General features: G+C 38.9%; 2 protein-coding genes and 2 pseudogenes across 3 annotated transcripts; all 4 read right to left on the minus strand.

Annotated features, from left to right (window-relative positions):
• Positions 1 to 2740: 2740 nt before the first annotated feature.
• Positions 2741 to 14595, minus strand: LOC100589669 (macrophage-expressed gene 1 protein-like). Its single transcript, XM_030810040.1, is given in 6 exon segments — positions 2741 to 2953; positions 2955 to 3274; positions 3277 to 4888; positions 5584 to 5632; positions 7312 to 7386; positions 14558 to 14595. Coding segments are annotated over 6 exon segments (2307 nt in total).
• Positions 14596 to 24508: 9913 nt separating this feature from the next.
• LOC100590012 (olfactory receptor 1440-like) lies at positions 24509 to 25309 on the minus strand. The gene has a single exon (XM_003275267.3). It carries the CDS (start codon positions 25307 to 25309, stop codon positions 24509 to 24511), a length of 801 nt encoding a protein of 266 aa, XP_003275315.3.
• An 8743-nt stretch (positions 25310 to 34052) lies between these two features.
• Positions 34053 to 35516, minus strand: LOC100596239 (annotated as a pseudogene). Its single transcript, XR_004029669.1, has one exon. The product of XR_004029669.1 is annotated as an RNA-binding protein 3 pseudogene (transcript).
• Positions 35517 to 52012: 16496 nt separating this feature from the next.
• On the minus strand, positions 52013 to 52576 carry LOC105740332 (annotated as a pseudogene).
• Positions 52577 to 72089: the final 19513 nt, after the last annotated feature.

The following is a 72089-nucleotide window of genomic DNA, read 5'->3' on the forward strand; positions in this document are numbered from 1 at the left end:
AAAAGTACTCGTCTTGGTGATGCACTATTGTATGCATGAGAGAATTGGGGGGATGCCCATGTGGTACAAGAAAGGACCCCTGACCCCTTTCCTTCTCTGTGGTCCCCCGCATTAGATTGGGGGTTCTGGGAGAGGCAGGTGAATGTCCTAATGTGATTTGTTCTGTTTGTAACTGGAGTGTTTTGAAGTCCTTGGTGTTGCTCTGAGAGATCGCCACCTGGTGCTCATGAGGTGTCTGTGCAGAACAATAAACGGCAAATGAACAACCACAAAATTGTTGCTGTTGTTAACCTTCCGCCTTTTGTAGATTAGTGCACCTATTCTGTGACGGATTTGGGTTACCTCCCTGAGGGCAACCACAAGCCCTTCCACTGGATGCGGGAAAAGTCCCTTCAAACCCCACTTAAAAAATATATATTCCACATTGTTCTCACCCACACATTTGACCTGGTTAGACTCTTCACCTAACGGAACAGACAATATGCCTGGGAAAATAAGTGAACATGAGGGAGAAAAACCATCGTTAAAATTGTGAATGTTCATTTTTAAAGATTCCTTCACCTGACTACAATATGAAGTATGTTTGAATTGTTGCTTCTGCCTGTTGTTTCTCAAATAAATGTTTAATGTTAATCATCTCAAAACTGACAAAAATTCAAAAATAAAATGCAAATGCAGAGCCTCCTTTGTTACCAACATCTGTGTCTATTTCTGATAGTCCATGGAATGTGGTTTTCTTGGAAGCCAGGATTGGTCTCCCCACAGACCCCAGCCTAAGGTCACCAGTTAGGAACCCAGGACTTGGAAGGCAGAGCCTGTGAGCTCTTCCATCAGGGATCTGACTCTGCAAAATGACTTGATGAATGCAACCTGCAAACTCCCATGTTCGGACTTCATTATGCATGAGCCGTTGGACAGAGGGTTTCTTAGTACATACTTTAATGCATATTTATGTGCAATCTTGTTAGTGGGAATATAAGTTTGTGAAGAACTTCTCATTTCAATAGGCAGTTAACACATTGGGGCTATATTTTGCCTTTCTGACTCAATAATCTTCAAAGAATCCATAGGGTGGTTAACTTGGCTAAAACGTACAAAACACTCGGAACCCACAAAACACTCAGAGGTTTAGAAGAATGTTTTAATGCTTAAGAGGCAGGATTAAGTAAAGGGGCTATAGAAATCAGTGTCCTTGACTGGGCAGTCAGGAGAGCAGGGCTCAAATTCTGTGACTCACTTCTCTGTATCTCAGTTGGAAATGAATGGGTATCCTGGTTCCCACCTTCCCACACGCTGTGATGCTTCAAACTCCTTGGATGAAGGGCCTCTTCTCAGCCCAAGATCTTGATTGTGAACATTAACAAAGAGAACAGTCATCCTTCATAGAAGATAAATCAGTAATGATATTTGATTCGGTGAATGAATTTATCCTTTAAAAAACATTTTGTGGGGGAACATGACAGTGGTGGAGTAATTACAATCAGATGAGATTGGTATTAAAATTGAGTAAAGCCCCAACTATTGCCAGCTGACAATCATGTGTCCTGCTAACTGCCCCAGGGCTCTCAGCCTGGAACTGAAATAAATGTGTTACAAATGGTGCTGGATGCCTTTTTCAGTTAATTTGAAAATATGGATTTGATCACGTCAGCTCCCTTTCTGCTGGAAAAAAAAGCTAGGGTCCATAATTGGTGTTATCTACTCTGTTTTGGTTTTAGGGAAGAAACAATACTTAGATGTGGGCTTACTTTAACTTCTTGCCTTTTTCACCCCCAGAACAATGCAAACTTAATGAAATGTGGCCTTGGAAAAGGAAGAGGTAGTACTTTGGTAACATAGAACATGAAACCGTAAAATTTGGTCTATCCAAATCTACAGCTCCTTTCAATGCCCCATTTGTGATGAGCTAAGAGGAAGGAATCAGGTAGTTGGTTGTGGGTAAGAATTTCAGTTTCTCCTGAGCACGAGAATCTTTTTCAGTTTTTATCTGTCTTTCCTTGCTCCTTGTCTACAAACTGTCCCTTCCCCATTGACCCACTAATAGAAGCTTATATGTTAAAATATTTTTGGAGAACTTCATGACACTAGTCAGAAGCCCAAGAGTGGTCTGGTCTAAGGAAGACTTCATGGGGAAGCTGGAAAAAAGTGGAATTGGTGCAGGCAACATCTTTCTTTTCAGATGCTGTTTAGATGACATGGAGGAGATAACGCAGTCTGTCAACAGGGAGGCCTAAAAGTTAAAAAGCAGTGGCCAAGCAGGACTTGTGTCTTTTCAGGGTTTTGCCAGGCTCTAGGAGCATGAGATCCAGACAACTTTAACGGGGGTGAGGGGAGAGAGAGAGATGCATTTAAGCAGAAATTCTTACAGCACACATGTTGGAAACCACTGCAGACTTCAGAGTAAATGCATAGTTTCCAAATCCAAATGTTAACATTCCCCTTCTCTGTTTTTACACAAATGCACTCAGATGAAGAAAGTGACACACATTGGGAAAGGACACCTGCTTCCTATTTTAGTCCCAAGATGGCTTTTGCTTCAAGAGTACCAACTGTTCCCTCTCCCCAACCCCACCCCTGTCCATGTAGCAATATGAATTGCCTGGCCCAGAGACCTAAACAAGAAGTCACAAATTTCTCTGTGATTTTGGTTGCACTTGCCATTTCAATACTTAGGAAAATAGAAGTAATCAGAAATGACCATGCTGTTTGGAGATGAGAGAAACCCTTTTCAGGGAGAGATTTAAGCTGGACTCTGCCCCTGCTCTTGGTCAGGCGTGTCTCCAGTTGCTGCAGTGCCTGGAACCAAACTCTGCCTCTTCCAAAATGCCCAGTATCCCCTCTTCTTGAACTTCCAGGTGCCATAGATAGCCAGAGTGATGACAACAGCCAGAATGGTGGTGGCCCCCACTACAATACCAGCTGTAGCCCCTCCTGACAGACTACCACCATCCCCCTTGGATGGCATTCATGGCGCTGCGCAGCTCTAATGGCTCTCCCAGCCTCCGCTGGTGGGTCTGGGAATCTTTAATCCAGGATCTCGCATTCTCAGAACAGGTCACTATGACAGTGTTGGTGTCAGCCTCACTCCTAAGGGGTGGCTGGGTGAAAGGGGAGAGACTAGCAGGGGGAAGGAACTTTTCTATAAAGAGCCCAGCCTTGACACAGTAGGACACTTGGCGTCCATCGCTGATGAGGGCTAGGTGCTGGCTGCAGCCTCTCAGGCACTTTTTCAGGGAAGGTGCCCCTAAGTCCTTGGATATGGCTGGGACCACCAGGGGTTCCCAACTGTGCAGCTGAAGAACCCACCAAAAGGAACCGAAGACCTGCTTCCCAACTCATAGTCCTGAGAAACCCATACCTTGAGGTTTTCAAAGAGTCTCAGTAGAAAGTAGCCAGTTGGGCATGACTGTGCGTTTGTCATGGGATTTATGCTCTTGCTGCTGAAGAGGCCCCCAAAAAGCAGTCCTGAGTTGTCAGGTACTTGGCTACTGGCCACACGCCAAAAAGCCCTAAATTCAGCATTTACCACCTGGAACACATCTTCACACGCGGTCTTGCAGAAGACAAGGAGGGTGCACTTCTTATGGCACTCCAGGTGATTGTAACCCACTTCACGAGTCTCGGATAGAAGGTGCACTAGGGAGTAGCCAGAGGGGCAGGAGAAATCACCAGTGAGTGGATTCTTCTGCTCCAACTTTGGGCAGAGAACAACATTTTTATTCCCTGAGAACTGGCTGCATTTCTGATAAACCCCACTGAAAGAGAAGTCAGTCATTTTCCCCTCGCAGGAGCCATCATCTCTGTTGGCCTGAAAGTTGAAGTTGGGAGAATTGAGATCTGTGCAGCCAGGGTAGGTGTTGAATGTGTAATAGCGCTTCACAGCAATTTCCACCGTCTTTGACACCTTCTTCACCAGGGGGCCTGGCAAGTCAGGCAGCATGTTGGGGTTGATGAAGAAATGCAGTGGCAGGCCAGAGCGGTCGATGGCCACCAGGTGGTTGGTGATACCCTGCTGCCAGGACTGGAGGGTGATGCCTGGGTAAAAAGGAACCCCTCCGATGCTCTGCACCCTGGAGTTGGTTCGGTTTGAGAGGTAGCTCTTGGTGAGGACATTCTGCGAGGTATAGTTTTCCTCAAATTTGAAGTTCATGGTGTTTTGGAAGGCAAGTCCAGCAGAGGCAGTCACGGCACTATGACTGCTCTGGCTGTCTTGGAGGAAGGAGGCCCTGATGTGGTCCTCCTGAGTGAGAGCAGCCCCAGCATCCACACTGGTGATGACGTGGGTGCCATAGTTGAGGACCAGGAGTTCTGCCAGGTAGGTGGCCATCCTTGTCTGGTTGTTCTCTAGACGGTCAGAGATGTCAAGGAGCTCCTTCCTAAAACCTGAGCTTAGCTCTAAGGCTGGGTTGATTTTGACTGTGTAGATGAGGTTTCTTACCTGAACTCGGGTAGCTATAGCTTTGTCCTTCACTTGAAGGGTTTTCATTCTCTGGAACTCAGCAGAGAACTTGGCATTGACTTTGGAATAAAGAGAGAGATCTGTGTTGATGGAGTAGGAGGTACTGCTCTGGTAATTAACCTAAGAATCCAGGATTTCTGAGTTCATCTCCAGGTTGCTCTGTTTCTGGGGAATGGAGAAGATTTCATCAGGGATGATATACTGTCCATCCTCAGTTGTCCTGCAGTTGGTGTAAGTCAAGTCCATCACCCATCCCATATCCACATTCCGCAGATTGTCCCAGCCCCCACCAGGTAGGACTTCCGGGACAGGCAGTTTCAAGGCATCCTTGCATTTTTGAAATCCAACTTCATCTGTCTCCCCCAAAGGCTTGCCTGATGTAGCCCATGCTGCCACTGTCCAGAAGAGGATGGCAGCCCTGAAGCTGTTCTTGGCTCAGACAGCCCCAGCCGCACAGGAGCCGACACAGCGGCCAGCAAGCTTCAGGCAAACTAAATGGTGTTTGTCTCCAAACACCGCTTTGGAGACAAGCTGACAAGAAAAAGAAAGCAGCTGTGGATACAGTTCTCCAAAATTCAACAGTTCTCCAAAAGCTACCAGTTTCTCTTTAAGCTAATCTAATTGCAAAATGAGGAAATGAGAGTTGGCTGGAATATTAAAGTCCATCAGGACTTTGAAGAATTTATGCCATGCTAAACATGCAAACACATGTTTTAGGCATGTAGGGCCTAAAAATTTATGCCATGCTAAACATGCAAACACATGTTTTAGGCATGTAGGGCCTAAAAATTTATGCCATGCTAAACATGCAAACACATGTTTTAGGCATGTAGGGCCTAAAAATTTATGCCATGCTAAACATGCAAACACATGTTTTAGGCATGTAGGGCCTAAAAATTTATGCCATGCTAAACATGCAAACACATGTTTTAGGCATGTAGGACCTAAAAAACTGTTAGGCCCTACATGCCTAACAGTTAACTATCCTAATTTTCCCCCAGCCATGGCTGGTTACTCTGCTGCAGGAGTGTGCACTTAGAAAAGGTGTGACCCCACAACCTACTGCTTCCTCCACCAGAAAGTTTGTCTTTTCTTTTTTCTCTCTCTTGGACTTGGTGTTTTACATTTTCCCTGACTGCTGTTTCCTGGGACTCCAACACCAGTTTCCTTTTACTGGAAACACAGAGGCAAATGACATCATCCTTACTGAAACACCCTGCCTCCACCATACCCATGCAAGCTGTAAGTCAAGGCCAACCTGGTTTCCCATTTGCCTGGGGGTGGAGGCTGTTTCCACAAAAGAAAGGAGTGAAACTCTTGGACACTTGTCCTGTGGGTTTCATTGTTATAAGCCCGAATAGTTCTGTCTTTGGGGATGACATTGTCTGTGGCAGAGCTGACAAGGCCTGAAGAGGATTCTGTTAAAATATGCTGAAAAACCTCAGTTTTGCATTTTCCTAAGCATTCAGAGTGAGAGTGAGGGGCCCCTATACTGACCTGTTTTCTTTCAGGTAGAAATATTCAAGACAAAACCACACTATTATCTAGATTTTGATTTATCAGTGGAAGACAGGGGTCAAGGAACATATGTGTATGTGTACACACATTTATATAGCCCCTGTGTGTGTGCATTTTGCATGAAGTTGGTACCCATTATACCTTTAATTTTTCATTCCATTGCTAAGTATGTGTATTCAATTTAGGTGCATGAAAAGAATGTGGCTCTTCATTACTCAGTATTTTTTCTAAAAGCAACAATTCATTTGTTACATCACTAGAAGAATATAATTTCATAAATGTCTTTTCATATGCCAACGCCAGCTCTATTAGAGCCCATAATTTAAAACAATGTTTCTAGGCCCATTTATCTGGTGCTAAGATTGATTGAGAACCAACTCTGTTAATTCTTTAGGACAATTAGGCTGTGTCTTAGTACACTTAGTGGTAGCCGGGGAATCCAGGGGAGTTAATGAAGATCCCAATTGCATCCTTAACATTCCCAAAATTATACCATGAACCTGATGCGGTGTGAGTTTGCAATTCACAGGTATCACTACACCATCACCTGTATGCATCCTGGAAAGAAGATTCCAAGGAATTGAATTCCTCTGATGGTCATTGATGCAGCTAAGAAGTGTTTTTAGAAAGAATGAGGCTAGTTGCCTAGCTTCCCAGGCTCGGCTTCACTAGTTATTATAAAAACCATGATGGTGTTCTGTAAATCCAGAAATATTGCATTCTGGGTCTTTTTTTTTTTTTTCCAATACAGGGTCTCGCTTATTTCCTAGGCATGGTCCCACTATGATCACAGTCCCATGATCAGCATGGGAGTTTTGACCTGCTCTATTTCCAACCTGGGCCTTTTTACCCCTGCTTAGGCAACCTGGTGGTCTGCTCCAGAAAGGTCACCATAGTGATGCTGAACTTAAGGAGGACACCTGATTGGCATAACACACTACAGCCCAGAACTCCCAGAATCAAGCTATCCCCTTGCCTCAGCCTCCAGAGAAGCTGGGACTACTGGCATGCACTACTGTGCCCGTCCATTCTGAGTGTATTTGTGCCACGGTTATCATGCCTCTGGGAGCTGGCACCAGCTACCAAGAGAGATTAATTTATGAACCAGTGCCCAGTCTATATTTGGCTAGAGAACCAAACTTTTGCAAGATCTTCTGGTTAATTTATAAATCAGTTAGTTATAAATATATTCCTCAGCAGCATGATCCCAGAATTAGAAAAATGAGAGTTGAATGCCCTTGAGTACTTCCAATAAATCTGTTGAAATATATCCACATTTCTCTTCAAACTATTTCTGGGATTGTTCATCAAAATTAGAATACTCTTTCACTTACACCGCTTTGGAGACAAGCTGACAATTTGCTACCCTCTCCTTTCTCTTTAATAGATCCTGTTGAGCCTTCACTTTCCTGAAATGAGAATACAAGCAAGGTTAATACAAATAATTCTATATTCAGGTGTTCCTATTTCTCCAGATGCCCAGTCACTGTAATTTTTATTTCTTCTACAGCCTTTGACTTCATTTTATTATAGACAAAAGAGGAAAATAGCTAAAAGAGCCAAAAAGAGTAAAATTACATTGTATTCATAAGACAAAATATTTTACAGCCACCACAATTATTTCCAACAATTTTGATAGCATGAGAGATTCTTGTCATGATGTTACTGAAAACGATCCTGATCCAGATCCCAAGAGAGGATTCTTGAATCTTACACAAGAAGGAATTCAGAGTGAGTCCATCAAGTGAAAGCAAGTTTATTAGAGAAGTAAAGAAATAAAAGAATGGCTACTCCATAGGCAGAGCAGAGGCATGTGCTGCTTGACTAAGAATACTTATTGTTGTTTCTTGATTATATGTTAAACAAGGGGTGGATTATTCATTAGTTTTCCAGGAAGAGGGTGGGCAATTCCCAGAACTGAGGAGTCATCCCCTTTTTAGACCATATAGAGTAACTTCCTGACAACGTTGCCATGGCATTTGTATAAACTGTCATGGCACTGGTGGGAGTGTCATTTAGCATGCTAATGCATTATAATTAACATATAATAAGCAGTGAGGATGACCAGAGGTCACTATCATTGCCATCTCAATTTCGATGGGTTTTCACCAGCTTCTTTACTGCATGCTGGTTTTTTGGTTTCTTTTTTGTTTGTTTCCTTGCTTTTTGAGACAGTCTCTGGCTCTATTGCCCAGGCTAGAGTGCAGTGGCACAATGTCAGCTCACTGCATCCTCTGCCTCCTGAGTTCAAGCAATTCTCCTGCCTCAGCCACCTGAGTAGCTGGGACTCCTGGCACACACTACCACACCCAGCTAATTTTTGTATGTTTAGTAGAGACAGGGCTTCACCATGTTGGCCATGGTTGGTCTTGAACTCCTGACCTCAAGTGATCTGCCCACCTTGGTCTCCCAAAGTGCGGGATTACAGGTGTGACCCATGGTGCCTGGTCAGCTGCGTGCAGTTTTATGAGCAAGGTCTTATGACCTATATCTTGTGCCAACTTCCTATCTCATCCTGTGACTTAGAATATCTAACCTACTGGGAATGCAGTCCAGCAAGTCTCAGCCTTATTTTAGCCAGCTCCTAGTGAAGATGAAGTTGCTCTGGTTCAAACACCTCTGACATATTTCCCCCATCCCTTTTATAAGAGAAGCCTTAATCTTAAGGGTTGTAGAGGGATGAAGATCTATCCTCTGTAATTTTTCATGCTGAATAGGGGCCAAGATATTTCTGCCTAACTATTAGGGTCTCTTGTATTCAGGTAGAAAGGAACTCAGTAGGAAAGCACCAGTATGGTGAGGGCCATTCATAACTCTGACAAAAGGTGATATCTGGCAAATTAATAAGTATTCAATTTATGAAGACATTTCAGTAAGCTTATTGTGCATTCCTACACAGAGTACAACAACAAATATGATCCACAACCATAAATCAAAATAAGTAAAATTGTCTCAAGTAAACTAAATAAGATGGCTTTCCATGAAATGGGCAACTGTTGGAACCAAACTGATGTGGGGTTGCTAGCTGATTCCAATATGTGTCCAGAACTAGAATATTGATCTAGGTTTTTGCATTACCTATCCCTCTTGTTTTTTCTGAGCTACAGCCAGAGACCACTGGTTGGTTCACAGGAATAAACATAGTCATTATAAATTGCAGAAAAAAACCTCAAAAACAACTGATGAGAGAATGTAATAGCGTGTGTACCATCATTTTTGAAACATAATCTTTTCCCTCTCCAGTCTCCCATTTTTACTAATGATAAATTATGGTAAGACCAATTTACTTTACTATACTTGGCCTGATTTTTTGTATAAAGTGCAGCAAGAATAATTAGTTTTCACATAGGCTTTTAAAATTGGCTTTGATGGAACTCTGCTCCATAAGGAACCTCAGATAAGACCTTTTTTCAGGCAAGCTCAGCCATGGGTTTGTATACTCAAATACGAGCAAATTCCTCTCCTCTTGAGGTCCCAAGGTAGCTTGGGGCTCCTGGGCCTGTCAGAAAGTGACATTCTTTACTTACCACAGGTTAGGAACCCTGTACAAGAACTGCAAAGACAAGATATGAGGCCAGTTTTCAAATTTGATTCGTTAAAAGAAAGCACTTTATTTCGGTCAAAGCTTTGGTAAAATAACCGGTTTCTCCAATTGTGTCCTCTTGCAAAAGAAAACAGATTCTTACTGCACTTATGCAAATAAGTATATTGCCATAATTTAAGAATACTCGTAAATAGTTTCAAAATCCTGGAGAAATCAGGTAGAGAGAAACAAATATGCTAGCAATTTTTTATAAGAGTATACTTTGCTCAATTGTTAAAAGCTGTGAATAGCTTAATAGAAAAGTTTTCTTGGTTCTGAAAAACAAAACAAAGGATCAGCAAGGTCTTACACAAAGTCAAAAAAAGATTACTTCAGTCTTCTGTTAGTTCATTCCATATGGTTAACTCCTGTTCTGCTTAATATTCAAGAATATTTCAGCTCTCCAGGAGTTCTGAAAGTTTTTTGCTCTATTTTAATACCAGAAACCTGCATTTAAAAGCACCTATCAAAGTCCTATAACTGATTAAAAACCACCTTTTAAAGAGGATTAAATCAAGACAACAATTTTCTGTGGATGACAAAATGCCTTAGGACAGCCTCTACTAAAACTGCAATCAACTAGGAATTTTGGTTTCTTCTGTGGCATACAAGTATTTATTTATTATTGAGATGGAGTCTTGCTCTGTTGCCCAGGCTGGCTGGAGTGTAGTGGGATGATCTCAGCTCAAAGCAACCTCCACCTCAGCCTCCTGAGTAGCTAGGATTACAGGCATGCAGCATCTATGCCCAGCTAATTTTTTTTGTATTTTTAGTAGAAACAGGGTTTCACCATGTTGGCAAGGTTGGTCTCAAACTCCTGACCTCAAATTATTCACTCACCTTCACCTCCCAAAGTGCTGTATGAAATGCATGAACCACCATGCCTGGCCACAACAATTTTATGTAACAATTATAATTATTACTAATAATGTATATTACATCATATCAGAATTATAGGCATTTACATTTTATAACATGTACCAATAACGTATTTATAAAAATACAGCCCAAAGAGAGCCAAACACCACTTCATCTTTGACAATGCTCCTGTATGATTTTTACACCAAATAAACCAAATTTCACCTTTACACTAGTGTACTATTAATGTTAAACCCAATTCTTAATAAAACCTTATAGCTAAATCTAGCCAATTTTAATCAGTTTGACCATAAGATTCTCATAAACCTTTTATAACCCTTTACAAATTTTTGTTAAAGTGCAGATCAGTGCTCTAAGAAAAACTGTTATGATTTTATTTCAACATTTACTTTATGGGAAAACTGAATAATGTCCCTTTAACTTTAGCCAGTATGTTCACACAGAATTGCTTTTACAAGATTAATTTTTTACAAACCTTCCACAACTTGCTCAAACCTTTAGTTTTATCTTATCTAACTTAAAACAATCCTTTAACCCTTTAATCTAGGCAAAAAAATTTACATTCCCATGACTTCTTATATAATCTTTACCAAAAACACATTTCACTTTTCTTACACACCTCTACTGTAAAACTATTTCTTCAGTAAGTCTCAATTACATGTTACAATATTAACTCTTAGCAACTTTTACTTTTGGTGAAAAACCTAGTTAGTAAGCAATTTCGATTTCATTGAACAATTATCAAAAGTCAAAGAAGCAGTTTATGACCTTAAAGCATTTAGTAAACCTAATATCTGACCTGCCTATTTAGACCAAATGTCTAAATTTTTGAAGATATTTTACCAACAATCTTTAGAACTGTCTTTATTTCCCAAAGATTATTTAAGTCACATGAACTAAAAGGCATTACAATTTTTATTTTCCTGACAAAATATTTGATTTAGACATTTATTATTTTTAAGCCAATTAAGCAAAGCTCTTCCATATCACACACACAACACATAAAAATACACAGACAGAAGATCCAGTACTTGTAAGATTTTTCATTTTCCAGTTTCTTAATTGGATTATTGGCTTCAGGGCAGAGCCCTTGGGGGAACAGGACCAAGAAAGCATGCAGGCTCTACAGCCTAATTAGCAGGCACAGCTGGAAGGCAAAACAGATTCCTTACACTTAAGTGTCTCATTTTTATACCAGATCCTAGATCTCCAACAGAGAAATGTTATGGAATAAGACATTGCTATGATTTTGCTGTGCATTTTATTGCAAAGCAATCTAAAGCCAATCAGCCCATTCTGTGATTAGCCCATGCCCCAATGGGAGTCTTATCTCTCCGTGCAGGGGTGAGGACATCTCCACACCTTCCAGGTGGCCAAGAGCATGCTTCTCTAATCCAAACATTCAGAGCCACATATTCCCCCATAACTGCTGTTAGAGATTCCCCAAAGTATATTTTCTACCTAGTTATTACACACCAAAACTCTCATAATGTGAAGTAATTTCTGATATTCCCCAACAAGAGTCAAAAATGTCAGATAACGCAATGCAAAACAGAACAGAGCCTTAGATTTTGAAAGGATCTATCCACTTCCAATTCGTGGGGTTTCATGAGAAAAACAAAGGCTTTTCCCAAAATGGGGTCTGTGTTTCCTCCTGTTTTTCCCAAGGAGTCCCAGGCTTGAATATCCACTTTTAATTAAGCCGACTTTTAAGCACAGCACCCTTTAAAACAAAAGTCCTTTTAAATCTCTTATTACTTGACTTTAGCGAGGTCAAACAGCCAACATTTCTTTTGAACTTTACCACACATAACCTCCCATGTAACCTCACAGGTGCTCAGAGAAAGGAAAATTCAAGACAGTTCGTGGAGGGGAGAAGAATTAACAAATGGTAAAGGTCACACGGATATGAAACCAGAAGGGACTCATTCCCTGTGCCAGAAATTGAACCCTGGCCACCATTGTAAAATGGCAATGCCTTAGTTGCTGAGCTACAGCACTGGGAGTTCCCCTTACCCTTCCCAGAAGAAGCCTAGAGGCAGCCAATTTTGAGCTTCCAAAGGCTTTTAAGTGCTCAAGATAATTTTTAGGGCTAGCTCACATGAACCCTCAAATTCCTGTTCCCTGGATGTTAGAGACCAATTGAAAATTCTACCACATGGTTATAGGGTCTAGCTCCCAGAGGCATAAAACAAGATGAGAGGGAAACTTCATCCGGTTTTTTTTTTCCAAGGACCTGCAATGAAGTTTGTAACTGACCAGTTTGCTGGGCTGGCTTGAATAGCGGGCTTCTGGGGTCCTAGCCCTACATTCTATCCTAAGGTACCCCTCTTTATGACAGAATGATACAGAAAGACAAATTTATAGCACAAGGTATATCAGATTTGCTACAGCTTAAGACTAGCTTCACAAATCTTTTGTCCCATTAATCAAATCTTCACAGAGCAGATAAACAGCAACTTTTGCCATTCATTCAATCAGTTTGCACAGAGAGGGGAAAGGGAAGGGAGAAAAGTGTTGCCTGCAGCAGAGTGGGAAAGGTGAGGAGCTCAGGGAGGCCAGAGAAAGACCCACCCATTGCAGTGACACTGTAAAGTTCAGGTGGCCACTTAGTCTCAAAAGATCTTTTCCAGCAGTCCCATCAGCTCTCAAGTTTGCCCTTTTAGGGAGAAAAAAGCTCTTCATGTCCCATGGTCCTGTACATGCCTAATCCTATCACCCATAGCCATAAGCAAAGAGTTCAAGGCAGAATAATCCAAAGAGACTAATGGTTAACATCCCATAGTGCCAAACCTGTTCTTAGCCCAGAGGGACTTTACTGAGAGGGAGCCTCTAACTCCTAAATCTTAGGAAGGATTCTAACCTTTCTAAGTTGGGCCTTGAACCCAAGTTTGGTCAAGTGTCTTTTCCTTTTATTAAGAGGGGCCTTTAACCCTACCTGTCTTATGAGAGACTAACTCCTCTAAAGTTGGCCTGTAACCAAATTAGAAATAAGAACATAGTGATTTCATGATTCCTTTTCATCTGGAGGGTGAAAACAGAAGGCCCATGTGAAATTGTAAATATTCCCATTAAAAGATAGGCCAGAATTTGGCGGCCCATGCCATTTCATTTCTGTTCTTGATTAGCACTCTTTTTCTTCCACTATCTTTCACTTTCCCTGATCCATTTTCTCATCATCAGTTATTCCCTTTCTGCTCCTTTTTTCCTTTGCCTTTTGCAAATTTAGATTTGGAGGACACATGTTAGTGATTTGCGGTGGTACTTCCACTGGACTAAAGAGGAGCTGGTGTGATGGTGTGAGCCTGTCATCCCAGCTACTCGAGGCTGAAACAGGAGATCACTTTAGCACAAGAGTTCAAGGCGAGCCTGGGCAAAATAGTGAAACCCTGTCTCGAAAGAAGGAAGGCAGGCAGGAAGGAAAGAAACAAAGAACAAATGAATGGATGGACAGATGAAGGAAGGAAGGAAGGAAGGAAGGAAGGAAGGAAGGAAGGAAGGAGAAAGAAAAGAAAGAAAGAAAGAAAGAAAGAAAGAAAGAAAGAGAAAGAAAGAAGGAAAGAGAAAGAAAGAAAGAAAAAGAAATAAACAGAAAAAAAAGAAGAAAGAAAGCAAAAGAAAGAGAGAGAGAGGTAGGGAGGGAGGCAAGGGGAGGGGAAGGGAGGGGAGGGGAAGGGAAGGGAGGGGAAGGGAAGGGAGGGGAAGGGAAGGGAAGGGAGGGAAGGGAAGGGAGGGGAGGGAGGGAGGGGAGGGAGGGGGAGGGGAGGGAAGGGGAGGGCAGGGCAGGGCAGGGCAGGGCAGGGCAGGGAAGGGAAGGGAAGGGAAAAGGACACCCTAATGTGGCACTCCTATTCCATATCATGGCAGACATAACTGAGCACTCACACCCTTGATTTTCACTTTATTCTGAGGTTGCCCCGCCATTATTCTCAACACAGTTCTCCAGGACATTCTAGTGAAAGCCTAATTCATTAGTCATTAAATAAATACTCCTTGAGCATCTGTTATTCATTATTTGAAGAGTACAGGAGACAGAATGACCCCTTGGAGCTATTGTTCCCTCTCCATCTGCCCTCCAAGCTAAGCTCTACAAGGATTGAGCATTAGGACCAACTCACTTCCCCTGCCCATCTGCCTTCAGGCTTCCAAATGACATCGACCTAACCTAAAAAGTGCCTCTTACATTCTCCTTCAGCTGAAAATGATTTAATATGAAGAGCTTTGCACACACAAGATTGGAAACACACACAGTGGAATTTCTCTTATGTCCTCATTTCACAGTCTCCACATCTTCCCTGTCACGTGACTTCCTTCTTGAGGAAGATTTGAACAAAAGAAGAGACTGAACTGTGCTTGGTCTCTCTAGGTTAACCACTGGCAGATTTCATATTTCTAAATTTGTTACATTATTGGGTAACATAAAGCCAATCTCACATTCAATTTTTTCCTCTTTTACCATGGGATATTCAGATAAACTTGAGCTAAAGCAAAGTAAAAATTGCCACCATTTTTCTTTCTACCTGAAATAACCATGAATAAGTTAAGATGAATAAAGCACTTTAAGTGGTTCTTCCATCACAGAATTATGTAGAATTGGGAGCTTTGGGTCCTCTATTGAAATATTCCTATTGCCTCTTCTATTTGTTGGTAATCTCAATATGAGATTAAGAGCAAAGCCTGGACTGTGAGTCTATTCAGTCTCTAGACTTTGTTCTTGCTTTGCTAGTCACTCAAATATCTCAACTGCTAGAATGAAATATGGATGGGAAATAGAGATTTCAGAATTGAAATATAGACAACATTCTAGCCCAACAGGTAACTTTGCACAAGTCCTGGAGTTTCCCTGAACCCTCATCTTACCAACTGTGAAACACAAACAATAGGAGCTTCCTCTATACAGTAGACGCAGTTGCTAAGAGGATTGGCTGCAATCCTCCATGTAAAGCTCTACAAGGTGCAGACAGGAGCTCAATGTATATCAGCTCTCAGCTTTGCTGAGCTTGCTATGCAGTCTTCAGGATGGGAGTGGGGGAAGAGGCATGTTAGTCTAAGGAACTTGACTTTCTCCCTGGTTACCTATTTGACAGTATGGGACATCATGTTGACTCAGAGAGACCACCTGAATATTGTTTACTAATATCCTAAACAAAGCCATGAATCTCTCTAAGGAAAACAATCTGACTGCAATGTCATCTGGATTAATGACACAGGTAAATGAGAAGTGATCTGTTGAGGCCAGGCATGGTGGCTCACACCTGCAATCCCAGAACTTTGGGAGGCTGAGGTGGGTGGATCACCTGAGGTCAGGAGTTCAAGACGAGCATGGCCAACATGGTGAAACCCCATCTCTAATAAAAATACAAAAATTAGCTGAGCTTGGTGGCACACGCCTGTAATCCCAGCTACTAGGGAGGCCGAGGCAGGGGAATTGCTCGAACCTGGGAGGCGGAGGTTGCAGTGAGCCGAGACTGAGCCACTGCACTCCAGCCTGGGTGACAGAGAAAGACTCTTCCCCCCACCAAAAAAAAAAGAAGTGATTTAGTTGCTTTGTCAAAAAATTCATTTTAGGACTTTTTTAGAATGCGGTTGACAAGCATTTTCTTTAAATGATCAGCTAGTAAATATTTTAGGCTTTGCAACCAAATGGTTTCTGTGGTAACTATCTAAGTCTGCCATTGTAGCACAAAAGTAGGTGATAAGAAAATGCATGTGCATGAATTTGTTCCAATAAGTCTTTATTTACAAAAATAGCTTGGGGCTCGATTTGGGGAGGAACATGCAAGAAACAGAAGGAAGTGGGCATTGTGTAAACCCACAGGACACTGCAGCTTCTTTCAAGGATTTGTGAAAGATGGTGGCCATACCCTGCTGATGTTGGCAGCTCTTCAACTTGCATCCAGATGAGAAAAATATATTACAGTTTCCCTTCTCCACCCAAAACTCAATCCGTTTCTCCTCTGCCAGGGCCAGAGTCTCCTACTGTGAAGCTAAGCAAATTATACTCCCTCCTCGAGTTCCCAGCTCTGGGCATCATGCCTGCATTCTTGGGGTCTCTCTCTAAGGCCAGATATTGGGGAAATGATTACTATGGCCAATGCAGTAGTTTGTAGTTAAATCTTTTGTATAAAAAAAACCCCGAAAACCTAAAGAAACCTCTATTTTTTCACTTCTTGTTGTGGACTGAAGGGTGTAAGGATAGCAAACTAGAAGAGAAGACTGTGGTGTTTTACAATTCCTGCCTCCCTTGCTCCCTCCTTCAGAATGGATTCTCCTGTTCTTTGATACTACTTATCCATAGACCTAATTATCTATAGAATCAATAGAATCCTTCTTTCATGCCATCTCTACCTCCAGGCAATTTTTTGGGGTCAGTGGGGACTCACTCAATTTTAAAGCGATTGTTAATAATTTGCCTTCAGACTCTCTCCAATTCAATCCTTCCTCCTTAATCTGCAAGTGAACCTCCCTAAAGTACAAATCCAATCATGTCATTCTTTTCTCAAGAGCCTTCATCAGTTTTGTTGTTCATTCATGTCCTGATGACATCCAAATTCCTTATCCTGATCCTCAAGGCTGTCACCACTCGGTGATACTTAGTGAACATGACATGGAACTCAAGGGGGAAAAATATGAACGGGGGCTATTGATTTGGCAAGAATGAAGGAAGATGTGGTCTTACCAGCACAGTTTCAACAGATTTGTAAGGGTGGAACTCACCAGTCTCAGATAGGGATATCTGAAATGGGGCTCAGAGGGAATTAGAGCAAGGCCAGGTATTGAAGGAAGTTATGCCAGTGTAGCAGTGAAAGGAGAGAAGAAAATGAAAAGTAGGAACAGTAGATGGCATTGTCAAGCAAAGGAATCCTCAAAATTAGGGAAACTGGACCAGATTTTGAGATTGAAGCAAACACTTCAGTGTTTTTCAGAGAGGGATTCTCTGAGGCAGTGCTCACACTATCACAGCCAGTCATTGTTAGGGCCAGAATTTAGCTGACGCCTTCAGTCACAGGAAAAGACAGCTGCATGAGAACACAGGCAAGTGGTAATGGAAAGAACAAAGAACCCAGAATCAGGATAAGAGGGGCTTAAAGAGGGAGGCAGTGACACAGAGGACAAAGTTGTAGAATTTTATACTTTTGCTTAAAGCAGGTCTTGTCTGTCTTGGTTAAGTAGCTGTTTTCGCTCATTGAAAATAACGTAAACACTCATTTATTTATTTTACTGTGTCCAGGATAAATAGAAGAAGGTGTTCTCTAAAATCATTCTCAGTTTTCAAATAGACTTATAAACCAGCCTGGTAAAACCTAGAAAATAATTGCCCAACCACATCTGTAGGGCATCTGTGGCCTTCCACCCATAGTGTCTGCTGTCTGTTCTTTGAAGAGACTGATTCTTTGATGCTGCTTGGAGTGATGGGAGGGGTAGACCCTCTTCTGGGAAGCCACAATGCTGTGGTATGCCCTGCTGAGAGAGCTCACCCTGTGCCTTTCTTTAAAAAGCTTTCTGAGACCAGGAATATGGGCAAGCATGGAGTCATTGGGAATCATGCATCCAATTGACTCAATTAACTTGATGTACATTGTGACATCGACTTATCCCTTAAAATAGACCTGAAAATAGCTCTGAAAATTATCCAGAGGTGATGTGACTCGGGAAAAATATAATCACCCTGAACTTGCTTGATCTTGAAAGTGGCATTTTGTTGGCTGGGCTCAATCTCAAGGAAGAGAGGCAGTTATGGCTTGAAGCCAGGCAGTTAGGTTGATGAATGTTCACTGGAAAGGGCTGCCCAGATGCATCCCAGATGGTGGGAAATACCTCATCTATGGGAGGCCATAAAAATCCAGACAAATAAAGGACGCTTCTGTCTATGTGGGGAAGGGAAAAGGGGCAAAGAGGAGGGAGAGCCTGTTTATTTTACTGAATCATTAATTAGTACTGAAAATCTAAAATTAGTCTTGAAATTATCTCTGCCAGATGAGGCAGGAAGACAGAAAAAATAACATGTTCTCTCTCTGCACTGCCTACATTATATCTTTGATTGAGCTCTCAAGACATCACTGTTCTTAAATTGCTCATCAATAGATTCAGACAATCAATTTAAAAGCAGCCACGCCTGGCTGGGAATGCCAAAGAATGCCTTCTGACCCATTTATTAATAGGAGATGTTTATTTCTACTATCCTGGCTTTTTTGGATAGAGATGTGTTAATCATTACACAGTCATTTTGTTATGAGATGGAACTGATTATCTGAGAAATGGACAAAATGATCTTGGTAAAATTCACTTTATCACAATTGTCAATTTCCTCTCTTTGTCTTCAGAGCAAAAATGGTTTTGTAAAGTTGGTGGTCTTCAGCTTAAAAAATAAAATATTGCTTAAGAGTCTTACAGAACAATTAGACTTTATTTAATATTTGAATCTACTTTAAACTGGTTTTATTAATTCTACACATGATATGTGGCACTCTTAGTTGTAAGAGATTTTCTCTTCAAATAGTTTGCAAATTTTTTATACCATTCAAGAGGTTGTCTCTTCACTTTATGGATTGTTTACTTTTCTGTGCAGAAGGTTTCCAGCTTAAAGATATTGCATTTGCCCATTTTTTGCTTTGGTTGCCTATGCTCTTGAGGTCTTACTAAAAAAATCTTTGTCCAAACCAGTCCTAAAGCATTTTTTCAATATTTTCTTCTAGTAGTTTTATAGTTTCAGATCTTACACTTAAGTCTTTAATCCATTTTGATTTGATTTTTGGATATGGTAAGAGAGGGGTCTAGTTTCATTATTCTGCATATAGATGTCTAGTTTTCCCAGCGTCATTTATTGAAGAGACAGTTCTTTCCCCAATGTATGTTCTTGGCGGCTTTGTCAAAAATAAATTTACTGTAAATGTGTGTATTTATTTCTGGGTTTTTTATTCTGTTCCATTGGTCTGTATGTCTGTTGCTATGCCAGTGCCATGCTGTTTTGGTACTATAGTTTTGTAGTATAATTTGAGTCAGGTAATGTGATGCCTCCAACTTTGTTTTTCTTGATTAGGATCACTTTGACTATTCTGGGTATTTTGTGGTTCCATATAAATTTTAGTATTTTTTTTTCTATTTCTGTGAAGAATGTTATTGGTAATTTGATAGAGTTTGCATGGAATCTGTAGATAGTTTTGGGTAGTATTGACATTTTAACACTATTGATTCTTCCAATCCATGAACATAGGATACCTTTCCATTATTTGAGTTCTCCTTCAATTTTTTTCATCAGTGTCTTATATTTTTCATTGTAGAGATCTTTCATTTCTTCAGTTAAGTTATTTACAGGTATTTTATTTTATTCATAGCTATTATAAATGGGATTGCTTTCTTGGTTTCTTTTTCAGATATTTCAATGTTGGCATATAAAAATGCTACTAATTTTTGTATGTTGATTATGTATCCTGCAATTTTACTAAATTTATCAGTTTGAATAGCTTTTGGTGGAGTCTTTAGGTTTTTCTAAATATAAGATTATATATCTACAAACAGAAATAATTTGACTTCTTTGTTTACAAATTTATATTTGCCTTATATTTCTCTTGTTTAATTGCTCTGGCTAGAACTTTCAGTACTATGTTGAATAAAAGTGGTGAAAGTGGGCATTCTCTTCTTGTTCTACATCTTAGAGGAAAGGCTTTCATTTTTTTCTTATTTGGTATGATACTAGCCATGAGTTTGTTGTATATGGCCCTTATTATGTTGAAGTAGGTCCCTTCTATACCCAGTTTGTTGAGAGCTTTTATCATGAAGGGATGTTGAATTTTATGGAATGATTTTTCACTGTCTATTGAAATTATCATGTTTTTTGTCCTTTATTTGGCTGATGTGATGTATCACATTTATTGATTTGCATATGTTAAACCATACTTGTATCCCTGGGATGAATCCTCTTGATCATGATAAAGTATCTTTTTAGTGTGTTGTTGAATTTGGTGTGCTAGTATTTTGTTGAGAACTTTTCCATCTATGTTCATCAGTGATACTGGCCTAGAGTTTTCTTTTTGTGTTGTGTCTTTGTCTTGTTTTAGTATCAGGATTATCCTAGCCTTATAGAATGAATTTGGAAGTATTCCCTCATGTTTGATTTTTTTGACTAATTTGGGTAGGATTGGTATTACTTCTTTTTTAAGTGTTTGGTGGAATTTAGCAATGAATAGAAGCTACTAAACTCCATCCTCTTCTACTAACACAGCAAGGAAAATGTGGGCCATCAGATTCTGGTCTTTCCTTTGATGGGAGACTTTTTATCACTCCTTCTATCTCATTACTTGTTATTGGTCTATTGAGGTTCTCTATTTCTTCATGGTTCAATTTTAGTAGGTTGTATGAGTCTAGAAATTGATCTGTCTCTTCTAGGTTTTCCAATTCATTGGCACATAGTTGCTGATAATAGTCTCTAATGATCCTTTAAATTTCTGTGATATCATTTATAATACCTCCATTTTCATCTCTGATTTTACTTATTTGTGTCTTCTCACTTTTTTCTCAGTCTAGATAAAGTTTTGCCAATTTAGTTTATCTTTTAAACCACAAACTTTTCCTTTTACATTTTGTACTGGTTTCTTAGTTTCAATTAATTATTTCTCCTCTGAGCTTTATGACTTATTTTCTTCTACTAACTTTAGGGTTCACTTTACTCTTGCTTAGATTATTGATTCAAAGTCTTTTACTATTTTAGTGTAGATGTTTATTGATATAAACTTCCCTCTTCATACTGTTTTTGCTATGTCCTATAGGTATTGTACATTGTGTTTCCATTTTCATTTGTTTCAATACATTTTTAAACTTACTTCTTTTTTATTGACTCAATGGTCATTCATGAGCAGATTGTTTAATGTCTGTGTATTTTATAGTTTTCAAAATTTCTTTTATTGATTTTTAGTTTTATTCCTTTGTGGTCAGAAAAGATACCAGATGCTATTTCAACCTTGTTAAATTTTTTGAGACTCATTTTGTGGCCTAAAACATTGTCTATACTGAAGAATGTTTTACATCCTCTTAAGAAGAATGTGTATTCTGAAGCTGTTGGCTGAAATGTTCCCTAAATATCTATTAGGTCAATTTGGTCTATAGTGCAAATTTAGTCTGATTTTTCTTTCTTGATTTGTAGTCTAGATAATCTGTACCATGGTGAAAGTGGGGTGTTGAACTCCCAACTATTACTGCACTGGGGTCTGTCTCTGTATTTAGCTCTAATAATATTTGCTTTAGATATTTGAGTGCTTCAGCACTGGGTGCATATGTATTTACAATTGTTATGTCCTCTTGCTGAATTGACCCCTCTATCATTATATAGTGAGCTTCTTTGCTTTTTTACAGGTTTTTTCTTAAAATCTATTTTATCTGATATTAGTATAGCTACTCCTGCTCTTTTTTGTTTTCCATTTGTATGAACTATCTTTTTCCATCCCTTCATTTTCAGTCTATATGTGTCTTTATAAGCGAAGTGAGTTTCTTGTAGAAAGCGTATCTCGTAAAACAAGTCAGATCTTGTTTTTACAGTGGGCATAGTGATCATGTCCTCAGATAAAAACAGGCATACTGATTCCCTGTGTACCAGGTGCTAACCCTGCTCAAACATCCTTTTCATAGGTATAGCCAACCATTGATCTACTTCCCTGGATGTGGCTCAACTTAGAAAACTTAGGGACCTGTTGAAAGCTCCACTATTATCTTCACTTTTCTACCTTCATGTGCCAAAAATAAGCTATTAGAGCACTTATACAAAATGTGATATAGGCATATATAAAATCATTTTCCAAATTTTGAATATAAATTAATTGAGATACGTAGTGATAAGCAGAACTGCCAATCAGCAATCAGTGCTGAGTCAGGAGTGTTTAACCTATGCCCAGAGTCCTAGAAGCTATTAAACCCTATCCTCGTCTACTAACACAGCAAGGAAAATGCATCTTCTTAAAACACAGAATTTACTGTTTCATATCCCAAGGACTTTCATTCCCAGCCATGGTGCTAAGCTTCTGCAGCAGCCCAGAGACCGATAAAATATTATAGAATATAATTAAAACATGCAGACAATTTTCCCATAGTACACCACATAAAGTACATTTTTTGTTCTAAAAATACATCACCAATACAAAAATGTTAATCACAAGTAGTTACAAAAAGAGAAATATATGATATTGTCCAAGAGTTTGTCTTTAATTTGTGAGCCTCTGTTATGACCAGTTAATCTCCGAACCTTTGTTGTTCATAAGAAATTTCTGCACAGGGATATGCATCCTATACACCCACATCCTAGAGATGATTTGAATATCAAAATAAAAAGTATTCTGGTCTTCTGTAGAGATAGGGCTTTCTGACTCAAAGGCTACATCATTCTTTTCTGAAGATCATATTTTTCATAAGGAGATTTTGAATTTAACATAATAAAGCATTTCTGCTGGTTGTGATATCAAGTCCAAGTAGTATTTCTCTTCAGAGATTCTAATAATCAGTGGCCATAAAAGCATTAAACACCCAACCAAATGAAACAAATGGCACTTAGGAAGTTACTTCTCTCTCAATCTCAGTAGAGTCATCAGCTAATATCCTTTGTTTTAAACTAAAGCCAAGGGAAGTCTGAATGGGGTCACTAACAAGAGTTAGTTAAAAAAAAAAACAAAAAACAGAAACAACAACAAAAAACTTTACATGAAACCTAGGCCTGCAACCCCATATCAAACTTCTCTTGACAAAATCCTATCCAATAAATGTAAATCAGTTGTCTTCCAAAATAACTTTCCCTTTCATCTCCAAGCTCCCTGAAATTGAATTCTACCCCCAGGGATATGGAGTATTTATTAGAAGCAGAACTTCTCACACTGTAATGCCTACGGTTATCTAAAAGGTTTGTTGTAAGTTTTTTACCAACCGAACCCTCATGGGGATTTGAAATTTTCCCTTCTGAATACAGAGGGAGGTGGGGGGATATACAAAATGCCTTTTACTGGAAATAATCTCTTGAAAATTTCCATGATTTCGGGCCTAAGATTACAGAAGTCAGAATCCTACCAGAAGATTAAACAACAGAACTGTGCCTTCTGCCTCAGCTTCCTTTCCTTGTTTGGTATTTTAAGTCTCAATTCTCTAGTATTCTTCTGTATCTTGTAGTAAGTTACAAGGGAAACAGCCAAATTCAGACTTTCTTGTGGTTCCAGAGGTTCTGTTCTTTATAGATAATTTTACCAACCACTTCCTATTTGTTAATTATTGGAAAAACAACTTTCTAATAGGGGCTTGGCCTATTAAACAAGCCAAAGATGTTAACAGTAAGACGGTTGGAAATGCCAAAATTGGGAACTAGATTACCTCACCAACAGGGGACCAGTTTCTGATTCTCTTTTCTGGTTACATGGTAGAGATAAGATGGAAAAACAAAGACACTATAGTAATAACATACAAGGAATTGTCTAGGAATACCTAGCTAGCTAGCTGGTCAACCAAATCTTAACTTAGCAGACATGTTAAGCATTCCTATTACAACAAATTTCTATCTGTGTGACTTTAGCAAGCCTTTTACCTGATATGAATATTTGGCTTTGGACAAATGCACAAATGAAGAAATTAATCCAAAATTTCCAGATGTGAAAGAATAGGTTAAACGTGAGTTTTAACTTAATTGGGAAATTATTTTTAAAAGGATCTCTCTGTATTAACAGTAATCCCTCTTCTACCTAAAATAAGATGCTATGAGAAAGCTTGCTAGTCTCCTGGAAGCCCTGACCAGTAATAGCATCTCTGGTTCTTAAGGCAGTGCTATGTTAGATAGAAATTGAATATTCAAGGTGAACTGTCCCATTGCCACAACTAGCTACAAAAAATACTTGTGGTTTGCCTGGCCTATTGATTTATTAGATTACAACTGAGAAAGAATGGCTATTAAATTTGAAGATATCTTTTATGCATTTGCCTGATTTTGTGCCAGCCCTGGGTTTATATAAGGAGCAACTGCAATTCTGACAACAATCAGGAGAGTCGAAAATAAATGTTTAGTTGTTGTTCCTCCTACACTATTTATACATCTGAAATAAATTCCATTATTTCATTCCATAACACCAGGAGAAGATTCTCTTCTTCCATCTGTTTAGGGCATCTTTGATTTCCTTGTTCCTCAGGCTGTAGATCACTGGATTTAACATGGGGATTATAACTGTGTATAAGACTGATGCCAACTTGTTTTGGCTCAGGGAATCACCAGCATTAGGATACATATAAACAAAGATACCTGAGCCAAAGAAAAGGATCACTGCTGTCAGGTGAGAAGCACAAGTGTTGAAAGCTTTGGCTCTGCCTTCAGCTGAGGAGATCTTCAGAATGGTGGCAATGATATAACTGTAAGATATCATGATAACTAAGACAGACGTGAGTCCAAAGATCACTGTGAGAACAGAGGTCATTACTTGAAAGAAAAAGGTGTCAGAACAGGATAGAATCAGCAGCTGGGGCAGATCACAGAAGAAATGGTTGATGACATTTGGCCCACAGAAATGGAGCTGAAGCAAGGCACAGAGTTGGATAAATGAGCCTAAGAATCCAGTTATACAAGATCCTGCCACCATCTGCACGCAAAGGATGGGCGACATGATGGCCCTGTAGAGCAGAGGGTCACAAATGGCAGCATATCGATCATAAGCCATGGCTGCCAGAAGACAGCACTCAGTTAGACCTAGGCTAGAGAAGAAAAAGTACTGCATACTGCACCCCATAAAGGAGATGAATTTATGCTTCTTGAGGAAGTCTGAGAGCATCTTGGGGGCTATAGTGGAAACATAGCAGATGTCCAGAAACGACAGATTACTAAGGAAAAAGTACATAGGTGTATGCAGATGGGAGTCCATCCTGATAAGGGTGATGAGGCTTATGTTCCAGGACACTGTCAGGAGGTAGATCCCTAGGAATATTGAAAAGAGGAAAATAGTGAGCTTTGGAAATTCAGAGAATCCCAAGAGAATGAACTTTGTAATTCTTGTACTGTTCCTTTCCCCAGTCATTGCACTGGTGATTCTAGTATCTGTAGGAAAAAAGAGTATAAATCTCTATGTCAGTTGTTATCCCAATTTCTGTTGAAATAAACTACCTTGTATCCACACTGAACACAGAACCAAGTGAAATATTGATCCAAGTTAAAGGAAATAACCCTGATTAACCTTGGCCCTTAAGAGCTACAATGGTTCTGTGCAGCAGTTTTTCCACATGTAAAAGAGGATAACTACCCTTTTCATTGTTAACCTATCAGGCTCTTATGAGAACAAAAGAAAGTATAAGAACATTTGGAAGGGATTTGTTAAAAGACGTTTTGGAAACTTTAGCATATTGCTAATGGAATTACAATCCCTGTGCATAATTCAGTGACTAAGAGCATGGACTTACATGTCATACTGCTGTTTTTGGATTGTGGTTCTGCTACCTACAAACTGTGTTAGTATCTTTGTGCTTGTTATTTCATCAGTAAAATAGGGATAGTAAACCTGTCTCAGGTTCTAACTGAGGTTATGTATGGTATCTGTCATGCACATAGCAAGAATTTTATGAAAGTGGTGTCATTAGGGGATATCTTTCTAGCATAATTTTGAAGCACTCTTTTGGTTTGTGAAAAACTTAAATTTAAATGTTTAATGGGTCATATAGGTAACATTCTCTGACTACAGTGTTATTAAGTTAGAAATCAGTAGCAAATTGATCATTAGAAAAATATCATAATTGAAAACTAATTACATATTTTCAAACTATTCACTAACATTATTATATTAAATAATGTTAAATCTAATGAATAATTATGGAAATGCAAATTAAAACAGTGGATACAATTTCACACTTGCCATTTTGACAAAAATTAAGAAGTGGGGCAATATCAAGTATTGACTAGAACATAAAATAAATGGAATCCTCATCCCCTGTTATTGGGAGTGCAAACTACTATGATTGCTTTGGAAAGCAGTTCAGTAACACTTAATATGGAAGAATATGTAAACACAATATAACCCTCAAATTCCAATACTAAGTGTATTCTCTAGAAAACAAAATCCTCTGTAAAACAAAAACTCAAATAATAGATACAAGGGCTAGTAGAGAGTTGAGTCCAAGTGTGGTGCTCTATTTTGAGGCCACTGAAACCCTTTCAAAGGTGGTCTGAAAGATCAAAGTTCTTCCTGGGTAAAAAAAATCCATTCAAAGTCAAGATAGACTAGTGGATGTAACTATGTATGCTAAGTTCATTGATACGGTCTTCAATTTTACAACTACCCTTTAAGAAACTACCATCTGTGGAGTTTTGGTATAGTATTAAAGAAGTTTATACATGACTCTCTGAAAAGACTGTTAAAATACTCCTTCTTTTTCCAATTACATATCTATGTGAGGCCAGATTTCCTCAACCAAAACTGTTTATTGCAACAGATTGAAAGAGAAACAAATATAAGAATCCAGCAGCCTTCTAAGAAGCAGAGATGTATGACATTTTCAAAACTGTAGAACAATGCTACTGCTCACAAGCTATTTTTGTTTTAGATAATTATTGATTTTTATACACTGTTTTATTAAAATATTTTACTCACATTAACCAATTTATACCTGAGGTTGCAATTTTTTGAATTTGAAAAATCAGACCTTTGCTATGACCTTGAGCAGTAGGATATAAATGACTCCCACATGCAGTGTAAACTAGTTCAACCATTGTGGAAGTCAGTGTGGTGATTCCTCGAGGATCTAGAACTAGAAATACCATTTGACCCAGCTATCCCATTACTGGGTATATACTCAAAGGATTACAAGCCATGCTACTATAAAGACACATGCACACGTATGTTTACTGTGGCACTATTCACTATAGCAAAGACTTGGAACCAACCCAAATGTCCATCACTGATAGACTGGATTAAGAAAATGTGGCACATATACACCATGGAATACTATGCAGCCATAAAAAAGGATGAGTGCATGTCCTTCATAGCGACATGGATGAAGCTGGAAACCATAATTCTGAGCAAACTATCGCAAGGACGGAAAAACAAACACCGCATGTTCTCACTCATAGGTGGGAATTGAACAATGAGAACACTTGGACACAGGGTGGGGAACATCACGCACCGGGGCCTGTCATAGGGTGGGGAGATGGGGGACGGATAGCATTAGGAGGAATACCTAATGTAAATGACGGGTTAGTGGGTGCAGCACACCAACATGGCACATGTATACATATGTAACAAACCTGCACGTTGTGCACATGTACCCTAGAACTTAAAGTATAGTAATAATAAAAAAATTACTACCTCAAAGTAAGCACAGTGAAAAAATAAAAGATAAAAATAAATAAATAAAATAAATAAATGACCCCCACGTGCTTAGCGTTCCAATAATTGAACACTAGGCATAATTAATATATAATGAGTGAAGAAAATATGCAGAACAGAACTAGTGAGTGATAAGTGGCTTAAACCTATTAATATTGTTTGCATACTGATGGATTTTGAATATCAAAAAGATAAATCAACTATAATTTTTAGAGTATGTCATCAATAATAATAATATGTAACAGTTATTCAGCACTTACTGTCCTAGCCATTCTTCTAAGACATTTATTTAATCTTCACAACAACCTCATTTTAATATAAAGCACAGGAAGTCAGGGAACTTTCCCATGATCTCAATATTAATAAGTGATACAGCTAGGAACCCTCTCAGATAGACTGACACCAGGGTCCAGCATTGAACAGTTATGCTATACTACCAATTTACATACAGTTTTTATCTCTTTCATCTTTATTTTCCTGGTCACTATTAGCATTGCACCATTTAATTAAATTAATGCATAAGTTGTTAGAGCTTTGTGGATTCATTTTAAATTATAAATAAAATAAAAGTAGGTGGAGTCTAAAGGTCACACTGGCCCAACATAAATTGTAGCTAAAGTAAATCGCCCTCTGCATCAACTATTGCAACTATTAATATCCCCTTGACCTGCGAAGATGGCCATAAATGATCATTTTTAATATTTCATAAAGTTATTAAAATTACACATTTATACAAAAAACAGTATCAAGTTGCTTCAGCATAAAATTACATTAACTCCCTTTGGCTACTCTATTTTAGACTCAGCAAAAGTTTTAATTATCTCTGATAAATAAACTTCGGAAACTAACTACTGAAAAGCAGAGTATATTTGGCGTCACCATTAATCGACTTTGTGATTTGGGGCAAAGTAATTCACCTTTATGTGCCTTCATTTCTTCATCTCTATGGGAAGAATCATCATCACTTCATAGGCTTTTGCAAGAACTTAACTATGATATGTAAAGTAACAACTAGGCTGTCAAAAACGGGAGTTGTTATACTAATAATGAATAATAATAACTATATCCTAAAGGTAGTTTGCTAACTAAAACACATTTTTATAGGGAAAATGGGATTATTTGGTGGTAAAAATATTAGGTTCCATGGTCCAGATTATAAGCTATCAGGAAAACTCCATGCCTCCAATTCCACTTTACTCACTGGTTAGTGTTTTAAACACTGTGAGATTATTTTTTTCAGCTCCAATACCTTGGTTTCTGTTAAAATCAATATTATTCAACAAGAGTGGGGAAGAGGGATCATGAGTTTTCCAAAAAACAAACAAAAACAGATGTTGAGCCTGGATGCATGAGGTCTTTGTCAAGTGCGTAAGAGAGCAGGGTTACAGGAGAAAGAAGAAAGAAGGAAAGTGTTTCAAGCATGGAAGCCAAGTTGCCCCCATTCTGATTTTACCCACCCAAATGTTCATGCAGGTGTTTGGCTCCTGACAGGTGTATCTTGGTGAAATTCTGGGAGGTACTGCTGCCACGCTGCCTTCCACTGGAGTGTGATCTTATCCCCAGATAAGTGTCATGTTGTTTCAGAAATTAGAGGCCACAAGCATCAAAATATGCGTGTTCAGCTTCCCCTGGGCTCTGTGCTTTTGGCCATGGCTCCTAATGGCCATTGCTGCAAGAAAGGTGTTTACAACTAAAGATTCTCTTAAATGTTTCCTTTGGGTGTGGGGAGAGAAGAGGCAATTAACAGAAAGCACCAATAATTACTCTCTAGAATTATGAGAAACACTAGAGAAAACATAGATAAATATTCCCAGTTGATTCCATTTCTTTACAGTGTGCCCCTCATCACCTAATTGAATCAAGTTCTAATTTTTCTTTTCATACTTTTAGAATCATGATATCTGGGAGGGACTTTCAAGGTAGAGTGACCATTACATATACTACCTAAACTGGACAACTTTGGGCATGAAAAAGGAGTTATTAATAATCATGTCAGGACAGCAAGTGTAAACAGAGATTGTTTTAGCAGATGACATTGAATGGTCCCCAGCATTTTAAGTCAAAACCTGCTATTTATTGTGTCTTTTGTGATTATGTGTCTGGCTCTGAACAGATTTGCTTGGGGTTGAATTTTGACTTTGTTACTTATGAGATACGGGCCCTTGATCATCCTTCTTAATCTCACTATGCCTCAGTTTCTTAATCAGTAAATGGGAGGTCATAAGAGGGTTATCTTATAGGGTTGTGATGAATTTAAATGAGATACCTGGAAAGTACGTGGAAGCACTCAATAAATGTTAGCATTTTGTTTTTGTTAATAATATTATTGTTTTAATTTCTCCATTTTCTGTTCATATTTCTATAAAAAACTGCTCATTTTATAAGTATAGGTTTTTAAATTCAGCATTTGTTACATGGCATTGTATGTTTTTAAAGCTTTGTAAATTCTACTTCAAAATTTAATAATTATTTTACTCTTGAACTCTTGTATTTTGTCTTCTTAATAACATTAATGCAACCCAGATGTTCCTGATCTCATTAGCCTTAACTGTAATATTATGTCATACTAGCTTTTTACCTATAACTTTTTTTTCTTTTCCTTTTTATTATACTTTAAGTTTAGGGTATATGAGCACAACATGCAGGTTTGTTATATATGTATACATGTGCCATGTTGGTTTGCTGCTCCCATTAACTCGTCATTTACATTAGGTATTTCTACTAATGCTATCCCTCCCCCATTCCCCTACCCCACGACAAGTCCCGGTGTGTGATGTTCCCTATCCTGTGTCCAAGTGTTCTCATTGTTCAATTTCCACCTATGAGTGAGAACATGTGGTGTTTGTTTTTCTCTCCTTGCAACAGTTTGCTCAGAATGATGGTTTCCAGCTTCATCCATGTCACCACAAAGGACATGAACTCATCCTTTTTATGGCTGCATAGTATTCCATGGTGTATATGTGCCACATTTTCTTAATCCAGTCTATCAGTGATGGACATTTGGGTTGGTTCCAAGTCTTTGCTATTTTGAATAGTGCTGCACTAAACATACGTGTGCATGTGTCTTTATAGCAGCATGATTTATAATCCTTTGGGTATATACCCAGTAATGGGATGGCTGGGTCAAATGGTATTTCTAGTTCTAGATCCTTGAGGAATCACCACAATGTCTTCCACAATGGTTGAACTAGTTTACACTCCCACCAACAGTGTAAAATCATTCCTATTTTTCCACATCCTCTCCAGCACCTGTTATCTCCTGACTTTTTAATGATCGCCATTCTAACTGGTGTGAGATGGTATCTCATTGTGATTTTGACTTGCGTTTCTCTGATGACCAGTGATGATGAGCATTTTTTGGTGTGGATGTTGGCTGCATAAATGTCTTCTTTTGAAAAGTGTCTGTTTATATCCTTGGCCCACTTTTTGATAGGGTTGTTTGATTTATTCTTGTAAATTTGTTTAAGTTCTTTGTAGATTCTAGATATTAGCCCTTTGTTTGGTGGGCATTGCAAAACTTTCCTGCCATTCTGTAGGTTGCCTGTTCACTCTGATGGTAGTTTCTTTTGCTGTGCAGAAGCTCTTTAGTTTAATTAGATCCCATTCGTCAATTTTGGCTTCTGTTGCCATTGCTTTTGGTGTTTTAGTCGTGAAGTCCTTGCCCATGCCTATGTCCTGAGTGGTATTGCCTAGGTTTTTATGGTTTTAGGTCTAACATTTAAGTCTTTCATCCATCTTGAATTCATTTTTGTATAAGGTGTAAGGAAGGGATCCAGTTTCAGCTTTCTACATATGGCTAGCCAGTTTTCCCACCACCATTTATCAAATAGGGAATCCCTTCCCCATTTCTTGTTTTTGTCAGGTTTGTCAAAGATCAGATGGTTGTAGATGTGTGGTATCATTTCTGAGGGCTCTGTTCTGTTCCATTGGTCTATATCTCTGTTTTTGTACCAGTATCATGCTGTTTTGGTTACTGTAGCCTTGTAGTATAGTTTGAAGTCAGGTAGAGTGATATCTCCAGTTTTGTTCTTTTGGCTTAGGATTGTCTTGGCAATGCGGGCTCTTTTTTGGTTCTATATGAACTTTCAAATAGATTTTTCCAATTCTGTGAAAAGTCATTGGTACCTTGATGGGAATGGTATTGAATCTATAAATTACCTTGGACAATATGGCCATTTTCACAATATTGATTCTTCCTATCCATGAGCATGGAATGTTCTTCCATTTGTTTGTGTCCTCTTTTATTTCATTGAGCAGTGGTTTGTAGTTCTCCTTGAAGAGGTCCTTCACATCCCTTGTAAGTTGGATTCTGAGGTATTTTATTCTTTTGCAATTGTGAATGGGAGTTCACTCCTGATTTGGCTCTCTGTTTGTCTGTTATTGGTGTATAAGAATGCTTGTGATTTTTGCACATTGATTTTGTATCCCGAGACTTTGCTGAAGTTGCCTATCAGCTTAAGGAGGTTTTGGGCTGAGATGATGGGGTTTTCTAAATATACAATCATGTCATCTACAAACAGGGACAAATTGGCTTCCTCTTTTCCTAATTGAATACCCTGTATTTCTTTCTCTTTCCTGATTGCCCTGCTAGAACTTCCAACGCTGTTGAATAGGAGTGGTGAGAGAGGGCATCCCTGTCTTTTGCCAGTTTTCAAAGGGAATGCTTCCAGTTTTTGCCCATTCAGTATGATACTGGCTGTGGGTTTGTCATAAATAGCACTTATTATTTTGAGATATGTCCCATCAATACCTAGTTTATTGAGAGTTTTTAGCGTGAAGGGCTGTTGAATTTTGTTGAAGGCCTTTTCTGCATCTATTGAGATAATCATGTGGTTTTTGTCTTTGGTTCTGTTTATGTGATGGATTGCATTTATTGATTTACTTATGTTGAACCAGCCTTGCATCCCAGGGATGAAGCCAACTTGATCATGGTGGATAAGCTGTTTGATGTGCTGCTGGATTCAGTTTGCCAGTATTTTATTGAGGATTTTCGCATCAATGTTCATCAGGGATATTGGTCTTAAATTATCTTTTATTGTTGTGTCTCTGCCAGGCTTTGGTATCAGGATGATGCTGGCTTCATAAAATGAGTTAGGGAGGATTCCCTCTTTTTCTATTGATTAAAATAGTTTCAGAAAGAATGGTACCAGCTCCTTTTTGTACCTCTGGTAGAATTCGGCTGTGAATCCATCTGGTCCTGGACTTTTTTTGGTTGGAAGGCTATTAATTATTGCCTCAATTTCAGAGCCTGTTATTGGTCTATTCAGCGATTCAACTTCTTCGTGGTTTGGTCTTGGGAGGGTGTTTGTGTCCAGGAATTTATCCATTTCTTCTAGATTTTCTAGTTTCTTTGTGTAGAGATGTTTATAGTATTCACTGATAGTAGCTTGTATTTCCGTGGGATGGGTGGTGACATCCCTTTTATCATTTTTTTATTGCATCTATTTGATTCTTCTCTCTATTCTTCTTTATTAGTCTTGCTAGCAGTCTGTTAATTTTGTTGATCTTTCCAAAAAACCAGCTCCTGGATTCATTGATTTTTTGAAGGGTTTTTTGTGTCTCTATCTACTTCCATTCTGCTCTCATCTTAGTTATTTCTTGCCTTCTGCTAGCTTTTGAATGTGTTTGCTCTTGCTTTTCTAGTTCTTTTAGTTGTGATGTTAGGGTGTCAATTTTAGATCTTTCCTGCTTTTTCTTGTGGGCATTTAGTGCTATAAATTTCCCTCTACACACTGCCTTAAATGTGTCCCAGAGATTCTGGTATGTTGTGTCCTTTTTCTCATTTGTTTCAAAGAACATCTTTATTTCTGCCTTCATTTTGTTATTTATCCAGTAGTCATTCAGGAGCAGGTTGTTCAGTTTCCATGTAGTTGAGCGGTTTTGAGTGAGTTTCGTAATCCTAGTTCTAGTTTGATTCCACTGTGGTCTGAGAGACAGTTTGTTGTGATTTCTATTCTTTTACATTTGCTGAGGAGTGCTTTACTTCCAACTACTTGGTCAATTTTGGAATAAGTGCGGTGTGGCGCTGAGAAGAATGTATATTCTGTTGGTTTGGTGTGGAGACTTCTGTAGATGTCTATTAGGTCTGCTTTGTGCAGAGCTGAGTTCAATTCCTGGATATCCTTGTTAACCTTCTGTCTTGTTGATCTAACAATGACAGTGGGGTGTTAAAGTCTCCCATTATTATTGTGTGGGAGTCTAAATATCTTTTTAGGTCTCTAAGGACTTGCTTTATGAATCTGGGTGCTCCTGTATTGGGTGCATATATATTTAGGATAGTTAGCTCTTCTTGTTTTTGTTTTTTGTTTTTGTTTTGTTTTGTTTTGTTTTTCAGGTTTCATCTTTTTAATAAGCTCTGTGAAAGACATCCTAATCACTGTATGAGACACAACAGAATATTTTTTCTTCCAGTATTAAAAAAAAAAAAGACATTTGCAAACATTTTAAAGCCAACTCTTCTATATAATCAGTTTGATGATCTGAATTAGAAAATACCCCTGGATAATCATGTTCTTGATACACATTTCCTTTTTTCTTTTTTTTTGAGATGGAGTCTCGCTGTTGCCCAGGCTGGAGTACAGTGGCGTGATCTTGGCTCACTGCAACCTCCACCTCCCGGCTTCAAGCGATTCTCCTGCCTCAGCCTCCTGAGTAGCTGGGATTGCAGACATGCACCACCACGCCCAGCTAATTTTTTTATGTTTAGTACAGATGGGGTTTCACCATGTTGGTCAGGCTGGCTTGATGCACATTTCTTATAGGTACATTTGGAAAATTGCTTCCTAACCACAATAAACACTGTGTACAGGTTTTTAAAATGTCCCTGGTTACACATTAATTTTTTGAAGTCAGTCTGGCCAAACTTGCCAGAACCAATTATTGCTAGCTCCAATAATCCTAAGAGCTCAAACTAAAAAACTGGTAAGAAGAAAAATACTCAGGTTCTACAAACGTCCCATAATTTGTCTTTAAATAGGCAGAAAAAATTTAAAAAAAGATGGAACTGTCTAAAATGTCTTCAGCTACCTTGGAAGGTCAATTTAAAAACAAAAGGTTGATATACTATAAAATAAGATGCTTCAGTGCAGCTCCAAAAACCTTTATAAATACAGCCATTTGGAAGGACGATCCTGGATCAGAAATTATTCCTTGTGTATCTACATTATGTGCATGTCTCATTTCAGTTGTCATAATTGTCTCTGTAATTTCCTCCTGAGTAGTGGTCATAACCACCCTGGTTTCTGCCATTATAGTCTCTGGAACGTCCATATCCATATCCATACCCTCCAGGTCGACTGTCATAATACCTGCCACTCCCATAGCCCTGGTCCCCACCACCTCTGGAGTAGCTGCGACCACGCCCATGGGCCCCAAAGCCACCTCCTCTGGTTCCCCGAGCAGACTTGCCTGCATGATCCACACGGATCTGACGACCATCCAGAGACTCTCCGTTCATGGCTCTCATGGCAACTGAAGCAGGCTCTGGGTTGGTGAAGGTGATGAAACCAAAACCCCTGGACTGCTGAGTCTCCCGGTCCTTGACAACGACGACCTCAGAGATAGGTCTGAAACTGCTGAAGTGGTCTTCCAGTGCCTGCTCGTCGGTGTTAAAGTTGAGCCCTCCCACGAAGAGCTTTCCTTCTTCAGAGGACATGGCAGTTCAAGTCCTGGAAATTAAAACGTAAAAAACCTGGACAAACAGCGAGCTCGGAGGAGCACAGAAAACAGAGAAGGGGCTGCGCGGGAAGATGATTGATGAGCTCTTCTTGTTAAATTGAACCCTTTACCATTATGTAATGCCCTTCTTTGTCTCTTTCGATCTTTGTTGGTTTAAAGTAGGTTTTATCAGAGACTAGATTGCTACCCCTGCTTTTTTTTTTTTTTTTTTTTTTTTTTTTTGCTTTCCATTTGCTTGGTAGATCTTCCTACCTCCCTTTGTTTTGAGCCTATATGTGTCTCTGCACATGAGATGGGTCTCCTGAATACAGCACACTGATGGGTCTTGGCTCTTATCCAATTTGCCAGTTTGTGTCTTTTAATTGGGGTATTTACCCCATTTACATTTAAGGTTAATATTGTTATGTGTGAATTTGATCCTGCCATTATAATGTTAGCTGGTTATTTTGCCTGTTAGTTGATGCAGTTTCTTCCTAGCATTGATGGTCTTTACAATTTGGGATGTTTTTACAGTGGCTGGTACTGGTTGTTCCTTCCCACATTTAGTGCTTCTTTCAGGAGCTCTTTCAAGGCAGGTCTGGTGGTAATGAAATCTCTCAGCGTTTGCTTGTCTGTAAAGTATTTTATTTCTCCTTCACTTATGAAGCTTAGTTTGGCTGGATATGAAATTCTGGGTTGAAAATTCTTTTCTTTAAGAATGTTGAATATTGGCCCCCACTCTCTTCTGGCTTGTAGAGTTTCTGCCGAGAGATCCGCTGTTAGTCTGATGGGCTTCCCTTTGTGGGTAACCCAACCTTTCTCTCTGGCTGCCCTTAGCATTTTTTCCTTCATTTCAACCTTGGTGAATCTGACAATTATACGTCTTTGGGTTGCTCTTCTCGAGGAGTATCTTTGTGGTGTTCTCTGTATTCCCTAAAGTTGAATGTTGGCCTGCCTTGCTAGGTTGGGAACGTTCTCCTGGATAATATCCTGAAGAGTGTTTTCCAGCTTGGTTCCATTCTCCCTGTCACTTTCAGGTACACCAATCAAACATAGATTTGGTCTTTTCACATAGTCCTATATTTCTTGGAGGCTTTGTTCATTTCTTTTTACTCTTTTTTCTCTAAACTTCTCTTCTTGCTTCATTTCATTCATTCGATCTTCAATCACCAATACCCTTCTTCCACTTGGAATCAGCTACTGAAGTTTGTGCATGCGTCATGTAGTCCTCATGCCATGGTTTTTAGCTCCATCAGGTCATTTAAGGTCTTCTCTATACTGTTTATTCTAGTTATCCATTCATCTAATCTTTTTTCAAGGTTTTTTAGCTTTCTTGCGATGGGTTCAAACATCCTCCTTTAGCTCAGAGAGGTTCATTATTACCAACTTTCTGAAGCCTACTTCTGTCAACTCATCAAAGTCATTCTCTGTCCTGCTTTGTTCCGTTGCTGGTGAGGAGCTGCAATCCTTCAGAGAAGGGGCACTCTGGTTTTTAGAATTTTCAGCTTTTCTGCTCTAGTTTCTCCCCATCTTTGTGGTTTTATCTACCTTTAGTCTCTGATGTCGGTGACCTACAGATGGGGTTTTGGTGTGGATGTCTTTTTTGTTGATGTTGATGTTATTCCTTTCTGTTTGTTAGTTTTTCTTCTAACAATTATGTCCCTCAGCCTGTTGGAGGTCCTCAGTCTGTTGGAGTTTGCTGGAGGTCCATTTCAGACCCTGTTTTCCTGGGTATTACCAGCGGAGGCTGCAGAACAGCAAATATTGCAGAGCAGCAAATATTGCTGCCTGATCCTTCCTCTGGAACCTTCGTCTCAGAGGGGCACCTGTCTGTATGAGGTGTTAATTGGCTCCTACTGGGAGGTGTCTCCAAGTTAGGCTACATGGGATTCAGGACCCACTTGAGGAGATTTTCTGTCCGTTCTCAGAGCTCAAACACCATGCTGGGAGAACCACTGCTCTCTGCAGAGCTGTCAGACAGGGACATTTAAGTCTGTAGAAGTTTCTGCTGCCTTTTGCTCAGCTATGCCCTGCCCCTGGAGGTGGAGTCTACAGAGGCAGGTGGGCCTCGTTGAGCTACAGTGGGCCCCACCCAGTTCAAGCTTCCAGACTGCTTTGTTTACCTACTCAAGCCTCAGCCATGGTGGACACCCCTCCCTCAGCCTGGCTTGCCACCTTGCATTTCGATCTCCATGGGTGTAGGACCCATTGAGCCAGGCACAGGATATAATCTCCTCATATGCCATTTGCTAAGACCATTGGAAAAGCACGGTGTTTAGGTGGCAGTGTCCTGATTTTCCCAGTACAGTCTATCACGGATCCCCTTGGCTAAGAAAGGGAAATCCCCCGACCCCTTGCACTTCCCGGGTGAGGTGATGCCCGACCCTTCTTCGGCTCACCCTCCATGGGCTGCACCCACTTTCCGACCAGTCCCAGTGAGATGAACCAGGTATCTCAGTTGAAAATGCAGAAATCACCCGTCTTCTGGGTCAATCACACTGGGAGCTGCAGACCGGAGCGGTTCCTATTTGGCCATCTTGGAATGGAACCCTAACTTTTTTTTTTTTTTTTTTTTTTACAACTCTGGAAATTAATATTTATTAACATTCTGTGATTGATAATAGGGAGCCAATGATTAAGCATTGAAGGGTACTTTGTCTTCCACAGTGAGCCCAGCATCAGCTGTCCCCCACCTACAATTCCCACTTGGGCCAAACTGGTCTGCTTGCCATTCTCAGAATCCACTTTTTGCCATCCTTGTTCTGAGTTTCTACTCAGGCCATTTTCCTTATGTGGAACTTTCACTTTGTCTATCAAAAATTGAGTCATGTTTATAGACCCAGATCAAGTGCTCTCTACCTCATAAAGGCTTTTAAAACTATATGTCATCAGAAATTGCCTCTTTCCCTTGTATATTTTTATTCTACTTAATATTGTCTGTACCATCACACGGAAACCCTAACTTTTAAACATTAAGAAATATCAAGTTATACTTGGATTTTATTTAAATTTTTTAACTTTATTTTCAAAAATAATCAAATACAGAAAACAGCATTAAAATATTCAGCTTAATGAGTTATGATGAAAATATGCTTCACATCTAACAGTAGCCACTATTCTGATCTTGTGATAATTATATTATTTCCTTACTTTTCCTTATAGCTTTATCACTCAAATGTACATACCTAAATGTCAAGTTGCTAAGACTAGCTTTGGCTTTTTAAAATGTGTCAGTTCTCTCTCTTTCTACCTCCCTCCCTCGCTGTCTCTCTCTCAAGTCTATTTGTTTTTCCTTTGGAGCTTCCCACAATCTGAATTTTGCTGATTCTCTCCCTGTAGTAGTTTAATCTGATTTTCTGTCCTCCATATTTCCTATAAATTGGCAGTTGGAGTTCCCTTTTTTTGTTTTTTGTTTTTTGAGACAGGGTCTTGTTCTGTCACCCAGACTGCAGTGCAGTGGCGCTATCACAGTTCACTGCAACCTCAGCTTGCTGGGCTCAAGTGATCCTACCGCCTCAGCCTCCCAAGTAGCTGGGACCACAGATGCATGCCACCATGCCTGGCTAATTTTTGTATTTTTAGTAGAGATGGGGTTCCATCATGCTCCCCAGGCTGGTCTCAAACTCCTGGGCTCAAGCAATCCTGCCTTGGCCTCCTGAAGTGCTGGAATCACAGGCAGGAGCCACCACGCCTGACCTGGATATACTTAATATGATTCAGTTTTGATATTTTTAGCAAGACTGTCTCATAGGTAATACTGCATACTTGTTTTTAATATCCAAATTTAGAAGATGCATGCCTCCACCTGTGTCAGTTTACAAGCCTGGCGCTTTGCTTGGATCCCCTCTCTGAGAGCCTACGGGAAGCCATGAGAAATGATCACAAGTCCTGTAGATTCATAGATGGCTGTTAAATGTCATTCAGTGGATTTTTAAAAGCCTTTCTCTGCTTCTGTTTTCCTCACCAGTAAGTACATTTCACAGGGGTTTATTCTGATTATTTAAATATATCTTCTGGTTTTAAACTCATGCATCTTTCATGTGAGTGATGACTTTTCTCCCTCTTTTTTTTGTGTGTGTGTGTGTGTGTGTGAGATGGAGTCTCACTCTGTCACCCAGGCTGGAGTGCAGTGACATGATCTCAGCTCACTGCAACCTCTGCCTCCTGAGTCCAAGCGATTCTCCTGCCTCAGCCTCCCAAGTAGCTGGGACTACAGGTGCATGCCACCATGCCCAGCTAAGTATTTTTTTTAGTAGAGATGGGGTTTCACCATGTTAGCCAGGATGGTCTCGATCTCCTGACCTTGTGATCCACTCACCTCAGCCCCCCAAAGACTTTTCTCTCTTTCATTACCCTAGCATTGTTCATTGCTATGCAATGAGTTGGTTTTGACTAGAGAATTTGTGCCTACCTGTTCAAATATTTCAGAACAATTAAGAGAAAAAGAAAAAAAGTAGGTGGGTTTTTTTCTTCTATATTAGAGATACAGTTAATATTTTGTGTGGAATGAGGGGCAATCATGAGGCAAGATATTGTCAGGCAGCATCTGAATGAAGAGTTAGAAGGTCCACAGACTGGGTGCCACATCAATAGCTGGGGCTACAACAAAAATTCTCAGACATAGGTGAGGCTCAGATGATCTGACAAGGTGGGTAAGAAGTATCTGCCCTTTGTACCATTCAGACCCATTTACAGCTTCCCATTGTATCAGACTCCAACGCTACAGTATGGAGCTTCCATTTTTGCAAGAACTAGATGTCCTCACTTCTTCCCCAAAAGGTGAGGTACAATGAATTGGCTAGTTAAGCAGGTTATCATCCTTGCTATAGCAGGTGGTTCTGAGGTCAGAACTGATTAAATTTAACCCTCTCCACCACTGATTTCAGATTTCCCTCATTCTTAGCCATTGCTTAACCTGGTCTAGATTGTCTAGAGGGTTAATCCAGACCCCACACCCCTGAAGAATCTGATCCCTTAGTTGCCTTGCTCTTAATAGTTACTAGTTGCTGCAATTTCTAATTAAATATTTGCCCCAAGCACTGAAATGTCCCAGGATATTCCAGTTAATCCTCTGGGTTTCAGACATGTTCCAGTCCCTGTTGCATAAAAGCAACCCCAACTTCTCAAGTCAATTATACCCACCGTACAGGGAGTCCTTTATTTGCCTGCTAGCCTGTTAGCATCAGGTGGAAGTCTCAGTTTCATGTTTGCTGGAATCCTACTGTGTTGCCAGGAAGATGTTTTTGCCCCTGAAATCTAGAACCTCTAACTTAATGGAATCTAAATCTGTGGGGAAAGAAAGCACAAGCCATAGAAGTGGGTCATTGAGAATGACAGTCAAGGAGTAAAAATCTTGCTTCCATTCTTTGGTTCCTAGCTGCATATATTCTAGTTATTGCAGGAACAGCATCATATATTAACTGATCAGTGCACATACAGCTTCCTGGAGAATACTGTCTTAACCACAAATTTATGTTTTCTCTAGCTGACACCTTAACTGGGCTGTCAAGCCAGATACTTCTGGATAATAATATACAATATAAGATCAGTGGATCACATGGCTACATTGGCACACCAACACATCTGTAAATAAGTCCTGAATTATTTCTATACCCTTCAGTTGGTCATAGGTAATTGGCCTAGATGAGGCCATAGGTAGAATTGAAGGAAGTGACATCAGAGCTTGGGCCACTTATTCCTGTAATTTACATATGCCTTCTGGACTTGCTTGGGTCAAAGCCTAAATGTGAGCCCAATTCCAAGTTCCATTCCACTACCAGCTTTATTCTACAGAAGATAACCATCCCCAAGCTTCTCAAAGATGTGTGAGTACCCCACACCCATGCATTATTTAGCACCTTACAGAAAAAAAGGTATCCACTGAAAACACAATGAGGTGGTGGGTTCTCAGCCGTTACCTGGTAAATTCATGCTGTCTTTGCTACTACTTTGGGCCTTGTGACCTATTTCTCAACACTATCTTATGAAACTTCTGGCATTTCTACCTCATGCATGTAAGCCATCAGATTGTCCAAATTCATGAAGCCATTTCTATTTTTTCTTTTTTTTTTCCAACTTTTAGTTTGGATTCAGGAGTACACGTGCAGGTTTGTTGCCTGGGTATATTGCATGATGCTCAGGTTTGGGGTGTGGATCCCATCACCAAGGCAGTAAGCATAGAATCCAATAGGTAGGTTTTTAACCCTTGCCCCACCTCTCCCTTCCCAGTGCCTGTTGTTGCCATATTTATGTCCATGAGTACCCAACGATTAGCTCCCACTTATAAGTGAAAACATGTAGTACCTGATTTTCTGTTTCTGCATTAATTCACTCAGGATAATGGCCTCCAGGTCCATCCATATGGCTGCAAATGACATATGGATGTATGGCTGCATAGTATTCAGTGGTAGATGTATACCACATTTTCTTGATCCAATCTACTATTGATTGATCACTAGGTTGATTTCATGGAGCCCTTTCTAATAGGCTATTAGCATCACTTCCAGGTGTATTTGTCAAAATATTGAATCCTGTCCATAAATTTTCCACTGATATTATATTCCATGTACCCTGGTCCAGCATCTTCAAGATTTACTTTCTTGTGATCACATATTTTCCATGTACTCCCAAATGTTTTGTATGTAATTTATTTCCTCTTAGAGCTGGACTATTTATCCATTTGGGTGGTGATGAAAACTGACTATGGTTATTAAACTATAAGTAATGAGAGAGGGCACAGCCTATCTCAACATCAACAAGTGCCATTTTACAAGGCAGCTGCCTTAGACTGAAGTTATTGCTTGGAAAGCAGGCAAGGGGTGGCAACTCTTTTCCTTCAAAAAGAAAAGGCCAGCTTCTGCTAGAGGGTTCAGCAAAATCCGGGGGATCAGAATTGTTAGGCTCTTATCCACGATTTTCCCTAAACTGTTTTAAAGTACCAGTCTTTTCTGAAAGTACCCTGATGTTGATATAGAAGACTTAAGGCAGTTCTTTCAGTCTTCTTTGCAGCTCTGCTACTGTCAAAAAGTAGACTATATTTTTATTAATAACAGAGTTTCTGCTACAGTTATAGGAAATACTAGTTTTTATAGAAGCTTCTAGAGAGGTCCTCTGGCTTTCACAGCATAGCTTGTGTATTTGTTCATTCTCGCACTGCTAATAAAGACATACCTGGGACTGGGTAATTTATAAAGAAAATAGGTTTAATTGACTCACAGTTCAGCATGGCTGGGGAAGCCTCAGGAAGCTTACAATCATGGCAGAAGGGGAAGCAAACACATCCTCATATGGTGGAAGCAAGGAGAAGAACGAGAGCTGAGCAAAGGAGGAAGCCCCTTATAAGACCATCAGATCTCATGAGAACTTACTAACCATCATGAGAATAGCATGGGAAAACCACCCCCATGATTCAACTACCTCCCACCACATCCCTCCCATGACACATGGAGATTATATCAAGATGAGATTTGGGTGGGGACACAGCCAAACCATATCAGCTTGTGTTGGTAATTGCCTACTCTGAGTTTATTATTTTCTTTTTATGAATGTTTCCATTGTCATTGATAAAAGTCAGTTCATTCAACAAATCTTCATAATTACCATTGCCTCCACACCACTTCAAACCACAGCCATTGCATATTCAAATATCTCATGTTTCACTCAAACCTCATCTCTATTAGCTACATGAATTTTATGCCACTGCAAGCCAGGAGTTATCACCATCCTGCTTACAGTACCACTGGTCTTAGAATGCTTTAATCTGGGTTTCCTAGAAAATGAAAGCTGAAACAAAGTTTTATGAGCCACTACTTTTTAGGGAATGAGACAGGAAAAGGAAGGAAACCAATACAAAAGTGCATAATCAAGTTGCTTATTGCAATATACAACTAATTGGTTGATCTCAGAGGACTCCTCTCAAAAAAAGCTGCATAAAGCATGTTTCTGAACAATGTGCCCTGGAAAAGTAAGGTAGAAGACTTTATCCTTCAGTTTTCTTCTCTTATTGCTCAAAGATTTGCCTCATTGTTAATTTATTCATATTTTCATGTTAAATATGCATGGGTATCAATTGATTGGCAGTGGTTATCTTGGAATTAACAGAGAAGTCTCTAGGAAGGAGTAGTGACAGGTGAAGTTAAAAGAGTATAAATTAGCTTATAAAATGTGCACAATAGGCCAACCAAGGTGGCTCACGCCTGTAATCTCAACACTTTGGGAGGCCAAGGTGGGTGGATCACGAGGTCAGGAGATCGAGACCATCCTGGCTAAGCCAGTGAAACCCCATCTTTACTAAAAATACAAAAAAAATAGCCAGGCGTGGTGGCCCACACCTGTAGTCCCAGCTATTTGGGAGGCTGAGGCAGGAGAATCACTTGAACCCAGAAGGCAGAGGTTGCAGTGAGCCAAGATCGTGCCATTGCACTCCAGGCTGGGTGACAGAGGGAGAGACTCCATCTCAAAAAAAAAAAAAAAAAAAAAAAAGTGTGCAATATCTGAATGTCTGCTAGCCATAGTTCTTTTAAAATTTAAATTTTAAGTTGTAATTGACAGATAATAATTGTATATATTTATAGAGCTCAGTGTGATTTTTCAATACAAGCATACATTGTGGATTAAGCAAATCTGGCTAATTAATATATCCATCATCTAACATACTTATCATTTATTTGTGCTAAGAACATTTAAAATCCAGTTTCAGCAGTTTTGAAATATGCAACACATTATTATTAAATACAGTCACCTTGCTGTGCAATAGATCACCAGAATTATTTCTCTTCTCTAACTGAAACTTTATGTCCTTTGGCCAACAGCACCCCTTTCCCTGCCCATCACCTCACCAGCCTCTGGAAAGCATCATTTTACTCTCTACTTCTATGAATCTGACTTTCTTAGATTCCACATGTAAGTGAGATCATGCTAGATCCATCTTTCAGCGTCTGGCTTATTTCACTTAGCAAAATGCTCCCCAGATTCATCCAGGTTGTCACAAGTCAGAGAACGTTATTCTTTTTAAAGGCTAAATAGTATTGCATTCTATATACCCCCATTTTAAAATCCACTTAGGTTGCTTCCACATCTTGAACATTGTGGATAATGCTGCAATGAACATGGGAGTGCAAACAGCTCTTCAACTCACTGATTTTAATTTCTTTGGATATATGGCCACAAGTGGGATTGCTTCATCATATGGTCATTCTATTTTTAGTTTTCTGAGGAACCTCTGTACAGTTTTCCACAATGGCTGTGCTCATTTACATCCCTACTAACAATGTACAAGGGTTCCCTTTTCTCCACATCCTTGCCAGTACTTGTTATCTCTTATATTTGTAAATAGCCATTCTAACAGGTGTGAGGTGATATCTCTTTGTGGTTTTAATTTGCATTTCTCTGATAATCTGTGATGTTGAGGATTTTTTCATATATCTGCTGGCCATTTGAATGCATCCTCTTGAGAAATATCTATTAGGGTCCTTGCCCATTTCTAAATTGGGTTATTTGTTTTCTTGTAGTTGAGTTGTTTGAGTTCCTTATGTATTTTGGACATACGCCCTTTATCTGATGTCTGATTTGCAAATATTTTTCCCAGTCTGTGGGTTGTGTCTTCACTCTGTTTTTTTTTCTCTACAGAAGCTTTTTAGTTTGATATAATCCCATTAGTCTATTTTTGCTTTTGTTGCCTGTGCCTTTGAGGCGAGAAATCATTGCCCAGACTAATGTAATGTAGCTTTTCTCCTATGTTTTCTTTTAGTAGTCTTGCAGTTTCAGGTCTCACATTTAAATCTTTACTCTGTTTTGAGATGATTCTTGTACAAGGAGTGAGATGAGGATCCAACTTCCCTCTTCTGCATGTGTATAGCCAGTTTTCCAACATCATCTATTTAAGAGACTGTCCTTTTCCCACTGTATATACTTGACAACCTTGTCAAAAATCAATCTACTATAGATTTGTGGGTTTATTTCTGGGCTCTGTATTCTATTCCATTGGTCGATGTGTCTGTTTCTATGTTGGTATCATGCTGTTTTGATACTACAACTCTGTAGTCTATTTTGAAATCAGATAGTATGATGCCTTACAGCTTTGTTTTTTTTTTTGTTGTTGTTGTTCAAGAATGCTTTGGCTATTTTAGGACTTTTTTTTCTATTTCTGGGAAGAATTACATCAAATTTTGATAGGGGTTACACTGAATTTGTAGGTTACTTTGGGAGGTATGGACATTTTCACAATATTGATTCCTTCAATCCATGAACACAGGATATATTTCCACTTATTTGTGTTCAATTTCTTTTATCAACATTTTATAGTTTTCAGTATACTGATATTTTATCTCCTTGGTTAAATTTACTCCTAAGTATTTTTTTAAGTTTTTGATGCTATTGTAAATGAGATTGTTTTCTTAATTTCTTTTTTGTTGTTTATTTTTATCTTATTTTATTTTATTTGAGATGGAGTCTTGCTCTGTTGCCCAGGCTGGAGTGCAATGGCACAATCTCAGCTCACTGCAACATCCACCTCCCAGTTTCAGGCGATTCTCCTGCCTCAGCCTCCAGAATAGCTGGGATTACAGATGTGCACCACCATGCCTGGCTAATTTTTGTATTTTCAGTAGAGACGGGGTTTCACCATGTTGGCCAGGCTGGTCTCAAACTCCTGACCTCAGGCGATTGTTTGTTCAGATTGTTTGATCTGTAACAAACAATCTGAAAAAGTATCTTGCAGCTAGTCATATAAATACGTGGGCATTCATTGATTAGGCTTTCATTGGTTTAAGGTAAAAGAAATAGTTAGAACTCTGAATCCATAATGTTTAGCTTATCATGAGCTTACAGTGTCAGACCATATTAACTCCAATTGTGTATGCTTTAACACAGGCTTGGTTCTGCTATAGCAGCAAACAACCAAAAATCTCAGTAGCTCAAAACAACAAAGGAAAGGTTTACTTCTTACTCACACTACATTCCATCAAGGCTTGGTTAATTTTATCTCATCTTCACACCATGACTGATAAAGCAACCACCATCTGCAACACTGCCAGTCCCCGAGGCAAAAAGAAAAAAATAGAGGTTCTATATACTAACAACAAGTTAGTATATAGAAATGCCACTGATTTTTATATGTTAATTTTATAATCTGCAACTTCACTGAATTTATTTACCAGTTCCACCAGTTTGAAGTACAGTAGAGCTTTCTATTGATGAGATTATGTCATTGGCAAACAGAAAAAAAAATAGCTTTTTCTTTTGAGATGCCTTTTATTTCCTTTTTCTGCCTAATTTTTCTGACAAGAACTTCCAGTCTATTTTCAATTAAAGTGGTGAGATTGAGCATCCTTGTCTTGTTCATGAGCTTAGAGAAAAAGCCTCCAACTGTTCATTATTGGGTATTATATTAGCTGTGGGTAGACACAGCTCTAATGGCTTTGGGGAACATAGATCAAATCTAGATATGAAAAATGTATGTCCTCAAATTTATGGGTAAATAGTTCCTCATAATTTTTTGCACTAAAAGTTATTCAGTAATATTTTTAGAAAACTTACTGAAAGAACATACTCAAATAAGATCCAGAAAAAAAATTGAATAATATCAGTAAAATCTGTAGTTGTGTTTTCAGGTAAGAATAGTTTAAAGTCTCTTCCTACATTCCAGGTAAATGATAAACTTATTGGAAAAGTCTCACCCTTGAGTTGTTGAGAATCCATTTATCTTATACTCCTTGATATATTCAAGCTTAGGATAATTGATGACCTCATGAAATTCCATTTGTCTTTCTCCAACTACTAAAAAGGTATTATAAGAGGTATTTTGCAGCTAGTCATATAAATACATGGGCATTCATTGATTAGGCTTTCATTGGTTTAAGGTAAAAGAAATAGTTAGAACTCAGAATCCGTAATGTTTAGCTTATCATGAGCTTACAGTGTCAGATCATATTAACTCCAATTGTGTATTCTTTAACACAGGCTTAGTTCTGCTATAGCAGCAAACAACCAAAAAGCTCAGTAGCTCAAAACAATGAAGGTTTACTTCTTACTCACATACATTCCATCAAGGTTTAGTGAATTTTCTCTCACCTTCACACCATGACCGATAGAGCAACCACCATCTGCAACACTGCCAGTCCCCATGGCAAAAAAATTAAACACAGAGAGCAAAGGATGAACTATTTCTTAAGGCTCCTGTCTAGAAGTCTACATAACTATTGTTCCTATTTCGTTGGCCTAAAAAAGCCTCATGATCAAAAGTAAGTTTGATCATTTTCAAAGTATAACCCTATCCCACAAAAGAAAGGAAAGCAAATTGAGGGATAGTAGTACAATCTACTGCCATCTACCTTCCAACCACATAATATTTTATTTCTTCCTGCTCCCCCATGTAGAACCTACTTATGTCTTCTACAAAAGAGGCAATCCAAACTCCCCTCAAATACTGCTTTATGCTTAGCATTCAGAATCTTTGAGGGATTTCTAGAAGTCTCATAATAATGCCTGTATGGTTCTTCTTGGTTTGGAGACCTGTAGACTAAAAGACAAGTTATGTTTCTTCCATACACCCAAACTTCAGTAGTGAAACATGAGTTGGATAATGGCAACAAATTCTCCTCTTTAGAAAGTTAAGAATCCTGACTTTTTAATGATGGCCATTCTAACTGGTGTGAGATGGTATCTCACTGTGGTTTTGATTTGCGTTTCTCTGATGGCCAGTGATGATAAGCATTTCTTCATGTGTTTTTTGGCTGCATAAATGTCTTCTTTTGAGAAGTGTCTGTTCATGTCCTTTGCCCACTTTTTGATGGGGTTGTTTTTTTCTTGTAAATTTGTTTGAGTTCAATGTAGATTCTGGATATTAGCCCTTTGTCAGATGAGTGGTTTGCAAAAATTTTCTCCCATTCTGTAGGTTGCCTGTTCACTCTGATGGTAGTTTCTTTTGCTGTGCAGCAGCTCTTTAGTTTAATTAGATCCCATTTGTCAATTTTGGCTTTTGTTGCCATTGCTTTTGGTGTTTTAGACATGAAGTCCTTGCCCACGCCTATGTCCTGAATGGTATTGCCTAGGTTTTCTTGTAGGATTTTAATGGTTTTAGGTCTAACATTTAAGTCTTTAATCCATCTTGAATTAATTTTTGTATAAGGTGTAAGGAAGGTATCCAGTTTCAACTTTCTACATATGGCTAGCCAGTTTTCCCAGAACCATTTATTAAATAGGGAATCCTTTCCCCATTTCTTGTTTTTGTCAGGTTTGTCCAAGATCAGAGAGTTGTAGATGTGTGGCATCATTTCTGAGGGCTCTGTTCTGTTCCATTGATCTATATCTCTGTTGTGGTACCAGTACCATGCTGTTTTGGTTACTGTAGCCTTGTAGTATAGTTTGAAGTCAGGTAGCGTGATGCCTCCAACTTTGTTCTTTTGGCTTAGGATTGACTTGGCGATGTGGGCTCTTTTTTGGTTCCATATGAACTTTAAAGTAGTTTTTTCCAATTCTGTGAAGAAAGTCATTGGTAGCTTGATGGGGATGGCATTGAATCTATAAATTACCTTGGGCAGTATGGCCATTTTCACGATATTGATTCTTCCAACCCATGAGCATGGAATGTTCTTCCATTTGTTTGTATCCTCTTTTATTTCATTGAGCAGTGGTTTGTAGTTCTCCTTGAAGAGGTCCTTCACATCCCTTGTAAGTTGGATTTCGAGGTATTTTATTCTCTTTGAAGCAATTGTGAATGGGAGTTCACTCATGATTTGGCTCTCTGTTTGTCTGTTATTGGTGTACAAGAATGCTTGTGATTTTTGTACATTGATTTCGCTGGAGAGGATGTGGAGAAATAGGAACACTTTTACACTGTTGGTGGGACTGTAAACTAGTTCAACCATTGTGGAAGTCAGTGTGGCGATTCCTCAGGGATCTAGAACTAGAAATACCATTTGACCCAGCCATCCCATTACTGGGTATATACCCAAAGGACTATAAATCATGCTGCTATAAAGACACATGCACACGTATATTTATTGCAGCACTATTCACAATAGCAAACACTTGGAACCAACCCAAATGTCCAACAACAATAGACTGGATTAAGAAAATGTGGCACATATACACCATGGAATACTATGCAGCCATAAAAAATGATGAGTTCGTGTCCTTTGTAGGGACATGGATGAAACTGGAAAACATCATTCTCAGTAAACTATTGCAAGGACAAAAAACCAAACACCACATGTTCTCACTCATAGCTGGGAATTGAACAATGAGAACTCACGGACACAGGAAGGGGAACATCACACTCTGGGGACTGTTGTGGGATGGGGGGAGGGGGGAGGGACAGCATTAGGAGATATACCTAGTGCTAAATGACAAGTTAATGGGTATAGAAAATCAACATGGCACATGGATACATATGTAACAAACCTGCACATTGTGCACATGTACCCTAAAACCTAAATTATAATTAAAAAAAAAAAAAGAAAGTTAAGAGTCAATGACATATGACACTCGATGGTCTAGAGCAATCCCAAAATCCTACCGGGCAGATCTTATGAGGAACCCTACACTGGAGGTGTGGATTATTCCATGATTAGGCACCGTTTTCATTTTCCTCAATCTATTCTTTTCCATGACATGTAGATGTTTCCTCTGTCAAGTTCTTACTTGGGCATTTATCCTCTTTGGCTACATTTGAAGAGGAACCTGAAGAATGTCTCCTCCTTGGAAGACTGGTTAGCTGCCTCAGTCTGCTTCTTGGCCATTGAAGAATGATGGCCCAAGGATTCTTTTAAGTCTCAAATAGTGAAATTTTTATTAGTCCAGATTAATAGTTCACTTCTTATCTACTTAATCAAGTCAACTGCATAAATCAATAGCCAGCCACATTCATAATTTTTTCCAGATCTATGTCTCTTTCTCTCTGTGTGTCTCTCTCCCTCTCTACCTCTATGCATATCTCTGTCTCCATCATCATCTCTATCTCTATCTATAGCTCTCTATCTTCTTTTAATTTCGAATACCCCAAGGCCATCAGCCTTCTCTGGGAGAGTCACTCTACTTAAACTTATTTTCTGTAAGCCATTCTGTCAAACTTAAAATATTTACTTCTTTACATCATCTTCAACCATTTAGAGCTTTTAGCAGAGTACTCAGATGACCATAATCTTGCTTTGCTCCTTGCTGCAAGTCTGAGTTTTCTTGGTCTTTTTTACTTTGACTGGGTGGAAATGAAAATCAGTTTTCTCTTCTAACTCTAAAAGTCCCCAAATTTCTCAACTCCTTCTATATTTTCTTTCATTCTTGCTTACAAAATGACCAGTTGTTTTGTGTGCTTTTGTAGAACCTTGTTATATGCATCTAAGAACAACTTAATGCTACAAGCATTCTGTTTTCTTACATAATCTCCCTTCCAAGTTATCACAGGTAACAGTTGTACCAAACGTTTTATTGTACCAAACATGAATTGCTATGTTTCCAGTTGGCAATAAAAGATTCTTTGACACCTCCTGCTTGCCCCCAAAGAAACTTACAAATGTTAACACTTTTTTTTTACAATAGCACACTACTACCTTTACAAATTTCCTTAACAGTTGTAATAGAGTACGCTATAGTAGAAAACAATCCAAAATAGATTTAATTCTTGCTAACACCATGTGTCCATGCTGGGTCCTCTGGGAGAGCTTCTCCTGCATCATCCTCATGTTCCTTATGAGTCAGTTATGAATGGGAGCATTGGGAAAGGAGAAGGTATAAAACACATACATATAAAGCCTCTGCCTGGAAGTGAGATGTGTCACATATTCTTACATTTCTTTTTCCAGAGCAAGTCACATGGACTTCAAAGGTATGAAGAACTACAGTACAATCTCAGGGAGTGGAAAGGAAGCAGACTTTGATGCAGAGCTACACAGTCTATTCCAGGTTTCATAAGTCTTATTTCCATTTTTCATTCACTGTTCCTATGTGTTATGTCCACAGCTCTAAAAGGCACCCTATAATCAATAAGGCCAGGAGAAGATTCTCTTCGTCCATCTCTTTAGGTCTTCTTTGATTTACTTGTCACTTAGGCTATAGATCAATGGATTCAACATGGGGATCACCACAGTGTATACAATAGAATCCACCTTGTTTCTACTCAGAGAAGCATCAGAGTGAGAGCACAAATAGACAAAGATTCTTGAGCAATAGAAGAGAGTCACTGCTATCAGGGGAGAACCATCAGTGATGAAGACCTTAGACCTGCCTTCAACTGAGATGATCTTCAGAATGATAGCAATGACATAACCATAAAATATCATGATAACTAAGACAGACTTGAGTCCAAATACCACTGTAAGCATGGAGGTCATGACTTGACAGAAAAAGATGTCAGAGCAAGATAGGATCAAGAATTGGGGCAGGTCACAGAAGAAATGGTTTCTATTTGGCCCACAGAAATGGAGCTGAAGCAAAGCACATAGTTGGATAAATGAGCCAAAGATAATAGTTACACAGGTTCCAACCACTACGTACACACAGAGGTTGGGGACATGGATGGCCATGTAGAGCAGAGGGTCACAAATGGCAGCATATCAATTATAAGCCATAGCTTCCAGAAGACAGCACTCAGTCAGACCCAGGCTAGAGAAGAAGTATTACATGGTGAATCCCATAAAAGAGATGAATGTTGGCAATGATATAACCATAAGATATCATGATAACCAAGACAGAGGTGAGTGTAAAGGTTACCGTGAGCATAGAGGTCATGACTTGAAAAAAAAAAAAACAGTATGAGAACAGGATAGAATCAGCAGTTGGGGCAGGTCACAAAAGAAATGGCTGCTATTTGACTCACAGAATTGGAGCAGAAGCAAGGCACAGAGTTTCCTTGAAGCAAAGAATCCAGTTGTACAAGATCCTGCCACCATTGGCATACAGAGAGCAGGTGACATGATGGCCGTGTAGAGCAGAGGATCACAAATGGCAGCATATCAATCGTAAGCCATGGCTGTAAGAAGACAGCACTCAGTCACATTCAGGCTAGAGAAGAAATACTGCATGGTGCACCCCCATAAAGGAGATGAATTTATGCTTCTTGAAAAAGTCTGAGGGCATCTTGGGGGCTATAATGGAAACACAGCAGATGTCCAGAAAAGAGAGATTACTAAGGAAAAAGTACACAGGTGCATGTAGATGGGAGTCCATCCTGATAAGGGCGATGAGACTCACGTTTCAGGAGACGGTCAGGAGGTACATCCCTAGGAATACTGAAAAGAGAAAATAGTGGTTTTTGGATATTCAGGGAATCCCAAGAGAATGAACTTTGTAATTGTCATACTACTCCTTTCCACAGTCATTGCACCGGTGATTCTAAAATCTGTATAAATCTCTAAGTCAGTTGTTACCCCAATTTCTATTGAAATAAACCACCATGTATCCACACACTGAACACAGAACCAAGTGAAATATTGATCCAAGTTAGAGGAAATAGCTCTGATTAATACTCCCCACCAACACACGTTAACAAGTCAGTCAACCTAAAAGTCTCAGCCCAGTGAAAGTAACTTGAAGAATGAAGAGAAATACAACATGTTTTTGGACAGGCCAAACAGAGACACTGACAAAAGGCATTCTTGAAGAAGTTTGTACTTTGTACAAAAGGAAAGTGATTTTAAATGGAAGCTTATGAGATGTAGTAACAGTGAAAAGCATAGGAAGTAGAAAATACATAATAAAGTTTAAAAATACATATTATATAAAACTGGTAATAAGATATTTTATGTGGTGAGATAATTATATGAAATCAAAATACAAATAAAAATCATACACAAATTCAGGGGTAATTAGAATTAAAAATTTCAAAAGTCCTTAAGTCACACAGGAAAATGATAAAAATATTGATTAAAGTTAAAATTTGATAAGATACACACATAATTAAATTTCTGGGGTAATCACTAAAGGAATAGAAATAGAATGTGCAAATTCAGCAAGTAGAGGAGAAAATGTAAAAAGATTTTTAATCTATCCGAAAAGACCAAGAAATAATGAAAATAAAAACAAAATAAATCTTTATAAAATTCATCAAAAATACCAAAGAAAAATAAGGGAACAACTAAAACAAATGGCAAATGAAGAAAATACACCAAAAATTATTGTCCAATAGCTGATGAAAACAAGGTTTCTACATATTGCCATGAAATCAAAACAGTTAATTCTTTAAAACCTATAATGCAAAAGTTAAAACAGAGATATGAAAGCTTAAGACAGAAATGAAAAGACAACAGAAGAGGATGAAAAATGCATTGGCATAGCTCAGCTATGAAGGAGAAAAAAATACACCACAGAAATGCAAAAATGAAATTTGTGTGGGAGCAGCAATGAGGATAAAAATAAGCTGCTAAAAACAGCAAATGATGTAGAAAATAGGCTGCAAGAAAAGTGAGAAAAATGAAATCTGGAAAAAAGAAAGAGCTTTTAAAAATAGAGGGAAAGAGGAGGAGGAGCTTTAAGATGGCTGACTAGAGGCATCTGTTACTCTCCTCCACCACAAAGAAGAACCAAAATAGCAAGTAGATAATCACACTTCAAGAAGATTGTCTGAGAAAGAACACTGGAATTCTACAGAGAAGTAACAGGAAACACCTATGGCAAGGAAGGAGAGGGAAGCAAGGCAGCCTACTCAGCTGGGATCAGCTGGGAGCATGCAGAGGCTCCCCAGTGTGAGCAAAGCATAAGTGAGAGAACCCCAATGATCCACATTTCCACTAAGAACTCCTGCAATCTTAACCACAAGAGAACCATCAATCTATGTGGGTCCTAGGCTAACCTAGAGAGCTGCCTGAAGACCATATGATGGCATTGCTCCAGAGAGGGAGCTCACACTGGATCCCACATACTCCCTGAGTCCTAAGCAGCTACAGCACAGTGCCACCTTAAAAGCCCAGCCTCTAACAGATTGCATCCTGCCCTGGGGCACAACAGCCCATGCATCTCCACATGCCTGGAACCCCATGGACATACTCCACCCCCAGCCACTGCCTCTGCTAGCTGCTGCCACCGGGTCAAAGTGTGAGCCATTGGTAGTGACCTCAATGCCCGCAGCAGTGGGGCCACTGATATGGTTTAACTCTGTGTCCATACCCAAATCTCAACTTGAATTGTAATCCCCACGTGTCAGAGTAGGGACCTGGTGGGAGATGACTGGATCATGGGGGTAGATTTTTCCTTTGCTGTTCTCCTGATAGAGTAAGTTCTCATGAGAGTTGACAGTTTTAAGGTGCATCACCTCCCCTGGCTTGCTCTCTCTGCTGCCACCATGTCAGATGTGCCTTACTTCTCCTTCTGCCATGACTGTAAGTCCCTTGAGGCCTCCCCAGCCATGTTTCCTATACAGCCTGTGGAACTGTGAGCCAATTACACCTCCTTCCTTTCTATATTACCCAGTCTCCAGTATTTCTTTATAGCAGTGTGAGAACGGACTAATACACAAAGTGACCAATTGTTGACAACTGATTCTAAAATGTACATGGAAAGCCACTTTATTTCAAGTGTTGATTCTGAGAATATTCCCCAATAAATCTCCTGCAGGCAAATTTTGGCCTCACAGCTTGTTTTCTGGAGTTCCAACCTAGGACAACGACTTTGCAAAACAGGGAAGCTGAAAATTCACACAACATGGTTATTCCTTATGACTCAGTAATTCTACTCCAGAACAACACTGTATTAGCCTCAAATACCCATCAATGTGGCATGGATATGTAAATTTTGGTCTATACACTGAAATGCTATATAAAAATGAAACAAACTATGGTTGCATTATTACATGGAAAAAAGTTGTGACTATAACAGTAAGTAAGAGAAGCAAAACACAAAAGGATATTTAAATAGGATTACAAAAATTTAAAACTTAGGAAGAAGCGAAACCAAGCTACTTTGGTTAGTGATACATACATACATAGCGAAATTATAAAGTAAAGCAATAAATGGTTACATCAGATGTGGAAAGAGGCTTTTGTGATTCAGAAAGACACAGAGGGCCTCTGGATGATGGTGTGCTGTATTTCCTGATGTTAGTTGTGGTTGCACTTGTGTTTTTGTATACCATTACAGTGTACATTTATACTTTATGTATTTTGTACATGTGTAAAAATTTTAAAATAAAAAGCAAAAACAAGAAAAATTTAAAAAATAAATGATTTAAGATTTCCTCATTGCAAAAAGGCCAGTTTTGAAACAAAAAATTCCAACAGAATAAAGGAAAATAACTCAACTCATTCCAAAAGGGACCCATGTTCATTCCTGTAAATTTCTGTGAACCCTTCCAATAGTCCAAATACTCTAGAGCAGAGGAGATGAGTTTTTGCAAGAATCAACAGACTCTGTCAGGACCCACAAAGCTTTGTTTAGGTTGAACCATTCCAATCTAAACAAATGGAAAGAACAATGTTGGATTTTCTCATTGCTGGAAAATACTATCACCTTCCTGGTATTAGTGGGAATTTTCAGATGTTGTTTTGTTCGTCTTCCTGCCTTTGAACAGACTTAAATTAACACCATCCAAGATTTTTCTGGAAAAATATACATATTAGACATTTTGGGGGTCCAATAATATGTGAGGTTTTGGCTTTTTAAAGTTAAAAAATAATGTAAGAGGTCAAAAGGGGTATGCAGGCCCAATATCAATTATTGGCAAGTCACCTCCTATATCAAGAATTACAATATTTATTAATTGCCAGAGCCTACGAAAATACCAACAAGCCATTATCAATATTTCAAATGCTAGTAGAAATATGTACATTTATTCTAAAGTATGCTATACAGAGAAATTAAACCATTAAATTCCTTTGCTTTCTATGAGAATAACAGTACTTTACTGTGGTTTCTCTATGCCAGACTAAGAATATTTTATTGTCTTTGATGAATAAAAATGGAGAAATTTATTATTAAGAAGAAAGTTAAATTTCAATATTTGTTTATGGTATGACTTTTAGCTAGATTACTTAATTCCTCTGAGCTTTATTTTAATCTTATATAAAATGATAATAATGCCTACCTCGCAGGGTCGTTTAAAGCTCTTAGTTAAGACAGGAAATAGTACCTAATACAAGAGCAGGCTCTTGATTAATAGTTGTTACACTAAGAGTTTATTATTTTACTATTATTGTTAATTATTATTATTATTATTAAATGGTGTTTTGAGAGTAAATCTTTCAAGGCTGGGGTTAATAATAGTAAAAAGGGGAATCATTTGGCAATGTGGAATTTGGAAACATGGTCCTATATGATGTGGTCTCAGGAAATCTCTACTCTCCATTACCACTCCACATCCTGGGTAATGCTTAACTTTCCACACAAGAGGTTTCACTTGTAGCTAAGAGACCTTGGTGTCTATTAAAACATAAGTGTCTATTAAAACATAAGAAGTAAAGGTAATATGACAAAACAACAAATAATAGGTATTGGAAAAGGGAGGATAGTTAGATAATAAGAGGCAGGAACAAACATTGTTACTTGAAGCACCACCCATGGGTTAGGAGAGCAAGACAGAAGAGGAAAGGGAAAAGCAAAGAACAGTGTGACGCAAGTGTTGATGGTGAATTGGAGACACTGAAGAAAAATTGTTCTTGGATGCCTCTGCCAATATTACTTACAAAGATATCCTTCACAATTCTGTGCCTAAGTGGAACCTGGGAGTATGGCTAACACTGCTGGTTTGTCTTGGTCCTATATCTCAGCCTTGCCCTTGGTCCTCAGAATAGCATAGAGTTACTTTTTAGGAGACATGCCATCCACTAGAGATTCTCTTAAATGTTTCCTTAGGGAAACAAAAAGACAAAGAAGAAGCAATTATCAGAAGACAGTATTTTCCATTAATTATTCTCAGGAGTGCTGGATAAGGAACATGAGTGGGAAATGTTCTCAGCTGGTCCCATCCGACCATCTTTTATGGGCCCTTCGTGAACCAATTAAGAGTTGTGGGCCAGGTGCGGTGGCTCATGCCTGTAATCCCAGCACTTTGGGAGGCTGAGGCAGGCATATCACAAGGTCAGGAGATCAAGACCATCCTGGAAAACATGGCGAAACCCCATCTCTAGTAAAAATACAAAAAATTAGCTAGACGTGGTGGCACACCCCTGTAGTGCCACCCCAGCTACTCAGGAGGCTGAGGCAGGAGAATCACTTGAACCCAAGAAGTGGAGGTTGCAGTGAGCCAAGATCGCACCACTGCACTCCAGCCTGGGCAACAGAGTGAGACTCCATCTTAAAATAAATAAATACATAAAAGAGTTGTGAAGCATATTGGGTAGATACATAGTAATGGAATTGCAAGATCAAATGGTAGATACACTTTTCGTTCTTTAAGGAATCTCCACACTGTATTTCGTAGTGGTTGTACTAGTTTACATTCCCACTAACAATGTAAAAGTGTTCCTTTTTCACCGCATTTGTGCCAACAACTATTTTTTTTTATTATGGCTATTCTTGCAGGTGCAAAGTGGTATTGCATTGTGGTTTTGATTTGCATTTCCCTAATAATTAGGGATGTTGAGCATTTTTCATATGCTTGTTGGCCACTTGTATATCTTCTTTTGAGAATTGTCTATTCATTGTCCTTAGCCCACTTTTTTACGAGATTGTTTGTTTTTTTCTTGCTGATTTGTTTGAGTTCTTCATGTATTCTGGATATTAGTCCTATGTCAGATGTATAGATTGTGAAGATTTTCTCCCATTCTGTGGGTTGTCTGTTTACTCTGTTGACGTATTTCTTTTGCTGTGCAGAGGCTTTTTGTTTAATTAAGTCCCATCTATTTATTTTTGTTTTTTTTGCATTTGCTTTTGAGTTCTTGGTCATGAAGTCTTTGCTTCAGCCAACATCCAGAAGGGTTTTTCCAATGTTATCTTCTAGAATTTTTATGGTTTCAGGTTTTAGGTTTAAGTCTTTAATCAATCTTGTGTTGATTTTTGTGTAAGATGAGATATGAGGATCCAGTTTTATTCTTCTACATGTGGCTTGCCAGCGATCCCAGCACCATTTGTTGAATAGGGTGTCCTTTTGCCACTTTATGGTTTTGTTTGCTTTGTCAAAGATTAGTTGGCTGTTAGTATTTGGCTTTATTTCTGGATTCTCTATTCTGTTCCATTGGTCTATGTGCCAATTTTTGTACCAGTACCATGCTGTTTTTGTGACTATGGCCTTATAGTATATTTTGAAGTGGGTAATGTGATGCCTCAGATTTTTTCTATGTGCTTAATCTTGCTTTGGCTATGCAGGCTCTTTTTTGATTGCTTATGAATTTTAGGATTTTTTTTTGAGCTCTGTGAAGACCGTTGGTGGTATTTTGATTGGAATTGCATTGAATTTGGAGATTGCTTTTGGCCATATGGTCATTTTTACAATATTGAATCTACCCATCCATGAGCATGGGATGTGTTTCCATTTGTCTGGGTTGTCTATGATTTCTTCTGGCAATGCTTTCTAGTTTTCCTTATAAAGGTCTTTCACCTCCTTGGTTAGGTATATTCCTAAGTTTTTTTGTTTGTTTGTTTTTGCAGCTATTGTAAAAGCGATTGAGTTCTTGATCTGATTCTCAGCTTGGCCACTGTTGGTGTATGGTAGAGCTTCTGATTTATGTACATTAATTTTGTATCCTTAAACTTTGCTGAATTCATTTACCAGTTCTAGAAGCTTTTTGGATGAAGCTTTAGGGTTTTCTAGGTATACGATTATATCATCAGCAAACAGTGACAGTTTGACTTCCTCTTTACTGATTTGGATGTCCTTTACTTCTTTCTCTTGTCTGATTGCTCTGGCTAGGACTTCCAGTACTATGTTAAATAGAAGTAGTAAGAGTGGGTGTCCTTGTCTTGCTACATTTCTCAGGGGGAATGCTTTCAACTTTTTCCTGTTCAGTGTAATGTTGGCTGTGGGTCTGCAACAGATGGCTTTTATTACCTTAAGATATGTCCCTTCTATGCCAATTTTGCTGAGGATTTTAATCATAAAGCGATGCTGGATTTTGTCAAATGCCTTCTCTGCATTTATTTAGATGATCATGTGATTTTTGTCTTTAATAATGTTTATGTGGTGTATCATGTTTAATGACTTGTATATGTTAAACCATCCCTGAATCCCTGGTATGAAACCCACTGGTCATGGTGAATTATCTTTTCTATACGCTACCAGATTTTGTTAGCTAGTATTTCATTGAGGATTTTTGCATCTATGTTGTATTACTTCATTCTCATGCTGCTGTGAAGAAATACTCAAGATTTTTATTTTTAATTTATAAATGAAAAGAGTTTAATTGACTCACAGTTCTGGATGGCTGGGGAGGCCTCAGGAAACTTACAATCATGGCAGAAGGGGAAGCAAACATGTCCTCCTTCAAATGGTGGCAGAAGAGAAAAGTGCCAAGCAAAGTGACAAAAGCCCCTTCTAAAACCATCAGATCTCATGAGAACTCACTATCACAAAAAAAGCATGAGGATAACCATCCCCATGATTCAATTACCTCCCACCAGGTCCCTCCCATGGCATGTGGGGATTACAGGAACTACAATTCAATATGAGATTTGGGTGGGGACAGAGCAAAACCATGTCATATGTACATCAAGGATATTTGTCTGTAGTTTTGTTTTTTATTATGTCTTTTTCTGGTTTTGATATTAGGGTGATACTGGCTTTAAAGAATAATTTAGGGAGAATTCCCTCTTTCTCCATCTTGTGGAGTAGTGTCAATAGGATTGGTACCAATTTTTCTTTGAATATCTGATAGAATTCAGCTGTGAATCCATGTGGTCCTGGACTTTTTTGTTGACTTTTTTTTTATTACAATTTCAACCTCACTGCTTCTTACTGGTCTGTTCAGAGTTTCTATTTATTCCTGGTTTAACCTAGGAGGGTTGTATATTTTCAGGAATTTATCCATCTCCTCTAGGTTTTCTAGTTTATGTGCGTAAAGTGTTAATAGTGGCCTTGAATGGTCTTTTGTATTTCTGTGATATCAGTTGTAATACCTCCCATTTCATTTCTAATTGAGCTTATTTGGATATTCTCTTTTTTTCTTGGTTAATCTCACCAATTGGTCTATCAATTTTATTTATCTTTTCAAACAACCAGCATTTCATTTCATTTATCTTTTGTATTTCTTTTGTTTGTTTCCATTTCGTTTAGTTCTGCTCTGATCTTTGTTATTTCTTTTTTTTTCTGCTGGGTTTGGGTTTGCTTTGTTCTTATTTCTTTAGTTCCTTGAGTTGTGACCTTGTGTTGTCTATTTGTGCTCTTTTAGACTTCTTGATGTAGACATTTAGTGCTATGAATTTTCCTTTTAGCACTGCTTTTGCTGTATCCCAGAGGTTTTGATTGGGTGTGTCACTATTATCACTCAGTTCAAATAAATTTTTAATTTCCATCTTGATTTCATTGTTGATCAATGATTATTCAGAAGTAGGTTATTTAATTTATATGTATTTGCATGCTTTTGAGGGTTCCTTTTGAAGCTGATTTCCCATTTTATTCCACTGTGGTGTGAACAAGTACTTGATATAATTTCTGTTTTCTTAAGTTTATTGAGACTTATTTTGTGGCCTATTATGTAATCCATCTTGCAGGATGTATTCTGTGGTTGTTGGGTAAAATGTTCTGTAAATATCTGTTAAGTTCATTTGTTCTAGGGTATAGTTTAAGTTCATTGTTTCTTTGTTGACTTTCTGTCTTGATGACCTGTCTAGTGTTGTCAGTGAAGTACTAAAGTTCCCCACTGTTATTGTGTTGCTCTCTATCTCATTTATTAGGTCTAGTAGTAATTGTTTTATAAATTTGGGAGCACAAGTGTTACGTGCATATGTATATTTAGAATTGTGATATATTCCTGTTGGATTAGTCCTTTTATCATTATATAATGTCCCTCTTTGTCTATTCTAACTGTTGTTGCTTTAAAGTTTGTTTTGCCTGATATAAAAATAGCAACTCCTGCTCACTACTCCTGTACATATGCATGGAATATCTTTTTCCACAATTTTCCCTTAAGATTATGTGAGTTCTTATGTGTTAGGTAGGTCTCCTGAAGACCTCGGAAACTTGGTTAGTGAATTCTTATCCATTCTGTATCTTTTAAGTGGGGCATTTAGGCCATTTACATACAATGTTACCATTGAGATGTAAGGTATTATTCTATTTATCATGCTATTTGTTGCATGAATACCTTGTTTTTTTTCATGTGTGATTGTTATATAGGTCCTGTTAGATTTATACTTTAAGGAGGTTCTATTTTGGTGTATTTCTTTTTTTTGTAATCCTTATTTATTTTTATTTTTTTCAATTATACTTTAAGTTCTAGGGTACATGTGCACATGTGCAGGTTTATTACATATGTATACATGTGCCATGTTAGTTGCTGCACCCATTAAGTCATCATTCATATTAGGTATATCTCCTAATGCTATCCCACCACACCCCATGACAGGCCCCAGTATGTGATGTTCCCCAACCTGTGTCCAAGTGTTCTCATTGTTCAATTCCCACCTATGAGTGAGAACATGCAGTGTTTGGTTTTCTGTCCTTGCAATAGATTGCTCAGAATGATGGTTTCCAGCTTCATCCATGTCCCTATAAAGGACATGAACTCATCTTTTTTATGGCTGCATAGTATTCCATGGTGTATATGTGCCACATTTTCTTAATCCAGTCTATCATTGATGGACATTTGGGTTGGTTCCAAGTCTTTGCTATTGTGAATAGTGCTGCAATAAACATACATGTGCATGTGTCTTTATAGCAGCATGATTTATAATCCTTTGGGTATATGCCCAGTAATGGGATGGCTGGGTCAAATGGTATTTCTAGTTCTAGATCCCTGAGGAATTGCCACACTGTCTTCCACAATGGTTGAACTAGTTTACACTCCCACCAACAGTGTAAAAGGATTCCTATTTCTCCACATCCTCTCCAGCACCTGTTGGCTCCTGACTTTTTAATGATTGCCATTCTAACTGGTGTTGAGATGGTATCTCATTATGGTTTTGATTTGCATTTCTCTGATGGCCAGTGATGATGAGCATTTTTTCATGTGTCTATTGGCTGCATAAATGTCTTCTTTTGAGAAGTGTCTGTTCATATTCTTTGCCCACTTTTTGATGGGGTTGTTTGATTTTTTCTTGTAAATTTGTTTAAGTTCTTTGTAGATTCTGGATATTAGCCCTTTGTCAGATGGGTAAATTGTAAAAATTTTCTCCCATTCTGTAGGTTACCTGTTCACTCTGATGGTAGTTTCTTTTGCTGTGCAAAAGCTCTTTAGTTTAATTAGATCCCATTTGTCTATTTTGGCTTCTGTTGCCATTGCTTTCAGTGTTTTAGTCATGAAGTCCTTGCACATGCCTATGTCCTGAATGGTATTCCCTAGGTTTTCTTCTAGGGTTTTTATGGTTTTAGGTCTAACATTTAAGTCTTTAATCCATCTTGAATTCATTTTTATATAAGGTGTAAGGAAGTGGTCCAGTTTCAGCTTTCTACATACGGCTAGCTCGTTTTCCCAGCACCATTTATTAAATAGGGAATCCTTTTCCCATTTCTTGTTTTTGTCAGGTTTGTCAAAGATCAGATGGTTGTAGATGTGTGGTATTATTTCTGAGGGCTCTGTTTTGTTCCATTGGTCTATATCTCTGTTTTGGTACCAGTACCATGCTGTTTTGGTTACTGAAACCTTGTAGTATAGTTTGAAGTCAGGTAGCGTGATGTCTCCGGCCTTGTTCTTTTGACTTACGATTGTCTTGACAATGCAGGCTCTTTTTTGGTTCCATATGAACTTTAAAGTAGTTTTTTCCAATTGTGTGAAGAAAGTCATTGGTAGCTTGATGGGGATGGCACTGAATCTATAAATTACCTTGGGCAGTATGGCCATTTTCACAATATTGATTCTTCCTATCCATGAGCATGGAATGTTCTTCCATTTGTTTGTGTCCTCTTTTATTTTGTTGAGCAGTGGTTTGTAGTTCTCCTTGAAGAGGTCCTTCACATCCCTTGTAAGTTGGATTCCTAGGTATTTTGGTGTATTTCAAGGATTTGCTTCAAGATTTAGAGCTCCTTTTAGCAGTTCTTGTAGTGTTAGCTTGGTAGTAGCAAATTCTCTCAGCATTTGTTTGTCTTAGAAAGACTAGCTTTCCTTCATTTATGAAACTTAGTTTTGCTGAATTCAAAATTTTTGGCTGACAATTGTTTTGTTTATGGAGGCTAAAAATAGAACTCCAATCCCTTCTAGCTTCTAGGGTTTCTGCTGAGAAATCTGCTGTTACTCTGATAGGTTTTCCTTTATGGGTTACCCAATGCTTTTGCCTCACTGCTCTTAAGATCCTTTCCTTTGTCTTGACTTTAGATAACCTGATGACTATGTGCCTAGGTTATTATCTTTTTGTGATGAATTTCTCAGATGTTCTTTGAGCTTCTTGTATTTGAATGTCTAGATCTCTAGCAAGAGTAGGGAAGTTTTCCTTGATTATTCCCTCAAATATGTTTTCCAAACTTTTAGATTTCTCTTCTAGGTCAGTAACAACAATTATTCTTAGGTTTGGATGTTTAACATAATCCCATATTTCTTGGAGGCTTTGTTCATTTTTTTAATTCTTTTTTTTCTCTTTGATATATTGACTTACTTTGAAAACCTTGTCTTCAAGCTCTGAAGTTCTCTCTTCTACTTATTTAATTCTATTTCTGAGACTTCCCAGTGCATTTTGCATTTCTCTAAGTGTGTCCTTCATTTCCAGAAGTTGTGATTGTTTTTTATTTGGGCTATGTCACTGGAGATTTTTCCATTCATATCTTGTATCATATTTTTATTTCTTTAAGTTGGACTTCACCTTTCTCTGGAGCCTCCTTGATTAGCTTAATAGTGGTCCTTTTGATTCTTTTTCTGGCAATTCAGAGATTTCATCTTGGTTTGGATCCTTTGCTGGTGAACTAGTGTGATCTTTTATGGGTGTTAACCTTATTTTGTCATGTTACTGGAATTATTTTCCTGCTCCTTCTCATTTGGGTAGACTGCCAGAGGAAAGATCTGGGACTCAGAGACTGCTCTTCAGATTCTTTTGTCCCACAGGGTACTCCCTTTATGTGACTCTCTCTCCCTTTCCCTAGGGATGGGGCTTCCTGAGAGCAGAACTGCAATGATTGTTATTTTTCTTCTAAATCTAGCCACCCAGCAGAGCTACCAGGTTCCAGGCTGGTATGGGTATTTTCTGCAGAGTCCTGTGATGTGATCCATCTTCAGGTCTCTCAGCCATGGCTACCAGCACCTGCTCCAGTGGAGGTAGCAAGGGAGTGAAGTGAGCTCTATGAGGGTTCTTGATTGTATTTTTGTTTAGTGCACTGGTTTTGCGTTGGTTATTCTTCAGCCAGGATGTGGCAATTTCAAGAGTGCATCAGCCGCAGTAATACAGGCAGGATGCAAACTTGCCCTAGGGTTGGCTGGGTAAGTCTTCAGGATTCTCAGGTAGTGGGTAGGATCATAGAACTCCCAAGAGATTATATCCTTTGTCTTCAATTTCAAGGGTGGGTAGAGAAAGATCATCAGGTGGAAGCAGGGATAGGCATGTCTGAGCTCAGACTCTCCTTAGGCATGGCTTGCTGTGGCTGCTGTGAGGGATGGCAGTGTGATTTTTCAGGCCAATGGGATTTTGTTCCTAGGGGGATTATAGCTGCCACTGCTGAGTCATACAGGTCACCAGAGAAGTGGGGGAAAGCTGGCAGTTACAGACCTCACCCAGCTTCCACACAGCCCACAGCCTGAATGACCCGGTCTCACTCCCACTATGCGCCCCCAACAGCACTGAGTTATCTCCAGGCAGCCTGTAATCAGGGCTCAGAACTTGCCCCAGGCTATAGGCCTTCCCACTGAGAAAGCAAGCTGACTCACAGTTTTTTGGCTGTCTCATGGAGCCTGCAGCAGTGATCCAGCTCCTTCTAAGGATCTATGGAATCTCTTGGCTTTCCTGGTATGTTTCTGTGGTAGTTCTTGGAGCAAAAGTTCATTATGTGAGTCTCTACTGTTGCTCTGTCTCTCTGAGTGGGAGCTCCAAGTTAATCTTGCTTCCTATGTGACATCATTTTTTTTTTCTATAAACAAGTTTTAAGTATTACAAACAGTATCCATATGTCCTTGATCTCACCAGCCTGTGGCTACAATTTCTTTTCATATACAATTTTTAAAGTGCAAGTTGACATCCTGCATAACTGCGTAAGTCCAATATTTCCCTCTAAGGGAACCTAGGAAAATATTCCTGGGAAGCCCCAAGAAATCTTAGTGTTCCCCGGGTTATTTCAAGTTGTCATTGCCTTCACAGTCAGAAATCAGGTTGTAGATTGCTGCCTTGCTTTTCAGCAAATCTCTCCCATTTTCTTCTCCTCTACTTTTTCATTCCCTTAATCCCAAAGAGATTGCTGATTTTAAGCCTGTAATATAACTACCAAAAAATTTGTAAAAGCCTCACAAAATTCTCTCAGCATTTGTTTGTCTGAGAATCTGAACAGCAGCCCCTGAGTCCCAGATCTTCCCTCTGACATAGTCTACCCAAAGACTGGCAAAGAACAAAAGCAAATGTTGATTTAGAGAGTAGCCAAAAACTGCAGATGAGATATGAGTGGTCTCATTTATCTAGGCCATGCCCATCCACAGTGGTCTTATATAAGCTATTTTAGCCCTGTCCTCTAGGGTCCTGCTGGGTAGCACAAGCCAGATGACTTCCTTCCAATATGACTGCCTGGAATATGACTCCCCAGCTAATGCTTTAGCTTCCAAATGCCCAAGGTTGAGAAAAATATATATTTCACCAGCTATTAACTGAGTTCTTAATTTCTGCTTTAGGATTCAAGGCCAGAACTAAAATGAGATAAGTGAAACACTCATTTTAAAAACTTTAAGAAGACACTCACTTTCAGGGTCATACAAGTACAGAATCCCTTGTTCTAGTCCTGCTAGAAATTATTTCTTCCCATGATGATTTGTATATTAGTCAGCATTCTCCAAAGAGACAGAAACAACAGGATGCATATCTATCTACCTCTCTTTATTTCTCTAGATAGATGATAGAGAGATTAGATGATAGATGATAGATAGATAGATGATAGATAGATAGATGATAGATAGATAGATAATAGGAATTTACTAGGGGAATTGGCTCATATGGCTGTAGAGGCTGAGAAGTCCCATGAGAGGCCATCTACAAGCTGGAGACCCTGGGATTTGGTAACATGATTGTCTAAGTGCAAAGGACTAAAAACCAGGGAAGCTGATGGTGCCATTCTGTCTAAGGCTGAAGGGCTAAGGAACTAGGGGGCCACTGGCTAGTCCTACGGTCCAAAGGCTGGAGAACCTGGAGTTCTGATGTTCAAGGGCAGGAGGAAAACAGTATCCCAGCTCCAAAAAAGGGAAAGAGAAAATACAAGCAAATCAAATAATTTGGAGTTTTTTCAAAAACTAGCCAGTAATAAGCTGAAATAACCAAAACTTTCATAAAACCATTGTTTTTAGATTTGCTCCTGGGAATATGGTAGGTTATACATTCATAGAAACCACTAAAAACGCTACATATCTCCTAAATCACATTTTTTCATGTATTGGCCAGTGAGAAATGAATAAATTCCTGAAAGTACACAGATGAAAAGAAAGTACAAACCTAAGAAGGTAGTTGACTGTGGTCAACATTTTCCCAGGAGGGATCTACTAAACCCCGGTAGTCTTACACTTGGTTTTGTTAAAGAAAAAAATATTTAATGATGCTTGTAAAAGCACACTAAGGAAGACTTTATTCAGGACCATTGCTATAGGTATCGGACCACTGCAATGGGGTTGTGCAGTGGGGGAGAGGGATCAGATTCAATTTCCAATACAGCATGAACAAGTGGAAATGTATAGCCAAAGAGCCATGGAGATCAGTGGATGGAAAATTACTAAGTGGAAACAATTCTGTGTTAAGGGAGATTCTGACTAAACTGACCTAACAGAATTCTTGCTTAGGACAGGTCAGGATGATTACACATCAACTGGGGGATGATGAAGGATGAGGAATCCAATCAGGTATCGAAGATGGGGGCCTCCGGCTAAACTAACTTAGGAGAGATTTTTACTAAAACTGGATTTTATGAGGAATTACACAGATAGGCCTAGGAGAAGCTTCAGAAGCCTGACTAAAGTTTGGCCCAGCAACAAATCTTTGTGAGTTTTAATGGGTCTGTGGATGAGGGATAGGAGGAAAAGATGGTGAGTGAGGTTGGTAGGAGGCAGCCTCCATGCCACTGAAAAAGAGCTCCCAAGAGTGACACTCTCAAGGAGCAACACAGAAAAAAACCTAACCCAACAAATTGAGACAGTTATGTACACAACTCTCTCAGTATTAGTTTGGGAGACAAAGAAAAAGTAAAAAGCCTCCTCTGATCATTCTTAACCTCAAACTTATGCTTATTTTGCTGTGGGGCCTAAATCTTACAACTACTGTGGCCCTGAGAAACCCCAAGTAAAATTATTGATTAAAGAGATTCTAGGGAGGTATTGCCCTAACAGAAGTAAGATAAATAATATCTAAAGGAACACATTTTAGAATAAAGCCACAATGCTTCCTGCAGATAGAGTTTAAAGAAACATGAACTTATGATCAAAATTCACTAAACACACAGGAAAATAGAGCATCTTAAACAAGAGTCAACTATAACATCAAACTATAGAATCAGCCTTGCAGAATTAAATATTTAAGTTATCTAATAATTTGAATATGTTTAATATGTTTAAATAAAGGATGCTATTAAAAGTATGAAGAAACAATAAGAGACTATCAAAATCAACTATTTGGGAAAAGAGAAAAATTGGTCCTATAGAACACAAAATATTATGACTATAATCTGAAACTCGACAGATGTGATAAACAGCCAGTTAACACAATTTATGATAGAGTGAATTTATTAGAAGAGAGGTCTGTAAAAATAAAACAGAAAACAACAGGGAAATAGAAGTAATGAATGTTTCACTAATGTGGAGGATACAGCAAAAAGATCCAATGAACATTTAACTCAGGGTCCAGAGACACACAACAGAAATGGAGGCAATTTTCAGAATACAAATACTGTGTTTAGTAAACAGTACACTAGATCTACAGTTACTATATTGAATGGAAATTAGAGGCAACTGTGCATATCAGATTTTTGTTTGTTTGTTTGTGACAGGATCTCACTTTGTCACCCAGGCTGGAGTGCAGTGACGCCAGTTCAGCTCACTGCAACTTCCACCTCCCAGGCTCAAGTGATCCTCCCACCTCATTCGCCCAAGTAGCTGGGACTACAGGTACACACCACCATGTCCAGCTAATTTTTGTATTTTTTGTACAGACAGGATCTTGCTATGTTGCCCAGGCTGGTGTGCATATCTTTATAGTTTCAAAGAGAATATCAGTGTGTATTGTAGCTACTCACTAAATCTTTTTGTTCTCAAAACTGTTCTGCCACCCCTTGTGACTGCATCCTTGCAAGTCAGTCGGGATGCATAGTCCCTGGACCACAGCAGCCTGCCACTGGGCACTGGGCCCAGTGGGTGCAGCCAACAGACACATGAAAAAATGCTCATCATCACTGGCCATCAGAGAAATGCAAATCAAAACCACAATGAGGTACCATCTCACACCAGTTAGAATGGCCATCATTAAAAAGTCAGGAGACAACAGGTGCTGGAGAGGATGTGGAGAAATAGGAACAATTTTACACTGTTGGTGGGAGTGTAAACTAGTTCAACCACTGTGGAAGACAGTGTGGCAATTCCTCAAGGATCTAGAACTAGAAATACCATTTGACCCAGCCATCCCATTACTGGGCATATACCCAGAGGATTATAAACCATGCTACTATAAAGACACATGCACACATATGTTTATTGCAGCACTATTCACAATAGAAAAGACTTGGAACCAACCCAATTGTCCATCAATGATAGACTGGATTAAGAAAATGTGGCACATATACACCATGGAATACTATGCAGCCATAAAAAAGGATGAGTTCATGTCCTTTATAGGGACATGGATGAAGCTGGAAACCATCATTCTCAGCAAACTATTGCAAGGACAAAAAACCAAACACCGCATGTTCTCACTCATAGGTGGGAATTGAACAATGAGAACACATGGACACAGGGTGGAGAATATCACACACCAGGGCCTGCCAGGGGTGGGGGGAGGGGTGAGAGATAGCATTAGGAGATATACCTAATGTAAATGATGAGTTAACAGGTGCAGCACACCAACATGGCACATGTATACATATGTAACAAACCTGCACATGTGCACATGTACCCTAGAACTTAAAGTAAAAATAATAATTTAAAAAATTCTATAGAAAAGAAATTCAGGTAAGGCTATGAAGGCGAAAATATACGTGATAAATATTAAAAAAAAATATATGCACCTCCAAGGAAGAGAGCATAATGGCTTTTGGCCTTGTCTTACCTAACTTCTCAGGAACCTTCCTAGAGTAATTAACTTGGTTAAACCACATCAGTTTCCAAGTTGCTTCTTTCTGTTTGACTCTGCTACCATTCTGCTACATTGTTCTTATATCCTTCTAGACTTTGTGCAAGCAAAAAGACAGTTAAAGAATTGTCAATATTTCCTGATTATACTTTCACTGAATGTCAGTTATCAAGGAGATTTTTAAAAGCAACTACTCCACCATCTCCATTTTACACATATGCCTCAGCATGAGTCAGTGGCTTCTCCAATTATTGAGTGAATGGCAGAGCCATGCCTGGGCAGAATCTTCCTTTTTCATCATACAGAGATGACAGTATTTTCCTAATGTGACCTATGTCCACAGTCACATATATTTGCAAATTCCCACATAAGAAAACATGAAATTAAATCATTTTAAGAGATATTACACTAATGATACCCATCCATCATTAATACATAAGTATTATTGGAATGATAATATTTTTAATGCTCTCCCTCAGCAAAATTAACAATGATAATATTTATCAAAGAGAATTTTTCAGTTAAGTTTGATGATTGTACATGCAAGGTATAAATTAACTCAACATTGATGATTCAAGGTTTTATATTTAGCTAGCTTCACGACTGAAAAAAAAAGTTTCTTTTTTGTTTTTTTTTGGAAATAAACCCATTTCCTTCTTTCCCCCTTTCTTTTTTTTCAGCAGATGGTACCAAGCAGATCCATGGAAGGCAGTGGAAACCATACCTCTGTAGCCATGTTTGTTCTCCTGGGACTCTCAGATGAAAAAGAACTGCAGCTCATCCTCTTTCCAGTCTCCCTGGGGAACTACCTTGTGACCTTGACTTGAAACCTGGCTCTTATCATCCTTATCAGGATGAACTCTCACCTGCACACACCCATGTACTTTTTTCTCAGTTTCCTGTCATTTATAGACATCTGCTATTCTTCTGCCATCAGCCAAGGTAGCTATCAGACTTCCTAAAAGATGAAAAAAAATTTCCTTTCTGGCCTGTACTACTCAGTATTTTGTTGGGGACTGGATGGTCTGGATGAGTGCTGCCCATTGGCCACCATAGCCTGCAACAGATATGTGGCCATTGGCAACCATCTGCAGTATTCAGCATTGATGGCATCCTGGGGTCCTTAGTAGCTTAGTTCAAGTGAACTCTTTTTCTGTTTTACTTTCATTTTAGGTTCAGTAGTACATGTGCAGCTGTGTTATAGGTAAACTACATGTCACAAGAGTTTCATTTACAGATTATTTTGTCACCTAGGCAATAAACATAGCACCCAATAAGTGGTTTTTTATCTTTCCGTCCTCCCATCCTCCACCCTGAAGTAGGCCTTGGTGTCTATTGTTCCCTCCTGTGGGTCTGCTTGTTTTCAATGTTTAGGTCCCACTTATAAATGAGAACATGCAGTATTTGGTTTTCTGTTCCTGCATTAGTTTGCTTAGGATAATGACCTCCAGCTCCATCCATGTTCCTGCAAAGGACATAATCTTGTTCCTTTTTTATGGCTGGATAGTATTCCATGGTGTATACATACCACATTTTTGAAATTAAGGCTACTGATGATGGGAACTTAGATTGCTTCCGTGTCTTTACTACTGTGAATAGTGCTGCAGTGAACGTATGTGTGCATGTGTCTCCATGGTAGAACAATTTATATTCCTTTGGGTATATACCCAATAATGGTATTGCTGAGTCAAATGGTAATTCTGTTTTGAGTTCTTTGAGAAATCACCACACTGATTTCCACAATGGCTGAACTAATTTATATTCTCTCTAGCAGTGTATAAGCATTCCCTTTTCTCTACAACCTCACCAGAATCTGTTATTTTTTGACTTTTAATAATAGCCATTCTGATTGGCATGAGATGATATCTCATTGTGTTTTAGATTTGCATTTCCCTAATAATTAGTGATGTTGGGCATTTTTTCATGAGCTTGTTGGCTGCATGTGTGCTTTCCTTTGAAAAGGTCTGTTTATGTCTTTTCCCACTTTTTAATGGAGTTGTTTGGTTTTTGCTTAATTTGTTTAAGTTCCTTATAAATTCTGAGCATTAGACTTTTGTTAGATGCATAGTTTGCAAATATTTTCTCCCATTCTGTAGGTTGCCTGCTTACTCTGTTGATAGTTGTTTGTGTGGTTTTTTTTGTTGTTTCTGTTTTTGCTGTGCAGAAACTCTTTTTTTAAATTAGTTTCCGTTGTGAATTTTCATTTTGTTGCAATTGT

Source organism: Nomascus leucogenys, chromosome 4 (assembly GCF_006542625.1).
Source record: "Nomascus leucogenys isolate Asia chromosome 4, Asia_NLE_v1, whole genome shotgun sequence".
NCBI classification, from domain to species: domain Eukaryota; kingdom Metazoa; phylum Chordata; class Mammalia; order Primates; family Hylobatidae; genus Nomascus; species Nomascus leucogenys.

What these genes read in the sequence shown, in the direction of transcription:
- LOC100590012 (XM_003275267.3), bottom strand. Translation starts at nt 25,309, where the DNA reads ATGGACTCCCATCTGCATACACCTATGTACTTTTTCCTTAGTAATCTG.